We start from the raw sequence: 52,119 nt of genomic DNA on the forward strand, positions 1-52,119 counted from the left end.
GTAGGGATCCGAAGGGGTACGTGCACCCCAATGTTTATAGCAGCAATGTCCACCATAGCCAAACTGCGGAAAGAGCCAAGATGCCCATCGACAGATGAATGGATAAAGAAGAGGTGGTATATATACACAATGGAATATTATGCAGCCATCAAAAGGAATGAGATCTTGCCATTTGCAACGACGTGGATGGAACTGGAGGGTGTTATGCTTAGTGAAATAAGTCAATCAGAGAAAGACAATTATATGATCTCACTGATATGAGAAATTTGAGAAACAAGGCAGAGGACCATAGGGAAAGGGAGGAAAAAATGAAACAAATGAAACCAGAGAGAGAGACAAGCCATAAAAGCCTCTTAATCTCAGGAAACAAAGGGTTGCTGGAGTGGTGGGGGGTGGCAGGGACGGGGTGGTTGGGTGACGGACATTGGGGAGGGTATGTGCGGTGCACGCTGTGAATTGTGCAAGACTGTTGAATCACAGATCTGTACCCCTGAAACAAATAATACATTATAGGTTAATAATTAAAAAATTTAAAAATAAGAAAATAAAACATAAAATTTCATATAGGACTAAAAAAAAAGAGCAAGAAGACACGCTGGCGGCTGCACGAAGGACAGAGGGACGGCTGGGGCAGGCGCCCCTGAAGGAGAGCTGCGTCCGCCCGCGCCTCCGACCACTCCCGTCTGGGGAGTCCACCACCCCCGCAGCAGGGAGTCAGGGAGGACCTGTCCCCACAGCCACCTGCCAGTTGCCCACTGGTGCTAGTTTACGCCTCTGCTCTGCGTCCTGCTGGAACGAGCGTCCCCCACGCAGGAGGGCCAAGTGCTTCCTCTGCCTGTGTCCCCCCAGCCATGCGGCCTGCCCGCCCGGCGGGGCAGAGTCCCCGTCACTGCTAGGTCAGCGAGTCAGTGCTGGGAGCAGGAACTGGGGCTGAGCGGGTCACGCAGCAGGCCCGCGGCCGTGGGGAAAGCCTGTCACCCCCTGAGTGGCCGCTGGGTGGCAGCCACGTGGCGCCCATGGCCAGGAGGGCCCAGGAGCGGGAGCCGGCCAGGGCCCGGGAGGCGACCCAGAGGGGTGCGGCGGGCGGATTGGGGCGAGGTGCTGCCCGGCGGGGCCCAGGCCGGGGCTCCTCGTGCCAGGCCGGCTGCTGAGGACGCGGCCTCCCGGGGTGGAAGACGAGCAGACAGAGGAACAGTCGGCAGAAATGATCCCCGGGTTTGCCTGGGAACAGTAGTGCTCTGGAAAACACAAACCAGCAAACCCCGGGGCTCAGTGGCGGCTCCAGCGGCCAGGCCTTCGGAGGGGGTGGCGGGGCCCAGGTGGGACGTGCTTCCTGTGCCCGCGGCCTCAGGGAGAGCGTGGGAGAGGGTCGGAGCGGCCCCCCGCCCCCAGCCCACCCACATGGCCAGCAGCCCGTGCTGGGCAGGGGCTCCAACCCTGGGGCCCCTCTGTGCTTCCCACACAGACGCCAGCCCCAGACCACAGAGGGGCCGCCTGACAGGGGGAACAGGGGGGGCAAGCGACATTTGGGTGGCCTGGGTCCCCTAGGGGGAAGAAGGAAGGGGACATGCTGGACCACACAGCCAGTCTGTCCAGCCAGGAGTGTGTCTGTCCCTCCAGACTGCAACTGGAGACAGTGGGAAGCGTGCAGCAGGAGGGAGACCCCCGAGTTTGGAGTGGAGTGTGGAGGAAGGTTCGGCTGCTTTGGGTGGATGGTTTGGGGAATGTGTTCCTGGGTTCCAGTGGGATGCGGGGCCAGAGGGAGAGGGTGCAGGGGACCACGTAATCGCAGGCCTTGGGGGCAGGTGCGGTGGAGGGGTGCAGAGAGAGACCTGGCTGTTTCCAGTGTGGGCCCCTTGGGTCTCGGCACCACCCCCCTCCTGCCCTGTGTGAGACTCTCGGGGAGCCAGCTGAGTGCAGCTTCTTGTTCCAAGTGACGGCTGCGAACCCCACGAGGCTTACCGGAGAGACCAGGACCACCATAGGGCTCCCTCTCTCCCCAGCACCCTATACCAAGGGCCCCTGTGAAGGGAACTGAAGGACCAGCCACTATGGCCTGCTTTGCCCCCAAAGGCCACTGCAGGGGCCATACCTGGCGGCAGACACAAGGCAGATTCGTTCTTGGGGACACCGGAGCCCCAACATGGCCCCACCTCCCGTGACAGGTCCCGGCGCCCAGGCTTGGCCCCAGACCCCTGTGGGTCCTGGAGGCCTGGCCTCTGTGGGCTCTGTGGGCCATTCCCTCCTGGGGGAGCAGGGTCAGGCAGGACTGCAGGGCCCGCTGTCTGCCCCTGGAAGGCTCAGAGTTCCCTAGTGAGCTCCCCATGCCGTCAGGGCATGGCTCTGCTCTTCTGGGCGAAGAGTGGTTCCGGGGAGGTCTGGGCTCTGCCCAGGCAGCTTGCTCCTTCCCCAGGGTGAGTCAGAGCTGAAGTCGCGTGGGACCAGGCACCAGAAGAGCAGCTTGGTCCCCACCGAGGCGCCCACATTTTCTGGGTGTGTGCGTGGCGTGTGGGTCAGATGGCAAGACTGGTGCAGCAGCTCAAGGATGAAGCCCAACACATGGAGCGGGCAGAACGGGCAGTCCCAGAGACACGGAACCCCAGCCCTGATCAAGCCTCTCCTGAAGCTGGACCCTCAGTCATTCAGTGTGATCCATTTATTCTTCCAGCCAGCTTGAGTTTTCAATGACCTCAAACCAGAAATACCTTCACTGATGTGGCACATTCTCAAATGCTAGGATTGCTTGCGACAGCAGGAGCAGTGAATGTGAAGGCGGTCCTGCTACTGGTGAGCGGGACCTGCCTCACTAGCGGTGAGGACAGAAGAGCACACCCCAGGTCCCTCCCTGAAGCTGGAGGTCGTGCCGGACATCCAGGAGCATCTGCTCCGCTGGACTGTGTGGCGGTCCACGATCCAGCTGGTTCCGTGCATGGGCAGGACACGTACCACCCCGCATTGTGAGTCTTTAAAAAATCATAGCATGGTAAAAGACACGTACCAGGAAACGTGCCGTGTGGCCCTGGGCACATTCACATTCTTATGCCGCCACCACCACCGCCCACCTCCTGAACTTTCTCAACTTCCCGAACTGGAACTCTGTCCCCATACACATTGACTCCCTAGCCCTGGGACCCCCCATCCTTTCTGTCTCTATGCGTGTGAGCCCTCTGGGGACCTCATATAGTGGAATCACGCAGTATTCTCCTGTGATGGGCTGAGGTTCCTGAGCAAGTCCTCAAGGTCCATCTACGTTGTAGCAGGTGCCAGATGTCCTTTTTTTTACGACTGAGTAATATTCCATTGCGTGGGTGGAGCCCCCTTTATCCATCCGTCCACCAGCGGACACTTGGGCTGCTCCCGCTCTTGGCGACCGTGAGTCGTCCCGCTGTGAATGTTTGCGTCCCTGCTCTCCTATCTTCTGGGAACACCCACGAGGCGTTCCAGGTTTGCCTTTTTGAGGAGCCTGCCCACGTCTTGCGTCTTTGAGGGGGACACCGGTCTCCGTGTCGGCAGAGTCCCCCTCCCAGCAGGGAAGCCCCGGGGTCCTTTGGGTGTCCCGCTCCCGGGCTGGCGCAGACCCTCATCAGCAGTCCTCGAAAGGCCTGTGTGGCCACCACTTCCCAGCGTGCCGCTACCCGAGGCCAGGCTCGGGTCTTAAATATTGGTGGGGGTCACCCACTCTTGGCTTTTGGGGATGCAGAGGCCAAGCGGTACCCATCTCTCTCCCTGGAGTGCAGCCTCTAAGCTGCTCCATGCCTCCACCCGGGCGTCCATGCCCTGTGAAGCGTCCTCCCCTGGAGTGTGCACTGGACTTGCCTCTGAGCACAGGAGGTGGCAGAAGTGACAGGATGTCCCTTCCCTGATTAGTTATAAAAGGACTGGCTGTGGTCCTGCCCCTCCCTCTCCCCACATGCTCCTCAGGGAGCCGGCTGCCGTCTTGCTTGCTGCCTACTGGGGAGGCCACCGAGGAAGGAACCGTCGTCCCTGGCCAGCAGCCTGCAAGGACTTGAACTAATTCCTAATTCCTCCCACTTCTCCAGCATCCTCGAAATTCACTTTCATGCGTTCTCCTGGGGGCTGCTGGGCCATACTGCCTGGCGTGCGGCTCCTCGTAAAGTAATCCATCCCCGCCTGTGGCAGGCACAGGGCTCTCTGCTCAGGCCAAGCAAGACTCGCCCCTCGTTACTGGCCGCAGCTCCGAGGGGAGGCGGGGAGGTCTTGAGAAGGACACTGGCTCAGGTGAGGGGTGCGCAGGGCCGGGGACGTGGGACGCTGGTCTCCTCGGCAAGGGCACGTGGGCAGCTCTGCCTGCCCGCAGGCTTTGCGGAATCAGAGCTCCCGGGTCTCAAGTGCTCTGGCAGCTGTACCACTGGGCCGTGGGGGTCTCCCCTGCGCTCGGGGCCCTGACGTCAGCATGGGAGGTGGATGAAGGTGTAAGCACCAGCTCCTTTGTGGCCCCCCCACCCTCAATCAAATCTTTGGTGTGATTGCCAGTACGACCTGCTCCCTGGCTTGAGGAGTGCACACCGGGCACCTGCCATGGTGTCTGCCTGGGTGTCCCCGGGCCGCCAAGGCACCACCGGCTGGGGCTCCCACAGCAGACACGTGTCTCTCCGTCTAGAGCCCGGGTCTGCCGTCCAGGCTGGCTCCTCCCGAGGCCTCTCCCCTCGGCTCCAGGGGGCTCATCCCCCAGGGCCTCACGTGGTCGTCCCTCTGCGTGAGTCTGTGTTCTGATCCCTTTTTAGAAGGACGTGGTCCTATTGGGTCAGGGCCCACCCTATGACCTCATTTTACCTTAATTACCTTAATTGCAGTCACGCCCTGAGGTACTGGCGGTTAAGACTTCCACACACAAATCTGGGGGGACTCAGCTTGGCACTAACAGGGCACCTCCGGGTCTTGCTGCCCTGAATTCCCACTCGCTGACTTCAGGGCTTCCCGCTGGCTCATGCCCAACCCTTGAAATTACCTTCGCCCCCGAACCTCTCAAATGTTGGAGAGGCGTGGCCGGTGTGTTCCCGCCCACCTGTGACCCAGGCCATGTCCATGCCAGGTGAGCAGCTGTCCCCACCTCAAGGCCCACAACCCACCAGGGACGGGAGTGGCAGGTAACCCCCAGCTTCCTTCCCCAGCCCCAGGGTTGCACCGATTCACCTTTCTGAGACAAGAGAGGGAGGCAGGGGCCAGTCTGTGTCCCGCTGGGGGGAGCTGGGCCCAGGGCCCAGGGAGCCATGGTAAGTTGTAAGCCCCATGGTGCACTGGGGGCAGTGGGGCCGACCCACAGGTTAGGCCTGTGTGTGTGTTGTGTGTGTGTGTGTGTGTGTGTGTGTGTGTGTGTGTGTGGCTCTGGCGAGCCCAGGCCAGGGCACGGCCAGCCTTGATCACTCTGATGGCTTCCCTGGTCCTCACCCCTCCCTGCCTCCCCGCTCACCCACGCCGCTTGGCCTGGCTCACTCTGCAGGAGCCCAGGGGCCGTCCCTCCTCCCGTCCTAATTGCCTGGGCTCTGATGACCCAGATGGGGGGCCTGTGGCTGGCCTGTCCCCACCACACCCTGAGCTCCGGGGTTAGGGGCCACCTGCCCTACTGCCTCCTCCAAACCCATGCACCCCTGTCCCCCGGGCTCCCTTGCCAGTGGCACCGACCCCCCAGCCCCCCTTCTTTGTCGCTGACCTCAACCTGGCCCCATCCAGGGCTGGCAGCCCCAGGGCCCCTTCCCGCCGCCACCAGCCCTCTAAGTGGCCTGATTCGATCCAGCCGCAGTGGATGACACCTAATGTGACTCTGCAGAGCCTAATGACCTGGATGGTGGCTTGCAGCGAGAGGCAGCTGGCGAGACAGAGGCCAGGACCCAGGTGCCCTCCCAGAGGACGGGGGTCACTCGGGGAGAAAACAATGGCCGTGGAGGGAGGTTGCCACTCTCCTTGGCCCAGGCCCCTTCCTGCCAACCGGGGCCTGGGCCCTTCCCCCTGGGAAAGGCCCTGGGGGCAGTGGGCGAGTCTGTACCAGCCACTTCACCTCTGAAGCCTCAGGCTCTCCACCTGCCCGATGGGGGCGGAGACCACAGCCCTCCACAGAGGCTGGTCTCGGGGCCCAGAGTCCCCACATGTCAAGTACATGGGCTCTGGGCTCCTGCCACCCCCACCTCCTGGGGGTCCTTGGGCACCCTTGCATTATTCAATTTCTCTGTGCCTCAGTTTCCCTTCTCTGAAACGGTGCTCAGGCCAGTGTCCAGCCTGGAGGAACTGTGGCAGCCGGGCAGGAAGAACTTCAGCACATGGGGCCACCTGCTTGTGTCTCTTTTATAACCAAAAAACACAATCAGAGGAGGGTGTGGAGAAGGCCGGTCAGGAGGGTGAAAACTGGAAGGAGGCCGGAGGCAGGGGGATGGAGGGTCGAGGCCCAAACCGTCCCATCCTGCCCATGCCGCAGCTGCGGCGGCAGCCAGGCGGGCCCCAGGGCCTCGGAGGCCACTTCACCCCAGCCATAGGCACAAAGCCCGCACTTCTGCTCCCAACCTCGAGTGGCCGGACTCCCACCTGCCACCTACCTCTCTGGTGGCACAGTCTTCTGTTTGTTAGCAGACAGACCTGAGGCTTAGGCCCTTCCTACACAGTGCAGGTCTGTGTGAATGGACAGGGACAGATAACTGCCCCCCACGCCTGACCCAGGGCCGAAGGTCAGCCAGGGCCTTCCTGGGGTGCATTGGTGGTGCCTCACCATGGCTCCTCGGCAGCCTCACAGCTCCCCGACCGTCTCCCTGGAGACTCAGGGTGGTGAGCACCCCAGGACCTTCCACCTGTGCATGTGCACACGCCCGCACATGGACCCACCCACTCACACATGGACACACACACGGACACACACACGGACACACACACCTGGACACGGACACACACCCAGACACACCCACCCGCACCCAGAGACACCCACCCGCACATGGACTCACACGCGGACACACCCACCCGCACAAGGACACCCCCCCCACACACACACCCGGACACACCCACCCACACCTGGACACACACACACACACACACACACACACACACGGACACACCCACCCGCACCCGGACACACACCCCCGGAACACGGACACACACACCTGCACATGGACCCACACACCTGCACACGGACACACACACACACACACACACACACACAGATGGACGGACACACACGGACATACACCTGCACACGGACACACACCCACACACGGGGACACACACGCATGCACCCACTCACACGTGTAGACACAGTCTCTGCCCAAACAAGCAAGTCTGCAGACACGAAGAAGCCCCGGTGTCTGGATCTGGGGGAAGGCCAGGAGCTCTCGAGGGCAGGAGCAGGGTTGGCCACACTGAAGGGGCTCAGGCCAGGGCGCCCCAGGCACTGTTCCTGGAGCCTTGGCTAACATTTGCACAGCTGAAGAGCCCCACTAGGAGTGAGGTCCCCGGAAGGTGTTTTAAATCTCTGGCTCTGGCAGAATCAGAACTGGCAGAGGCTCCTGAAGGAGGGAACCTTGGGTTGGGACCTACCCTCAGCCCACCTGCAGTGCCTTGGACGCACCGCCCCCGCCCCCGGGGCAATGACCTGGCATCTCGGTGCTTTACTTTAAGAAAATACTACATGTACACACTTAAAAACAAAACAGAGTCTTGTGTCGGTGAAGGTGTGTAGCAACGGAAGCTCTTAAATTCTACAAGTGGTGCTGAAAACCAGCACAATAATGTTAAATAGCAATGTGGTAATATCTAGGAAAACAGCACTCTATCTATTACAGAAATTGAATTTGTTAAAAACCTTCCCACGGGGCGCCTGGGTGGCTCAGTCGTTAAGCGTCTGCCTTCGGCTCAGGTCATGATCCCAGGGTCCTGGGATCGAGCCCCGCATCGGGCTCCCTGCTCAGTGGGAAGCCTGCTTCTCCCTCTGCCTCTCCACCTGCTTGTGCTCTCTCTCTCTCCAACAAATAAATAAAATAAAATCTTAAAAATAAATAAATAAATAAATAAATGCCTTCCCACAGAAAGCTCCAGGCCCAGATGGCTTCACTAGTGAATTCTACCAATTTCTAAGGAAGTAATAACACCTCTTCCATAGAAACTTCCAGAAAATAGGAGAGAAGGGGATACATTCCAGCTCACTTTATGAGGTCAGCATTCTCCTGATACCAAAACCAGACAATTTTCTTTTTTTTTTTTAAGATTTTATTTATTTATTTGACAGAGAGACACAGTGAGAGAGGGAGCACAAGCAGGGGGAGCGGGAGAGGGAGAGGCAGACTTCCCGCGGAGCAGGGAGCCCAATGCAGGGCTCGATCCCAGGACCCTGGGACCACGACCTGAGCCGAAGGCAGACGCTCAATGACTGAGCCAGACTGAGCCAGCCACCCAGGCGCCCCCAATTTTCTTTTTTTTTTTTTAAAGATTTTATTAATTTATTTGTCAGAGAGAGAGAAAGAGAAAGCACAAGCAGGGGGAGTGGCAGAGGAAGACGCAGGCCCCCTGCCGAGCCAGGAGCCCGATGCGGGGCTCGATCCCAGGACCCTGAGATCATGACCTGAGCCGAAGGCAGAAAGTTGACGACTGAGCCACCCAGGTGCCCCCAGACAATTTTCTTATTACAAAAAAATAAAACGACATACTAATACCCGTATTTAGTATTGATGCAAAAATCTTTATCAAAATATTAGCAAATGAAATACAGAAATATACAAAAAGATACTTCCTGACCAAATGAAATTTATCCCAGAATGCAAAGTTGGTACAGCGTCTGAAAATCAGTGTAATTCACCATAGCAATGACTGAGAAAAATCAGAAAATCATCTCATAAAAAATAAAAGACATCTGATAAAATTCAACATCCATTCATGATAAAAAAGAAAGAAAGAAAAGAAAGAAGCCTCCCAGCAAACTAGGAGTGGATGGAACATTCTCAGATTGATAAGGAGCATCTCCTTTCTTCAGACTGCACATTCATCTCCACAGAAAAACCCAAAGAATCTACAAACACAAGTAAAACTAATAAGTGAGTTTAGTAAGGTCATAGGATACAAGATCAATATACGAACAACAATTACATTTTGTATGCACTAGCAATGAACAACCAGAAACGGAAATTTTATTTATTTTTATTTATTTATGAGAGACAGAGAGTGCACCTATGAGCAGGGGAAGGGGCAGAGGGAGAGGAAATCTTAAGCAGACTCTATGCCCAGCACAGAGCCTGACATGGGGCTCGATCCCACAACCCTGAGATTGTGACCTGAGCTGAAACCAGGAGTTGGACGCTCCACCACTTGAGCCACCCAGGTGCCCCCAGAAACAGAAATTTTAAAAAATTATCATTGAAGGGCACCTGGCTGGCTTAGTCAGTGGAGTGTGTGACTCTTGGTCTCAGGGTCATGAGTTCGAGCCCCATGTTGGGCATGGAGCCTACTTTAAGAAAAATAAAAAATAGATTTTTAAAAAAGATTTTATTTATTTATTTGACAGTGAGAGCATAAGCTGGAGGAGCTGCAGAGGGAGAGGGAGAAGCAGGCTCCCCACCGAGCAGGGAGAGTCTGATGTGGACTCGAACCCAGGACCCTGGCATCATGACCTGAGCTGAAGGCAGACACTCAACCGACTGAGCCACCCAGGCGCCCGGGCAGTTTCTCTTAAAGTGAAGCACACACCGCCCTGTGAGCCCACACCCTGCTCCTAGGTGCTTCCTCGACGACACGTCCATGCAGGGACCGGCACTGCCCCCGCCAGGCAGCGGGCATCCCAGTGCCCAAGCTGGAAGCAATCAGGTGTCGGCACGGCTGCTGAGGGGAGGAGCAGAGCCCGGGCGCACGCGGGCCGTGGCGGGGAGGCTGGTGCAGGGCCAGGAAGGAGAGAGGAGAGGAGTGGCAGAAAACCAGAGGGGCTCTGGCGCACATACGCACAGGAGCAGGGTTTTGCCTCCCACCGCCAGGCAGCCGCGCGGACCAACACGACGGCCTCGGACACGTGGCGTGGGACAGAGGGGCCAGTCGCCTTGGCCACCCCGTGCCCTGCAGTCCACGCCCCCCGGTATCATGGACACTCACCTGGACACGCGCACCCACGTAATCGGACACAGAGCGTGGTGGAGGGGGCTCTCTGCAGGCGGCGGGCAGAGGAGGGGGACAGTGGGCACTTCAAAGGCACCTTTGACATTTTCTTTCCTTCTTTCTCAGTTTTTGTGAGTCATCTCTATGCCCTACGTGGGGCTCGAACTCACAAGGCTGAGATCCAGAGCCCCACGTGTAGCGCCCCTAACGTTTTATTTCCTCGGGCAACTGATGTTTTCAGTACCTTTTTTATTTGAAACGTCTCACATATTTTTAAAAGGAAATATGTAAACTGGGCACGGCGTCCACGGGGCGCCCTCACCCCGCACCCATCCGAAGCTGCCGCGGCCGAGCGCGGCCTGTCACTCAGGTGCGGGGCCTCCTCGTGGCCAGGTCTCACCGTCTGTCTTGTGGGGTTTGGTTCTGTCTTCTGTGACTGGCCCTTTCAATCCTTCTATTAGATTTTGAGAATTTCCGATATGATATTTTTAATCCACCTGGGCCTTTCTTCTGTTCTCCGACCTGGCCTGTTGCCGTCACTGCCAAGGAATCCGCGGGCCCGCAGTTTCGGCGTCGCATTCTGCTTCCTCCAGCGCCCCCCTTGCCCTGGGTTCTCGGTCCAGCCAGGGGGGCTGTTGGCCCTTGGCTTCCCGCCCCCCTCTAAGAGTGAGGCGCCAGGACGCGGCCCGGGGCCCACTTGCGCCTGCTTTGGGTCATCCACTCTGATTCCTGCGGCCTGCGAATGGTTTCGGAGCGCCCAAGCTCGGCAGTGCTCCCAGGGCCTCTGGCTGACACGGGGGACGCTTCTGTGACAGGCTGTGGTATAAAACTGTATCCAAAGTCAGGCATCGGTGGCCCATGGAGATGCCCGGGAGTAACCGCCCAGGCCACCGACAGCGGCTCTGTCTGGCCGGGGACGGCCACCACCCACCACCCCCTTCCCTCCACCTTCTCAGAGCCCTGATGCATCCTCCCAGACCCGGGGTCCCTCTGCACTGGGTTTCTGTCCACCACTGCCCAGTCTGGACACCCCTTTCTCTGCTGCATCCCCCCAGAACATGAGAGCGGGTGTCTGTCTGGTTCTCCCAGACAAGCAAGCAGGTGCTGGGCCCCATGGGTCCCTAAGGCTCCCTAACGCTGGGTCAAGCACCTGAATTAAGCACTGCTGGTGTTCTCTCCAGAACCCACAGTGCAGACAGAGGGAGCATGCATTCCAGGGGCGAGGGAGGAGAAGCAGGGGGAGGGCAGTCCCCATCCCAGCCTTTCCCAGAACACAGGGGCCCACATGCCTCCTGGACACGCCAGCCCCATCAGGACCCTAGGGGACCCAGCAGCAGGCAGGCGCCCTCCTCCTCGCTCGGGCCCCCAGGCGGCTACAGCTATGTGGGAAGGCCCAGCCCCCTCCATTCTCAGCTCCTGCTGTTCAGGTCTTAGGAATCAGTTCTGTAAACAGAGGTGGCCCAGCCCCGGGGGTGGGGGGTGGGGGTGGGGGTGGAACCCCCATCTGTCCATCCCCCTTGTGCTCCCCACTGTGTCACCTGTTCAGGTGTTGCCCCCCATCCCCACCCCACTCTGTGCACGCTGCATTTATTCTAACTCATCTCTTTAGGCTGGGACCCAAGGCTGCAGGGCATGGTTTCCCCTGGGGATGGAAGGGGGTGCCCCCCAGATCCATGCCAGCCCACACAGGTGCCACAACCCCAGAAAGGGGTGCAGAGCTGGAGGAAGGGTGTGGGGGAGGGCGGAGGCAGAGGGAAGGGGAGTCTTTGGGCACAAAGCTAGGAAGCCTCCCCTCCCCCAGCACCTGCACCCTCTGCCAGGGCAGCCCCTATGCAGGCACAGCCAGAATTTCTGACCTTTGCCTCTGACCTTTGCCTTCTGCCCATTCCCAGAACCAAAACAGAAAGCTCACTCTGGGGGCAGGGTCTCAGGTGGGCTGGTAACAACAGGGGTCCGGAGGGGAAGTGTGGGGACACACGCACACACGCACACACACGCGCGCGCGCACACACACACACACACACACACACACACACACACACACCCCTGGGAGCCCTTCCCCATGAGTCTTCAGACGGAGGCTGGGCAGAGATGCGCTAAAGACCAACTGTCTATGGATCTCTCCCAGGGCAGCGGGACCAGCGTGAGCTCTGCTCCAGGGGCTGCAGGAATGGGGGGGCCAGGGGAAAGGGAGGCCCATGGGTACTGACGTCCCCCTAAAACAGAAGTAGAGTCGGGTTAAGGGCTCCAAAGACAAAGGACAGCATCTTACAAAGGAGCTGACCTGCTGGGCCAGGGAGGGCCTCCTGGGTGACAGTGGGTGGCCGGACAGGGGTTGAGAGCCCAGAGGAGGCCCAGGCGGGTTCCAGAGAAACACAGGAAGGAGAATCAAGGTTTGCTGATGGACGGAGACCTTCCTGGGTTTTCCCTCCTCCTGATGGGCAGGAAACCAAGGGCCAGGTGTCGGGAGGCAAGTGGGTGGAGGAGGTGCATCCGGGAGCAGAGAGCAGCCCAGGGGACAGGGCTCCAGGTGGGGCCCTAGGAGCTGCGTGAGAGAGCGGAGAGCGGAGGGGAGTGCCGAAGAGGAGGAAGGGGGAGTGCCACCCAGGGAGCCACAGCCACAGGATAGCTTTCGAGGAGGACATGACCGTCAGGGTCCCAGGATGCTGAACGGCCAGGAAAGATGAGGCCCCAAAGTGTCCACGGGGCTTGGTGACCCTGAAGTCATTGGGCCCCGAGCAAGGGCTGGGATTCAGGCTTCAGATCTGCGGGGAGGGAAATAGGGGAGGAGAGGACATCCTCGGGAGGGGGAGTGGGGCAGAGGTCTGGGAAGGAGGAGTAGAAGGAGCTGCGCGAGCCCCTGGCAACAGGGCAGCCTTGGAGGAGCAGCAGCAGCCGGCCGGGGACAGGCGTCCCACCCCTGGGGCTGTTGAGTGAGTGGTGCTGGAGGGGGCCCCGGACACCCAGGGTTAAAGGGACACCCCAGGGGGCCCCCTTCCCCACCTGCTCTGCCCTCCCACACCCAGTCCGGCCTGCTCTGCGGCGGAAAGGAAATGTCACCTAGGAGCCGCGGTGGGTCTAAGTGGGGAGCCAGTCCTTGTAGGAAATCAGCTCGCACCCGGGAAAGAAGCCGCGAGGATCCCCACAGGCGGTGGGGGGGGAGCTAGAGGAGGGGGCGTCCATTCACAGCCCTCACCTCCCGCCCCTGGCCACGCACCCCCCACATTCCCCCCACCCTGCGTCTCCTGTCCCCGCGGGGAGCGGCGGACCTGTTGTGATCCTGTCTGCAGCCTGTTCTGAGGGGTGGGGGTCGACCCGAGGGGGGGTCTGCATAGCGAGCTCGAGGGGTGGGGGTCTGCGGGGCTGAGGGCCGCGGGGTCAGAATCTGCAGGCAGGAATGTGGGGACCGGGGCTCCGGGGCGCATCCGGGAGTGCTGCGCAGAGGGGCGGGCGGGGACCCTCGGCTGCGGCTCCCCTACCCACCCCCCGCCACTCCAGCCTCCGCCCCTCCGCCCCTCCGCCCCTCCGCCTCCGCCGCCCCTGCCACCGCCACCGCCACCCAGCGTCACCGCCGGAAAGTTTGCGCGCGGCTGGCGCGGGCGCGGGCGCGGAGCCGGCGCCGACCTGAGCGCGCGGAGGGCAGCGAGGAGCCGGGGCCGGAGCCGGGGCCCGAGCGGCACACGGTGAGCACCTGGGCCCGGCCCCGAGGGGACGTCCCCAGAGCCGACCCGGCCGCCGGTCGGGACAGACGGGCGGGCGCGGCCAGGGCCCGGGGAATAGGCAGCACCGAAATGGCCGGCGGGGACCCCCTGTCGTGGGCCGGGCGGTCTCAGGGCCTGGGGTGTCGCCCTCCTCCGCCCCGTCGGACTCCTCCGTTCCCAATCCCCAGATGAGCCTTTCCAGCTCGGAGGATCAACCAGGTCCGGCACGGTGGGGCAGGCCAGGGTCTCGCTTCCCCGGCCTTCCCCCGCTGGGGAAGGCGGCTGGCGGCAGGCACTCTGTCTTGCTGCCCCGGTCAGCTGTGCGATCCTCGCTGCGCACCCACTCCGATGGCCCCTCCCCAAGGGGCGCTCGTGCAGCCTTGCGGAGACACCCCAGAGACGTGGGGGCCTCGGCAGCCCTGCTTGTCCCCTTGGAGGGTCCCAGCTCCCCAGGACTCCCCCAGCGGCATCCCTTCCACCTGCGTGTCCCGGGGAGGGGGCGAGTGGCTCTGGTCTGCTCCTCTGCGGGGCCCACACTTGTCACTTGGATCCGCAGGGAGGGTGGGTCACTGCCCTGCCCGCTCTCACCTCTCCAGCGGCCTCACTCCTACTTCTGGGCCGCGGGCTTATCTGTCCCCACCCTGAACCGACTGACCCCCTGACGTCTGGGCACCCGCATCTTCTGAGGACTGGCCCTGGCTGTCTCTCAGTCCTTCTGTGCTGGGGCATGAGGGTTGGTGGGGAGTCGCACCCAGGCAGCCTTCCAGGTCAGCCCCGCCCCACGGGGGGAGGAAGCAGGAACCAGGCTCTGTCAACAGCCTTTGGCCCCTGCCCCTGCCCCGGGGCCATGACCTTCCTGCTACTTGCTCTGGTTTCACAAAAACAGCCCCCCACCCCCACCCCAGCTCAGACCCTTCTGAGGCTGGGAACCCTCAACCCCACCCTGGGGCAAGCAGGGGGTAACCATTGCAGCCTGGCCTGTTTGATGGGCTATCCACCCATTCCGGGGGCCGCTCCTCCAGCTCCAGGTCTGGGAGTCCCTCAGCTCTCCCGTTCCCAATTCAGGAAATTGGTGGGCCGCTGGTGGGACCCTGAGCGCCTGGGAGTGGCGTGTTCTGCCAGGCTTGGGGCCCGGCAACTGCCTGCCCAGCAGGTGGGGGGTGGGCCGGGTGAAGCTGGGGATAGCGTTGGGGTGGGGGGGGGGGGGGGTCCTGGGAAAGAGGTGACAGGAGATGAGCTGGGGGCTGGGGAACACCACTCGGGTTCCTAGCCCGGAAACCTCCAGGAGACCCCTGACTCTGACTCTCCACTTGAACCCCTGCCCACATACCCGACCCGGAGCTGATACTTGTGTCGGGATAGTCCAGGACCCAGGGGGCAGCGGGCAGCCTGGTCCCCGCAGGGCCACGCCCCACCGCACTGGCTCCGGCAAGGGTAACAAGGTGGAAAGCAGCGAGCTCAGGGGCGCAGACAGAGCTGTCTGATCAGAATCGGGAGGTAAAGCCCCTTGGGTGACCCCAGAGCTGGAGATAGCTGAGCCACCCCTCATTCTCCACCTGCCTACACCTTCTCTGCCGGAAGAGCCCTCCGTCCTGGGGCTCCTCTCCTGAGCCCGCAGCCTGGGTGATTGCTCACCTGGCCCAGGGACTCGGGGCCGGTGACTCTTGGGTGAGGCCTCCACCAGGCCTGGCCTGCACCCATGACCAAGGGCCGGGTCAGGAACCCCACCACAGGCTGTGATCGGGGTGCCCACCCCGGATCACTGAGCTCTCGCCCTGCGTGGTAGTGTCTCAGGGTCCCCTTAGGGGTGAGTTGTGAATCTCAGGGGAGCCCTAGGTTGAGCTGGCCCCACAAAGGCCCAGCTGGACTCTGGTGGGAGGAGGCTGAAACCCTCCACTTGCCTTCACCGCGTACTGCCCCGCCCCTTACCCCTGGCCCCTCACTGTCTTCCAGCCTACTGGTTGTCCGTCCGTCCACCCGTCCATCCCTTGCTCACCGCTTGCCAGGGTGGCCCAGGGAAGGGCCCATCCACAGGCCTGGAGGGCTCACACAAGTCCCTCCTAGAGGGCTCACACCCAGGCCCTAAGGGGCCCCTCCCTGCAGCCCCATGGAATTCAGTCGGAGTCAGAGAAAGCAAGAAAGGAGAATTCATAGGGCTCTACTGCCCCAAATCTCCACTCAGACCTGGGCCAGGCCCAAGGCAGCCCTCCCACCAGCACCACCAGGGCAGGGGGCCCGCACCTGGGCCCCTGGCAGCCTGCACTCGTCTCAAAGCAGTGTGCTGCCAGCCACCCTGCGCGACGTGCCCTGGGGGACCCAGGAAGCTAGGCCTGGGCCTTGCATGGGGCCCAGAGGGTGCCCCTAGATACTCCGGTCCTCAGAAGGGGGCCTGTGTGTGACAGGGACCATCCTGAGCATGTGCCCGCACTCCTGGTCCCCTGGGCAAGGCTGGGAGCTGGCCTGGGGCCACCTTGATAACCACGCTGCGGTGATGGATGGCCCTGGCATCCCGCCCCAGCCTGGCAGGCTGCCTTTCCCAGGGGCTAAGAACAGGTGGGGGGGACAGCAAGGGCCGAAGGGAGGAGGTGGGTCGCTAGGGAGGCTGCTTCCTCCAGCAGGCAGGATGGTAAGAGCTGCACGCAGGGGCGGGGCTCCGGGGCTGTCAGAGCAGAGAGAGAGTGTGCGCAAGCGAGCCGTGGGCCGTGGGAAACCCAGCTCCACCCAGGGAGACGCGAGGCCTCCAGGACCCTGGGCGGCACCTCCCAGCACAGGGCCAGACCCCAGCCCCATCACTGGCGAAGAGAGACCACTTCTGGCGTCTTCTCTCCCAGCTCCCACTTCCTCAATAGGACCCGAGGCTCAGAGGGGCGGTCACAGCTGAGCCCGGCGGGGCCTCCTCACTTGGGGGGGGGTCCCTCCACAGACCCTGCTGCTCTGACCGGAAGTCCCCAGAGGAGCGTGCGTGCCCACAAGGACCCCTCTGCCCCAGCTGTGTAGCCCCAGCCAGATGTGGGGGGTGGCCGCTCAGAGGCATGCCCCCCACCCGGCCACACTGTCCCCAGCTCCTGCTGCTGCTGCTAGCCTGCCAGGTGAGCGCTATGCCCGCTCCCCATCCGGCCCGCTGCTGACGCGGCTCTGCCCCACCTGCCCCTTCATCTGTCCCCCCAGCCTTGGGCCCCTTCTGCCCAGGTGATGGACTTCCTGTTCGAGAAGTGGAAGCTGTACGGGGACCAGTGTCTCTACAACCTGAGCCTGCTGCCCCCCCCCACTGGTGAGCCCCCAGGGGAGGGAGACGGACCGTCCCCAGGAGGGCTCAAGCAGGGACAGGGGCACCCCCTTCTGTACAAGTTCTGAGGGTCACTTAGGGTGCAGCAAGAGATGAGGATAGAAGTAGCTGCCAGGAGGCCGAGAGCCATGTCCGATCGAGGGAGGGGGCCTGTGCTGGGCAGAGGGAAGGAGGGGCTTTGGGCCACAGAGTTTGTGCTGGACCCTGGAAGGAAGCCAACAGATAGGGGTTTCCGCCCCCAGAAAAGGAGGCACTGCAAGGGGGGGGCCCTGGGAAGAGGGGCAAGCCCAGGTGGGGCTGGGGCCCGTTGGAGATGTGAGGTGTGCAAGGGTAAGCGGCTGGTGGGGATCCAGGGAGATCTGGGGGGCGACGGCATGCTGGGGAGCAGAGGATGAAGCCCAGGGGCTTGTCGGAGCAGCCCAGCCCTGCTGAGGGGCGCCTCCCGCCTGCCCCGCCTCACAGAGCTAGTCTGTAATAGAACCTTCGACAAGTACTCCTGTTGGCCGGACACCCCTCCCAACACCACGGCCAACATGTCCTGCCCCTGGTACTTGCCCTGGCACCACAAAGGTAAGCACAGAAGATGCAAGTGGGGGGTGGCTGAGGGGGCCCAGGCCAGGGGTCGGGTGCTGACCGGAGCCCGGCCCTCCAGTGCAGCAGCGCCTTGTCTTCAAGAAGTGTGGGCCTGATGGGCAGTGGGTGCGCGGGCCCCGGGGGCAGGCGTGGCGCGACGCTTCTCAGTGCCAGATGGACGAGAAGGAGATCGAGGTCCAGGTCAGCCCGCGGCAGGTGCAGCCGGAGCCGGGGGTTGGGGGACGGGGCCAGTGGCACCCCGGCCCTGACCAGCTATACCGCACTTCGTAGAAGGAGGTGGCCAAGATGTACAGCAGCTTCCAGGTGATGTACACAGTGGGGTACTCTCTGTCCCTGGGGGCCCTGCTCCTGGCCCTCGCTATCCTGCTCGGCCTCAGGTATGGCCACCCACCCAATGCACGCCCCCCACCCCACCCCACCCCCGCGGCGGGCAGGCCCTGACTCCCCGTCCCTGCAGCAAACTGCACTGCACGCGGAACTACATCCACGTGAACCTGTTTGCGTCCTTCGTGCTCAAGGCCAGCTCCGTGCTGGTCATCGACACGCTGCTCAGGACGCGCTACAGCCAGAAGATCGGTGACGACCTCAGCGTGAGCGTCTGGATGAGTGACGGGGTGAGCACCCACACCTGGCCTCCGGGCCCCCCGGCCCCAGGGCGGCAGGGGGCCGTGTGGCCTGAGCTCATGCTGCCCTTGCGGCCAGGCCGTGGCCGGCTGCCGGGTGGCCGCCGTGTTCATGCAGTACGGCGTCGTGGCCAACTACTGCTGGCTGCTGGTGGAGGGCGTGTACCTGCACGGCCTGCTGGGCCTCGCCGCCTTCCCAGAGAGGAGCTTCCTCGCCCTCTACTTGGGCATCGGCTGGGGTGAGTAGGCTGGCGCGGTGGGGGGCAGGCTGGCTGGGGCCGCCGGACCACAGCTGCCCCCTCCCTGCAGGCGCCCCCATGCTCTTTGTCATCCCCTGGGCCGTGGTCAAGTGTCTGTTTGAGAACATCCAGTGAGTATGAGCGGACCAGAGGGTGGACTTGAGGCAGCCAGGGGCTCACCCGTCCTGGGCACAAGGTGCTGGGCTGGGTGTATGGGGAGCAGCCGGACAGCACGGGGCGGGTGCGGGGGGCACCCTCCAGCCAGAGGTAGTGGTGGGTGGGGAAGCAAGGCTGCCCCAGGGTGGGGGTCGTCGATGACCATCTGCCTTCCTTTCCCAAGGCACTGATTAGATCTCCAGGATGTCAGGGGGTGGGAGGGGCTGGGGGCTGGCAGGACGTGAGCAGGCCCCGCCCCGCAGGTGCTGGACCAGCAATGACAACATGGGTTTCTGGTGGATCCTGCGCTTCCCTGTCTTCCTGGCGATCCTGGTGAGGAAACAAGGCACCCGCTGGCCCCGCAGACAGGGGTATAGAGGCTGGCGGGGTCTGCCCGCCAGTCCCCTCCTTCCTTGTTGGCCCGTGGGGCCTGAGGAGACAGATGACATCCTGCCTGGGCAGACGAGGAGGGAGGCCCTGGCCCTCAGCCGCTACACTAGACGGTGCCCTGGGCCTCGGGCTCGGCTGCCCATCCCTGGCTGGGTGCCCAGCAGCCACGGGGCCGTGGGAGCCAGGAGGGTCAAGCGGGGACCTGGGGGTTGCCCTGAGCCGTGCTCTCCACACACAGATCAACTTCTTCATCTTCATCCGCATCCTTCTCATCCTCATGGCCAAGCTGCAAGCCCGCCAGATGCGCTACACCGACTACAAGTTCCGGTGGGTGCAGGCAGGGCACAGACCCAGAGACCCTGCAGGGGCCAGGACGGGTGGGCGGAGGGCAGGACACCGGGGCCCCAGGGGGCAGGGCTAGGCCCTGGCAGCTCAGGCTTCCACCCACAGGCTGGCGAAGTCCACACTGACCCTCATCCCCCTGCTGGGAGTCCATGAAGTGGTGTTTGCCTTCGTGACGGACGAGCATGCCCAGGGGACCCTGCGCTCTGCCAAGCTCTTCTTTGACCTCTTCCTCAGCTCCTTCCAGGTGCCGCCCTGCCCCCTATAGCCACTTGCCCCCCCACCCCCGGCCTGGGTGCTGCCCTGACTGCCCCCACTCTCCAGGGCCTGCTGGTCGCTGTTCTCTACTGTTTCCTCAATAAGGAGGTAGGTGGGGAGGTCCGGTCCAGGCGTGCAGCTGGGGTCGGAGGGGAGCACAGGCTCCCTGGCCTCACCCGGGCAGGGGGGTGAGCCCTTCGTGTCCATCTGCATTAACTGGCCGCGGTCACCATGACGCTGGGTGCTGCCCCCACCCCCCGCGATGATCAGCCTGAGCCTGGTCCTCAGGGAGCACACGGTGAAGGGGGAACCCCGGGCACCGAAGCCCCCCCACCGTGTTCCATGCTAGAGCCTGCCTTGCTCTACACCCAGGGCGCCTGGTAGTCCTTGGAGCCTGGGAGGCTGGGGACCCTGGGACTGGCCCAACCCACCCCGCCCCCGCCCCAGGTGCAGTCGGAGCTGCGGCGGTGCTGGCATCGCTGGCGCGCGGGTACCTCGCTGCGGGAGCAGCGCCACGTCAGCAGGCCCGCGGCCTCAGCCCGGCCCCCCGGCGGCCCCCCCAGCGAGCAGCCGCTGCTGTCCGGGGGCGGCGGCGGCAGCAACGGGGCCGGCCGGGGCCCCTCTGCAGACCCCAGCCTGCTCGGCAGCCTCCCCGCGTTGGCCGAGAGCCCCTTCTAAAGCCCGGGGAGCCCCTGGGAGCCCCGGCTGGGGCTGGACAAAGGTACTGAGAGAGGGTGCTGCTGGACAACCCAGAACCTGATGCCCGACGGAGGCTGGAGGGGCACCACGGGGGCTTCCCCGTCCACCTGTCCACACGGTGCGGAGGTCTGGGGGACGGCGGCTCTGTGCTACTCCGGACGGGGTGCGGCGAGCAGCTGTTCGGCGAACGCATGTGGCGGGCCCCCGGTTAAGGACAGGTGTATTCTCCGACAATAAAGAGTTTGAGCAGTGCCTGCCTTGCACACCCTGGAGAGCTGAGCTGAAGGAGAGGCACAGGCTGGGCCCAGCGCTGCTCCCGCTGGGAGCCCCCACTTTACAGATGAATCGGGGCCAGAGCCCCGCAGAGGGTCGGACAGCATGCGCCGTGCCTGGCAGTGCACCTCCCGCCCCCGCTGGAGCAGTTTCTGGCCACCCACGCTGGTTTAGGGGGCGTTCAACATACCCTGGGCCAGAGTGGATGGCCCCCCATTGGTTCTGGCCCCCACCCGCAGCACAGGCACACGAATGGGGTGGGTGGCGGCTGAGGGAAGCCACCAGCCCCTCGAGAGTACCGCGACCTCTCTGCCTCGGGCCCGGCGAGGGCATCGCCAGATGACCCCGAACTGGATGTCTTCTCCCGGCCTCTACCCGATCTGGCTCTAGCCACGGCTTGCCGACCGCGGAGCAGATAAAATGGGGAGAAACCAACCCCCAAACTGAAATGACCTGAGCGACGGCAGCAGTTTTCCCAAGACTCTGCGTGGTCCTGACGTGATCACTTAGCAGAGCGGCCCGACCCACGACACCCCACTGCAGCGTGTGGCAGGACACTGGTGTGCAGCGGTGGGCACCCTGCGTGGCGGGCAGCGAGGGCCGGTGCTCAGCAGGAAAGAGAGGGTCCCCTAGAGGAAGAACCGGGCAGTGCCCTGGGGTGGGGAACCCAACTGTCTGGGGATGCACCCTGAAGCCCGAGCTGCCATCTCGGGGAGAGCACGTCTGACGCAGAGGCTGGAGCTAAGCGCAGGAGCAGGACCGGCGTGGGGACTGGCGCTGTCGGGCCTGTCGGGGTGTGCATGGGCGGGGGGAGGACGCCGTCAGAGGACGAAGGAGCCGGAACAGAGAGCACAAGCTACAGTGGCCTGCCAGGTATCCCTGCTTCAGGGAGCCGGCAGGAGGTGACCACGGAGCTCTGGGGTGTGGGGTGCCCACAGCCGCCACAGGCCACGTGGGCTGGAGTTGCTCAGGCAGAGCCAGGCTAATTGGAGAAAATGAGAGGACAGAAGGCCTCTCAGGAAAGGTAAATAAAATTACTCACCCGTCAGGCACCAGGGCCCTCCTGAGGCGGTCTTCACCCTGCGCGGCCCACACCCGCCGCAGGCCCAGACGTGGCAAGGAGGGACGGGAGAAGGGGGCGGCTAGTTACGGGGGACGGAGCTCTCTTGCGGCCCAGGCGGGTGGCCAGCGTGACTGGGATGGACAGAGTCTGCAGAGCAGGGAGGCAGTACCGGCCACGCAGGGGGAAGGCTGAGGCCCCGACCTTGAGGCTTCAGGCTCCCTCTTCTCCAGGCCCTCCAAGCCCCAGCCCACAGGGCAGCCCCGCCAGCCCCTGAGGCCTGGAAGCCTATGTGGGGCACAAGTGAGTGCAGGGAGAGTTCTCCTTCACGCCAGCTGAGCTCAGGGTTGGTGACTGCCTTGGGGGGAGTGCCGCTCACCTAGTGGCCTCCTGACAGCCCTCCCTATCCTGACTCCCTCTGCCCTTCCCCTTCACCCCTGTCCCCGGCCCCAAGGGAACTGGAGCACACCGGCAGAGCTGAGGGTGGAAGCAGAGGCCTGGCAAGGGCTGGACTTGCCCAGCCAAAAAACACTGACGGAGCAGGCAGCCCTGCAGGTGGGGAGGAGAGGAGCTAGGGGGGGGAACCCACTTTCTCACAGCCCAGCACCCACACATCCTCTGTCCAGGAGACCGAACACTCCAGCCCTCTGCCTCTTCCCCATCTCCACTGCGTCCTTGACCTCAGGCCCTCCCCCCCAAATACGAGTACTGCCCTGCATGTGTGCACATGCGGGCGTGTGAACATACGTGCTACTAAAATGAGTGTGAAGAAAAAGAAAGAGGAAAACCTGGACTACAGTAAACAAGGACCGAGCCGAGGAGAGAGGCGAGGTCATCCCCCAGATGGCCGCTGCGTGCCAGGCAGAGTGCATCACTGGGGGGAGGGGAGCTCGGGCAGAAAGTTACAGGAGAGACACCCTCAAGGGGACCAAAGTGACTAAACACACCGAGGCGAAATTGAGATGACCTGGTGGAGCGTTCAAGACTTAATTAGTATTAATACATAGAAAACTAAGCAAATGAAAAAAGGCCATTAGTAACTTCGAGGAAAACAAAAAACTGGGCAGAAAAAAACAATCACAATTTACCACATGGTTCAACTCTAAATACAAATATAGACATCACAGTGTAAATACTCAACAATGACATAACCAAAGTCAGAGGAAAGACCTGTCCAGGGAGGGTGGTGGATGAGGGGTGGCAGTGGGGAAGAGCAGAATGAAATAGAAAAATCAAGAAGGAACAGTGTGTGTACGCTAAGAAATAGAAATACAGTTGAAAACAGTTGTCTGTAGGTGGGGCTAGGAGACGACCACCGAGGTGGTCCACTCTGACCTCCACCTCTTCCTGGACACCTTGGCAGCCCTCAGCCCCAGGTCCCCCTCCCCCCAGCCCCCTGCTTGCTTTTTCTCTGACCTCACTTTCCACTGCTCAGCCCCTTTTTTCCTGCTACCTCCTCCCCTCCTTGACTGCAGCGCCCAGGGATCAGGCCCCCCTCCTCCCTTATCGGTAGGTGAAAACTATCAATATCTTAGGTGACTTCCCAGTCTTATCTCCGGCCCCTGTGGCCCTCCCAAATCCACGCTTTAGACTCATCTTCCCGTGCAACCCCTCCAATTCCACACGTCCACATAGAGCTCCTTACATGCCCCCCACTGAGCTTCCTAGAGTTCACTGAGGTAGCCCCATAGGTCTGCTTTCTACGCTGCATCTGCCTACAGCCTGTTCCCAAACTAGTAACCAGAGCAATCATTTTACATCCCATCCAGCCTCCGTATCTCACTTCAGCTAACGAAATGCAGGGGACAGAGGAGCCTGCTAACAGAAGGAAGTGACCAGCCAAATCCAGAATGCAGGAAACTCCATCTTGAAGCACCCAAGGGGTCTTCAATACATAAATGGGGGGAGGGGAAGTAAGACTTAAGGGACAGGTCAGACAGGTGCAGCAGATACACTCTGCCTTCCCATCCTGAGTCCATAACCCACATAGCGTATAATCAGATGTTAAGGGGAACACGGGCCGGGTATTAAATGTTTGGAGATTACTGTTCATGCTCAATACACATAAACATGCTCAGAGTGCGTGGTATTTACTAAATCAAAATTTTGATAAAACTAAAAGCCTAAAATTTGAATAAGGCCAGCCTCCGAAAAGAGGTAAAGGTAGGGTAATAAAACTTGCCCCACGGAGTTACCGACACTGAATGAACTAGGGATGTGCACATGTGCAGACTACAATGTGATGGAGTAATGGAAGCATCCCTGTTCCATCAAGATGCTCACTGCCCTCACTGTAGCAGAGGTAAGGGGTCTCCAGCCACTTGTAGGAAGATCCCCAGGGCCTCGGATGGGGAGGGGCAGGCAGCACAGCTGGGGCTCAGACCAGAGGGCCCACGCCCATCTGAGAGCTGGGCCAGAGCAACGGGAAGGACCCCCCTACTAGCTAGCATCCCCCAGTCCCATTTCTGCCCCCTCCCCCTGGCCCCTGAGACCCCCTTTATGACCGCTCAGAGTCCTCACCCACTAGGCAAAATCTCCAAATGGGACACATGGACCCCAAATTAGGGAAGGGACGGCTCCCTGCCCAGCCAGCATGGCTCCATCCACCCCCAGCCCCGCTCATTTCCTGCTCCCAGAGCCTCCACCTCCAGTGCCATCTGAGCTCCACCCTCCCTCCTAGCAGGTGGCCTCTTCACCACATTCCCACCCCCCCAGGTGGTCTCGGCAGAAAGACCAGAAAGACCACAAGCCAAGGGCCTCCATTTCACACAAAAGCTAAGCTGGCGGGACACTGAGTGAAAAGCCTTTGAGGGATCTCCTGTGGTCCACCCACAGCGGTGGCTGGGTGGACAGGTCCACGGGTGTCACCGCTAGTGCAGGGGGAGAGGGAGGGTAGCTGGGGGCATTCAAACGCCTCGGCAAAACACGCCGCAGGTCCCCGGGGAGCAAATAAGGCCACGTGATTAGAGACTTGGCTCAGGGCCTTGCCATCACCGGCACCCACTGGCAGCGAGCCAAGGCGGCTGCTTATTACCTGACCTGTCCTTCCCGTGCCCTGTTCCTGGGGAGCACCCCCCAGAGGAAGATGCCTCCTGAAGTCACCTGTAAGCCCCAGAATACTCTTCCAGGAAAGGATGTTCCCAAAATAAATTCCAGTTTGGCGTCTCTGGGCCTGGCCTACCAGGGCTTTCCAGGTTTGAAGGTCAAGTGCACTCGGGTCTCCCCCAGGGCCCAGCGGCCACCCCTTCATCTGAACGGCGGAGAAGCCACGACCCCCCCCCCCCCCGGTTCAGTGTGTAGGTCCAGGGCTGCAGAGGGAGGCTACTGCCTCCAGGGCCCCCACCCCTAAGGCAATGGTCCCCTAAAGGAGAGCCACCTCAGCCTCTCTCCTCCAGAAACCCCCAACTCCACCTCCCACTGCACCCCCCACCCCAAGGCCTGAGCCCCGCTCCAGGAACCCAGGGATCTGACGGAATTTCTGGGTTCAAGGGTCTGACCTTGGATCTTCAGCCCCGTGTAGGCTGCCGGGACAGAGGCCTGAAAGACCAAGGGGCCAATCCAACACCACCTGCCTTTATTCACTGGTCCTTGGGCTCCAGTCACAGACACTTGCGTTTTAGAGGGCACGGGAAGGAAAGAGGACCCTGGTGACCATCCCAGCACATGGTACAGGGCCAGGGTCGGCCTCATGCCCCCGCCCGAGGGGACTGCTGTGGCCACAGGGCCGCAGAGAGCAAGGGGCTAGGCCTGGTTGCCCAAGACCCTTTGTGAGGGGGTGCTCAGTGGCATCCCAGGCCTGGAGAGCTGGTGCCATCCCGAAGCTGATGCAGGGAAGGAAGGGGCCAGGCTGGACAACGGGGTGAAGGATTAGATGCTCCCCAAGGTGTCCAGCCCAGAAAAGCAGCAAGGCTTGGTGGGGGATACACAACAGGTATGAGAAGGGCCACCCTCGTCCTGCCTCCTGGCCACCTCACGGACAAGCCCAGTGCCACCAGCCTGGGAGACAGCAGAGGCTCCCTTGTCTCCCTCCTGACCTTGAAAGTGGCTGGGGGGGGGTCAGGGGCTGGGGGGGAGGCAATGGAAGGTGGTGGGAAGTGGAAAGGAGTCAGTCAAGGCCCTGGGGTGGGGGCAGGCAGAGCAGGTGCTCCAGAGATGCAACTCCGGGGGAGGAGCAGGGGCTGGTAGGGCCCAGGCCCCCCTACCCCCAGTGACAGGGCAGCTTGAGACCCCCTGAGAAGAAAGGAGGGGGCTCGGGGAGGAAGGGCAGGCCCTGGCCATCAATCATGCCCCTCCTGGTCCTGGGGTTTACAGCCCCTCCCCCTCCCAGGAGCCAAACCCGCAGGAGACCAACATCAGGCGGCGCCTGGGTCTCCCAGAGGCCAGGGGAGGGACACCACACGCTTCAGGACTTCTTGGCGTCCGGCGTGTTCCGGCGCTTCAGATCACTCAGGTCGATGGGCTTGAAGGCTGTCAGGGGACAGAGCGGTCAGTGGTGGCACGGATGGAGAGGCAAGGTCTGGGCCCCCCGTCCCGCACCTGCCCCAGGAAGCCCTGGGACCTGATCCAATCTGCCACACTGCCTTCCAGCCCTCCCCCGCCCCCCAGCCCCGGCCAGCCCCTCCCTCCTAAGTCATCTCCTCTACTCACACTTCAGACTGGGGTTAGGGACCTTCTCCACATACTCCTCCACCAGGCCCCGCTCGCTGCCTGACATCTGGCTCCGCAGATCTCGCTCCACGCCCTGCCAGGCTGCGAAAAACAAGGGGGTGGCCTCAGAGCCCCCAGCACGGCTGGGTAGCCGGGCAGAGTCCGAGGGGTCAGTGCCCTCACCCCGCCCCAGCCCTCAGAGCGTCCCGGTAGCCCCTCCCCCTGGCCCCAGCCCCCTCCTTCACGGCTTTCAGCCCCCACCCGGCCTGCTCCTGACCTGAGGCTGTCCTCAGAGCACCCCATGTCTGCTCTCTGCCCCCCCAACTTGGCTCCCAGCAGGCCTGCCCTCGTCTGTACGACGACCAGGGCTGCACTCACAGAAACACACGGGACCCATCAGCTCTCGATCCTCTGCTCAGGCGCCCCACCCTTCCCACCTCCGGGCACACGTGTCACTCGCGGACAAGGGTGCACGCGTGCTCACGCAGCCCACCGGCCACGCCACCTCTCGACACGCCCGGGCCCTCCCGGAGCGCATCACCGTCCCGTCTTCCACAGCGGTTCCCCGCCCTGGAGTCAACCTGACCCGCTCCGATGCCTCCTCCCCTCGGAGCTGCCTGCCCCCCATGACCAGAACCGGGCCTCCTCACCAGACACAGCCCCTAAAGGTGGGGGGAGAGCCTATACCCTGGAACGGCAGGAAGGGGGCTCCGGGGAGTTTCTCGGAGCCCCAGTCTTGCCTGGGGGTGCCCCACGTACCTTCGTAAATGAAGCGCACATTCTCCTCATGGGCCGGGGTGAAGATCTCACTGCTGCTGGGGGGGGAGCGAGGGCTACTGTTCCTCTTGCCGTTGTAGACGACTCTGGAGACGGGGGAACTGGGAGGGGGCCCAGCAGGTAAGGGAGGGCTGGGGACAGAGTGGGGCCCACCCCCTGCCCCCCGGGGGAGGCCACTCCACCGCCCAAGACCCACCTGGTCATTGCGGGAGTGTCTGGTCCTTGCGCTCCACTGGCGGGTCCCCTCGGCCTCTAAAAGGGAAGCCCAGACCCTGGGAGTGTGACAGAGTCACCCTCTCCGTGGGGGCTTCAGAGCGGGAAGGGGTGTGGGGCCCACCTGCTCCCACAGGCTGATGCCAAACTGCTGTGGGCTCACTGCCTACCCGGGATCCCCTCGGGGGTGAGGCCCAGCCACAATCCGGGCAGTCAACCAGATGGAGGCTGGGGGCCAGCAACCTGCCCCTGAACTCAGAGCACCTTCGTTCCAGGCAGCCCCCAGCCCCTGGACCACCGCCACCCAGGGAGCCCCTTCCCCCCAAGTCAGGTGGCTTGGGATGGCGCCAGCAGCAATGCCCAGATTCCCTTTCCAGAGTCATGAACACCTCTCAGGGAAGTCTGGGTCTGCAGGGGAGAGCTGCAGCGACCCCAGTGAACGCTGACTCTGCCCTTTCTGCCTGCAGGGCCTGGCGTGCTGTCTCCACTGAGCCTGGTTCCCATCTGTAAAACAGGGATGGGCTTCATGGTCAGGAGCCCAAAAGAGCATGAGGCTCAGGGGGTGCAGGGAACCTGCCCAGCTTCCTGGTCCCAGAGGCCAGGGCACAAGCGAGTCAGGGCCCTGGCTAGGACCCAACAGGGCAGGAGGCTAGCGAAAAGTGTGAGCCTGGAAGAAGCTCCTGGGCCTGACCCAGGCACCAAGACCTCAGGGTGCTGCCTGTTTACAGCCTCTCTGTCAGCTCAGATTTTGTAGCCCTTGTGGGGGGGGGGGGGGTCAGAATTTTTTTTTTCATTTTAAGATTTTATTTATTTACTTACTTGTCAGAAAAAGAGCAGAAGCAGGAAGAGTGGCAGGCAAAGGGAGAGGGAGAAGCAGGCTCCCCATTAAGCAGAGAGCTTGATGTGGGGCTTGATCCCAGGACTCTGGGATCATGACCTGAGTTGAAGGCAGACGCATAAAAACGGAGCCACCCAGGTGTCCTGGGGGTCGGTATTTTTAGGCTCAGTCTCAAACTAGCTAGGGAACGGTGTCCCCTCTCTCTGGCTAACGAGAGAGCACAGAGTAAGGAAGCCGCCTACATGGGGCCAATCCCACGCCTGGCCTGGCCCCAGAACAGATGACCCCAGGTACTGGGGGGAGTGGGAGGGACGTCTTGAGCACAAGAGTCTCTTTCCCCCTCCCTCCTGGAACCCAGAGCATGAAGGTGCAGCCCTTCCCAGAGGGCCAGAAGGGTGGGCTGCTGTGGGTCCTTGCTCTCTGGTTTATTCAGTCATGTCATCAGGGATCCAGCCTTTGAACACCTGCACAGGTAAACACAAGCCCAGGCAGCAAGACGAGAAGCACAGAAGAGCATAAAACCAGCTTCCTGGAAGACACACAGCAGCCCATGTCTCACCCCACCCCACCCTGCAGAAGCCCAGCCCCTCACAAAGGGACTTCTCTTTCCTTGGACTCAGGGGTCTCACTGCCCATGGTCCTCTTTCCCAGACGTCAGCCCCCCGAACACTCAGGCAGGGGAAAGGCCTAAGGACACCCTGGGAAACTCAAAGGGCTGTCAGCAGTGGGGCAAGGTAGAAAGCTCCAGTTACGTGACACGTGACAGGCTGGAGGAACCAGGAGGACCGGCCAGCCCTCGCCTGCCCTCAGCCAGGCCTGCCTCTCCTCCTGCCCAGGTGCTCTTAGTCCTCCTGCAGTTTGTCTTCCTCAATCCAGAGGCCCCTGCTGCAGGGCACCTGCCCTCCCCACCTCACCCGCCCTGCTGCGGGCCTCTCCCCTCAGGGCAGCCTCCGGGCATCACCCGGCCTTTGTGGGCACGTGGCCTCGTCTTAGGGTCCCCCGCTCAACCTCTCTGGCTGACTCAGGTGTTCACCCCTTCTCGGCTCCCGTCACCCTGCCTGCACACACATGGACGCCTCACCTTCTCCTCTCTGTCTCTGCAGACCCAAGGCCTAACCTGGGCTGGCCCCAGAGTAGCCAGCCTGCAGGAGCCGTGCCTGTGACCTAAGCCCCGGACCCAGAGAGCACTCGGTCCCCACACGGAGGACCCAGACCCGCTGCCCACGGGGCTTCCTGCCTAAACCAGCAGCATGATGAAGTCCCTGTCCCAGGCCTGTGCATGTGTCAACAAAGGCCCTCCCGTATGGACATCCTACTTCAGTTAAGGTTTCTGGTACCCTGGACAAACTGGACAGGGAAGCGACTTCACATCACACATTCAGCAGCTTTTCACAGCCTGGGGGCCTGAAGAACAAATAAAATGACATTTTGAAAAGGAGCCACCTTCTGCCTCCTTTCCCAGCAGAAGATCATACCGCACCAGGCCGACTGCTATGGCCTGTGTCCTACCAACCTGTCTTCCCAGACTGGAGAAAACGGTCCGCTCAGCCTCGCTCCCCTGGGCCTTTATCTCCAACATCTTGTGCCGGCCCCACCCCCACGAGACCCCACCACCTGGCAGGACTCGGCGGCACCAGGAACTTCTCCTGAAGAAGCCTCCTGAGAGGCCAGAGGCCTGTTGCTTGACAGAAGGGACAGTGACCTGCCACTCACTCACCCTCCTCACCTCCTATGGTGATTGGGACTCCAAAATCCTGAGGCCAAAAAAAGTTTCCATTAAAAAAAGCAATCCAGGGGCACCTGGGTGGCTCAGATGGTTAAGCGTCTGCCTTCGGCCCAGGTCATGATCCCGGGGTCCTGGGATCGAGCCCCACATCAGGCTCCTGGCTCAGTTGGGAGCCTGCTTCTCCCTCTCCCTCTGCCTCTCTCCCTGCTCGTGCTCTCTCTCTCTCTCTCTCTGTATCTCTTTGTCTCAAATGAATAAATAAAATCTTTAAAAAAAAAAAAAAAAAGCAATCCATACGCACCCCCCGACAGTGACAGCCATCCCAGTCCCGGGTACGTGCCCGAGACAAGGGCCATGCAGCCGCTGGGAGGGGAGCGGGAGTGGCCAGAGGAGCCCCCAAAGGAAGAGCCGCTAAAGAAGGGGGTGTATGTCGAGCCCGCTCCTGCCACCGAAGACAACGCAGCTGGCAGCACGAGCCACGGCAAGAACAGGCGAATCACAGCACCGAGGCTGAGCAAAAGGAGCGGACCCGAAAGGACAGAGGATGGAAGTTGGGGGCACAGGTGCACTGGGAGCAAGCCCCAGCAGAAAACCAACCACAGAGGCTCCAACGGGAGAAATCTAAGGGGACCTGAGCGGCCACTGGACCAACGTGACAAAACTTCCACTGACCTCGGCAGGAAGGGTCTCGGTGGAGTAAGGGGAGGAAGGGGGCAGTCAGCCAAGCTCTGCCTGTCTGGGAGGAGCAGCTGTGGAGGGAGGCATGAGGCCGGGCTGACCACGGGGCACGTCTGCCGAAGCAGAGGCACATCTGAGCATGTTTACTGCCGGGGGAAAGTGCTGAGCAGGGCCACGACAGAGGCAGGTGCGGAGGGGCCAGGGGACCAGAGTGCTGGGGAGAGTGGCATGGGCCTGGAGGAGTGCCAAGGACACCTAGCAAGACAGGCCGAGCCATGGAGGACCACGGAGCCTCCAGTTCCAGCAGGACGGCGACCTGGTGCACAGACGAGGGGCAGGGGCAGCAGCCTAGGGGAGGGCAGGCAGGAGGCCCCAGTCAAAGAGTACTTGGCCTTCCCCACTTCCTAAACCACCTCCCTCCTTTCTCTCATTTGCTTTCCCTCTTCTGTTCACAAGGACTAGAGGCACAATTATTTCCTCAGCTCTGGGGCGCCTGGGTGGCTCAGTCGTTGGGCGTCCGCCTTCGGCTCAGGTCATGATCCCGGGATCCTGGGATCGAGCCCCGCATCGGGCTCCCTGCCCGACGGGAAGCCTGCTTCTCCCTCTGCTGCTCCCCCTACCTGTGTTCCCTCTCTCGCTGGGTCTCTCTCTGTCAAATAAATAAATAAAATCTTAAAAAGAAAAAAAAAGTAATAGGTTCGCATCTGGCAATTACCAGCATGCTGATGTTTGCAACATCCTTCCAGTCTTGGTGACCATGATGTGAAGGGCAGCTCAGTCACTGGTGCCTCAGGTCTAATGACGCAATGACGGTCTCCCCTCAGCCCACGATCCCACCGTCGGCAAGCCCAGGGCCATCCTTCCCAGAGCCTCCAATGTGCTCTCCAGCTACCTCTTCCCATTTCCAGCCACCCCCTGTCCGACCACCATCCCCCTACCCCAGTCCTGACACCCCTCCCCAAGTAATTCCCCCGCTCTGCACACCCTGGACCCTCTAATGCAACCAAGCCCTCAGTCTGGCCCAATCTATCCCTTCAGGTGTGTCTGACTGCTGGGCCGCAGCCCACCCCCAAACACTCTGAATCAGAACCACCTCTGCCAGCTGCTGTCACCACAGAGAACCACTTGCTGCCCTCGTGCTGTGCACTCTGCAGGGCTTGACCCTTGTCCACGGCTATCGAGCTCACAGCAGCTGGTGGCTACGTGCTAGGCACACGGCAGGGTCCAGAACCATTCTGTGGCTGGAGGTCATCCATCCTTGCTCTGCTGCCCCCAGGGAAATTCCTTCCCTCTCTGGGCCTCAGAGTACTCACCTAAGCCAAAGGTGCCCCCCAAGGACGCTCACTGGGCACTTCTGGGAGAAGCACAGTCTAGGACAGTGCTGGGCACCCCAAATGCACAGGCAGCCCATTCACATGGAGGTGGAGGCCCAGGAATGTCCAGGACGTGTGAAAAGGCAGCAGTGCCACCAGCAAGCAGTTGCCATCCAGCAAAGGAGGGTCTGAAGCCCCAGTGACTCCCAGGATCTGGGCCTCCAGGGCCACAGCAGGCAGGGCCAGGCCCAGACAGCTCAGCTGACCTGAGCACCCCAGAGCCTACCGATGCCCTTGCTGGCACCCTTTGGCAGGTCCCTGGACAGCCCTGACATCAATGTGGTTCTGCTAAGACAAGGAGGGAGTCTCTCGGGATGGATAAGGTTTGAACCTTGCTCTTGCACGGGAACCGAGGACTTTCCGAGACCTCCCGGGGGGAGGCAGGGCATGGGAGGACCTGAAGCCCAGCCGTCAATCCCCCAGTCTCAGACTCTTTCCCAACACACAGCCATATGCCTAAGAACAGGAGAGGAAAGGACACTCTTGTTCAGAAAAGTGACAATGAGTATTCTGGAGTTAGAATCAATGATGCAAATGGTGGTCATTCTGCATTCCTTTGGAATCTCTGATACTCATGTTTTCTTAGATTCCACTTTCCCATGATACTCTGTGTCTTTGTGGTACTCAACAGTTTCAGCCATTAAGACTTCTAGAAAATAATCTACTATCCAAGCAGGTGCCAGAATACTGCAGTACTGGATACCCAACAGGGGCATTCCCCTGAAGACCCCCGGGGCAAAACCTCTAAGCCCTGCACCCTCTCCCTCCTTCCTGGCTGACGGCAGCAGCTCCCATTCCAAGCAACAGCCCTGAGCGCGCGCAACCGCCACCACCGGGCCCAGAAAGCTCACCATCCCCTCAGCTCACCCCGATTCAAGCTTATGTCCTGCCAGACAGGGCTCCTGTACTTTTCCTCCCCACCCCCACCCCTCTCTAAAAGCTCCCTACCCAGAACTCATTCGCCGCTCCCCACTGCCCACTCAGGGGCCCTTGCTCAAGGTGTCCGCTCCGCCCAGTAGGGTCTTGCTCATCCTTGGGATTCAGCTAAAAGACCACCTGTTCTTGAAAGCCGACCTGGGGCTGGCCCGAGGACAGGACGTGCACCCCTCCATACCCCCTGAACTTTGTCACAACCCAGGTTGCTTTTGTAATTAGAAACAGAACACACACACACACACACACACACGCGCGCGCGCGGCTTCCACCCCGTCGGCCCTGCACGCCTTGGTGGCACTCTGTCCACCACCAACGGTGGCAGCGCCCGTGGGCGGAATCAGGTCCTGCAGCCCAGTGAGCTAGCTCCCTGAGGGCCGGGCCCATCTTACCCCCTTTCCACCCTGCACCTAGCCCCGCACCACCTGGCCTGCGGGGCCGGGGACTGTGGGAAAGGCTGGATAACGGAAAGAAGGAAAAACTGCGGGGGGGGGGGGCCTGGCCAGCTGCATTCCAAGAGCCAAGAAGCAGCCCCAGGAACGTTCCCTTTGGAAAACGGGGAACGCAGGACATTTGTCCACCTCCGCGGCGGCTGCTTCAGAGACTGCAAAGGGCGGGCCCCTGGTTGCTCCTTCCCAGCCCAACGCCCCGGGGGACATGGGGCGCCCGGTCCCCAGGCCCGGCGCGGACCGGCCCCGCCACGTCCCCACGCCCCCTCCTCGCCGCACCCTCCGCGGCGGGATGCGCGCCCCGCAGCAGGCCCAGGGGCTCGGGCGCGGCGGACCGAGCGGGTCGCACGCCCCCGGCCCTCCGCGACCCCGCCCGGGCCCTCCCCTCGCCAGCCGCCGCGCCAGGGCGGATCCCGGCCGCGCCCGCCCCGCCCCCGCCCTCGCCCCCGCCCCCGCCCCCGCCCCCGCGCTCGCCTCACCTCGCCCGCTCTGCCACCGCCGCCGCCGCCAGCAGGGGCCCGGCCGGAAGTGACGTCACCGCAGCGGGCGCAGGCGCGGGGAGCGTGAGGACCACGTGACGGCCGGCGCGCGCATGCCGGCGGGGGCGGGGTCTCGGGGGGCGGGGCCCGAGGCCGGTGGGGTGGGTTGCGGTGCCCGCGCCCCGGGTTGCGCTGGGCTGGCGTGACGCGGAGTAGGGAGGGGGCCGGGCCGGCGGGGTCTGAGCAGCCCGGGGGCAGGGGGCGCGGGGGCAGCGGGGTGGGGTCCGGAAGCGGCGGTGCCTGGGGTTGCGGAGCCCCGGGGAGCGCAGCTGAGGGCCTGGGGACGGCGGGGTCCTGGGGGTCCGGGGCTGGCGCGGTCGGAGGCCTCAGAGCCGGGAGCCCCGAGATTCTGGCTCGCTGCGCTGGCGCTGTCCCCTGGACCCCCAAGCCTGGCATGGATAGCAGGGCCTGCTGACCACCGGAAGCGGGGGAACTGGCACCGTCCCGTCCCCAGTAATCAGGCTACCACCAGGGGCTAGGGAATGACGTTTATTGAAAAAGTAAAAAGTGTCACAATAAAAAATTCACCTGAAGAAAAAGCCAGGCCAGAAGTGTGCGGGGTGGGGGTTGTGCCCAGGTACGGGGGTCCGGGCCGGACCGATAGGGCAGGTGCAAGCGCCTGGGGGAGGTGGGCACCCAACTTCTCTAGGGAGGGCCAGAGCCCTGGGAGGGCAGGGCTGGGCTCAGTCCATCTTGGTCCCTTGGAAGAGCTCCACCAGGTCCTTGAAGTCTGGGTCGATGAGGTCTGAGGGCAGGTCTCCATTGTCGTTGGCTGCGTCTCTGTCGGCCCCCAGGGAAATGAGGTACCTGGGGTGCAAAGGTTGGCAGTGGGGAGGTGGCCCGGAGGGTGCTCTCACCCCAACCCCAGGGTTGCAGGCTGGAGTCCTGAGGTACACCTTTTTTAAAAATTTTCCAGGAGGGGTGAAGAGGAGGAAATCTGACCCTCCAGAAACAATGGCTGACTTTTCCACTTTGCTCTAGGGAAGAGGACAGAAAGGAGATTCTAGAAGCTCTTAGGGTTCTTTCTTAGCTGTACTCCCAGGGCCATCTTTTGGGAGACCACATCCTGGAGGCCACTTGAGGCCAGAGCATTTCGGACAAAGCCCCTGGCCTAAGCCTCTCACCTGGCTATGTCTGGGTATCCGTCGCTGCAGGCGATGTGCAGGGGTGTCCAGCCAGTCTCGTCCCGCTGGTGGATGTCAGCCCCGTATTTGACCAGCAGCTTCACACACTCCAGGTTTCCAGAGAGCACAGCCTCGTGCAGGGCGGCCAGGCCTGTGCAGGGCAAGGCAGAGCAGGGCAGGAGGGGTCAAGGCTGAGACCTTCCCCTGACACCCCGTAGACACTGCGCTGGCCCCACAGGCACTCACCTGAGGGGTGGATGGTGTCCAGGGCGACTTTCCGAGCCCGGATAAAGCGGCCTACCTGCTCCAGGTCCCCTTGGCGGATGTGGTCTAAGAACAGGACGTCGTTCGGGAAGCGCACGCTGCGATCGGCTAGCAGCCGCCTGCGCCGCTGCCGTGGGCTGTATCGGGCGTAGCGGCTGGTCCTGCTGGGCATCCTGGGTGCTGTGGCGGGTCCGCCTCGTGGGGACCCTGCTGCTCGGGGAAGGGACGTGTCCGGCTTGGATCGGACAGCACATGCAGTCTCCTCCAGCGCCGCCGCCGCCCCTGTGCTCCCCGTGACCGGGCACTTCCCCCTTATATAGGACCCACAGCGCTATATAAAGCTAAAGCTGCGCAGTCATGCTCACGCTGGGAGGGGCTGAAACGGAGCAGCTCCGGCCCTGCGCTCAGGATCATGTTTAGTGGCTCATCTTTCAGCCCACCTGTCGCTGTGCCCCGGCCAAAGGGGTCAGATCCTTCCTGGCCACTGCTGTCTGCCCCACAGCTGGGCCTAGAAGGTGCCTTACAGAGGGCAGGAGAAAGCACTAAGACAGGACCCATGGGGAAGGCGAGTGGGTACCAAGGTCGTGGGGAGGGCCCAGGCATCTCCCCAAGGCCTGGAAACTCAGGGAAAAGGCCACGATGTCTGGTGAGGGTGGCTGCTTCCACCTCCTGGAAAGCAAGGGGGCTGACCATGCCAGAGAAGGCCCTGCCCTACCTGTATCCCTCCTGGTCACTTGTCACCTTCCGTCGGGCCTGCGCCACTCTGCCCTCCTCCTCAGAAATTTCCCGGGTTAGAATCTAAATAAATGCCTCCGGTCCCACCTGCCCAGCCCATGCTGCCCACCAGGAAGCCCTCCCCACAATGCCCCTGTTTCCCTCCAGCCCCATGTCCCTGCCGCCCACCCTTCCCCTGCTTCCAGGCTCCTGCCACTTTCTGCCAAGGGCACATGTGCTCCCACTTAAGAGAGCATCCAGTCTGCTCCCCAGATGGGCCATCATATCCCGTGGGGGCTTGCTCTGCTGACCCAGACGCCTGCAAGAGTGTAACCGGTGGGGTGCTACGGAGATGCCCAGCAGACTGAGCCAGCAGTCGCTGTCTCCCTGCTGTAGCCACCGTCTGGAAGCGGCTTCGGCTTCAGTGGAGGGAAGCGGCAGGAGACATGGGCGCACACACCCAGGAGCACGCCCGTGGGGTTGGGGACAGCCCTTGCAGCACGTGTTAGGGCTGGTGTTACAAAGTACCAGACTGGGGACTTAAACAAATTTTATTTTCTTGTGGTTCCAGAGGCCACAAGTCCAAGATCACGGTGTCAGCAGCTTGGTTCCTTCGGAGGGAGAATCTGTTCCAGGCCCGTGTCCTGGCTTCTGGTGGTGGTCCTTGGTGTTCTCTGGCTCGTAGACACATCGCACCATCTCGGCCTTCACGTCCACATCATCTTCTCCCCGTGTGCATGTATGTGTCCAAATTTCACCTATTACAAGGACACCAGTCATCGGATTAGGGTCCCCTTATGCCAGCATGACCTCATCCTGACTGATCACATCTGTGACCACTGTATTTCCAAATAGGATCACCGTCTGAGGTTCTGGGGGTTAACACCTCAACACAGGAATATTGGAGGGATGCAGCTCAACCCGTGACATTGGTGAGATCCCCCTGGGTGGTCACCCAAGTCCTGAACGAGGACACAGCCCAGATTGACGGGCACTGGGAGGGGCAGGCAGCCTGCTTACCAGCAGCCTTGCGTCACTAGGCTGGTTTTGATCCAACAAAACTGAATCAACAAATGTATTTAACACCCTCTAGGTGCAAAGCCTTGGGCCAAATGCTGTGGAGAAACAGGGCACTGCCTAAGACAGACTCCCTGCCCTGACAAGGGTTCCCCAGCCTGCCTCAGAGCCCCCACCCGCTGCTGGCCGGTCCAGCCCCACGGGAACCACCCCCCCTCAGCCCAGGCCCTGCCAGGGCCCCCATACAGGCCTGGTGCCCAGTGTCCCTGTACTCCAGGGCTCAGAGGATGGTGCCAGGTGATCCTAACTCCTGGTCACTTGGGCGGAGTCAGTGTAGCTTTGGCTGGTTTCCAGGAGACAGAACTTTCCTTTGATGTGAAGATTGCCTATTCTGGTGTCATGGGAATTTCTGTCTGCCCTCGCAGAACCCTGGATGAGGCTGCCAAAGGTGCAGCCCTTCCTGAGAGTGACCCGGCTTTGGGCTAGAGACAGGCCAAGCGCCAGCCTGTTGGCAACCCCGATGATGCACCCCTTGGTCCACCCAACTAAGGTGAGCTGAGAGCTTGGGGGTTTGTGGTTTTGGCATTTCCATTTGGATCAGAGAAGGGACGGGTGCCCAGAGCCCCCCAGTCACAACAGATCCCCTGAAAGGTACTTAATGTGGTTTTTTTTTTTAAGATTTTATTTATTTGAGAGAGCGAGAAAGAGAGAGAGCACATGAGAGGGGGGAGGGTCAGAGGGAGAAGCAGACTCCCCGCCGAGCAGGGCACCCGATGCGGGACTCGATTCCGGGACTCCAGGATCATGACCCGAGCCGAAGGCAGTTGCTCAACCAACTGAGCCACCCAGGCGTCCCTTAATGTGTTTTTTTATTCTAGCGAGGACATGGACTGTCCTCTAAACCACGGGCATGACCTGAGGCATCTCATTTGGAAACATTCCGTCAGAAGCAGCGGTGAGCATCTGACCTGAGATTGTTCGCAAAGTCTATCTCTCATGCGACCACAGTAGAACCAAAACCTGTTTTGATCCAGTTTGGTCCCTGACGCACGCATGGACTCGTGGAGTGATCTGGCTTGTACAATGTTGGGCTTCTGCCTTGTAGAGGGACTAAAGCAAAGTAAGACAATGAATCCAAAAAGCTCACTCTGAAGAGTCCGAGGAACACAACTGGTCAGGCTTTGCGTCCGGCAGAAGCCAGGAGCTGGAGGGCCTGTTGGAGAATGGGCGCAGGCCCCCAAGCAGGCCCCTTCCCTGCCAGCAGGCTTTGAGGCCGGAGGACCTCCAGGGGCTGGTGCACTTCCGGGACTGAAGCTTCTAAGCACCTGGAGAGAGCAGGAGAGAAGGGGGGCGGGGGGAGGAAGACAGGGAGGTTTGGGATGTCCCGGGCTGTTAAGCCTTAACTGACCACCCTAAGCGTGCAAAGTTGCCTGCTAATCCACCAGCCCTGCTAGGTTTTGGACCTCCACCCCACAGCCTCCAGCAGATCCAGGCCCTGGAATGTGCTAATCAGCTGCCTCTAGAAAGAGGGAAGGTATGGGTGACTCACTGCCTCCCCCCCCCCCCCCCCGCCCCGCCCGGAACACATGACAGCAGTGCTGGGCAGCTGCGCCTGGCCCCCCCTCTCTGGGTCCTCAGGGTCACTCACACCAATCGCTGGGGCAGGGGGCACAGGATTGGGCTCAGCCTCCCACCCAGCTGTGACTTCTGATGGCCTTGTTCTGTGCTGGTTTCCTCCGCGGGAGTCCATGTGTCCCCCTGGGGGAACAGCTCACGTTTTGGAGGGCAGGGCTGCCACCCTCCTCCTACAGAAGCTAAAGTGCCCAAGCTCGCCTTTCCTTGGAGACGTGTCTCATTGTGTCGGCACCACACGCATGAACCCTGGAGTGGACGAGCTGGAAGCCAGCGCCGGCACAGGCCACCCAAGGACCAGGGCCGCTGAGCTGGAGGAGGGGCAGAAGGCCTGGCTGGCGCCGCCCAGGGTGCTCACGCTGGGCCCTCCGGGCACACTGGCTGTGGACCGCTCACCTGGGCTGCTGGCAGCAGGGAGGGCAAGGGCAGGCACATGGGCCTCTGGCCGGGGAGAGTAGGCGGAGAACATTGGGAGAACCACGTTCACAGCACATCTTCCGGGCACGTGTCTCCTGCTGCGCACCGGCCCGGGAAGCCCCCGACCCGTTCACGGGCAATCAGAGCTGGGGGGCCGGGGATCGAGCAATGCATGTGTCCTTCCTATTCTGGGGGCAAGTCGGGGCTGGAGGGTTTGGTGGGACTCGTGCAGTGGCAGGCAGGGCTCCTTGGAAACCTAGCTTTGTGTGCTCTGTCCCTGACCTAAGGTGGACTGTGTATGTCTACGTCCATTCCCTGCCAGGGTGTCAGCAGGTGGCCCTCCGGTCCCACCTGCCACTGTAGACATGCTCAGAGACCAACAGATGCAAAGCCCCAGGTGGCGATGGCCGGGCAACCATGGGAGTCCTGCAGCCCCCGTGCGGTCCTGCTCTCGAGAGGGGCGACAGGTGCCATCAAGCCTCCCCAGGACCCCCAGGAGTCACCAAGTCAGGCTCACAAGTGCCGTCTGCCCAGCCCGACAGCTAGGCTTCCTGTCTGTAGGAAAACCAATTCCAATTGTTCTTTTCTCAGCGTGAACTACAAGCAAGCTGAGGTTCTAGAAATCAATTACGTTTTAAAACCTGTGTGATTTAACACGGACCCTGATTTGTGCAGGCTCGGTGGTAAGCGCAGCAATGCTATCAGTTCACCCATCTCTGAGCTCACGCAGCCAACTTCTCGTCAGGCCCTGTGGTGGCAGGAAGACAAGGCGCTGGCTGGGTGGGCTCCACGTGGAGCAGCACTCATGTAGTGGCCGCTAGATGCCCCAGGACAGCACCGGGGACACCCATCCCTATAAAGCCGAAGCAGCCTGGCCGTGTGCGCTTGGTGACCTGTGACACGCTTGTAGCTCCCGTGGAAGCACCATGCTCCAAGAAAGGTGCCCCGACGAGGAGAGGCCTGACCCCAGCCCATTCCCTGTGGCCTGGAGAGCTCATACAGCAGAGACAACAAGAGGTAGTAAAATTTCAACTTTATTTGGCCAATGTGTTCAATTCCAATATCGTGGTAGAAATGGCTGAAGAACGGCCCACACGTGGTTCGGCTCAAGCACCCTTGGCCGTTTCCTAGCCTGGAAATGGAGGGTTCTGGTTCTGCCTGCCGCAGGCCTCAGGTGGCACTGGAAGTCAGAGCACCGGGGAGCCTGGCTTGGGGAGGCAGGGGAGCTGCCCAGGTCTGTCCTGGGCTCAGCCGGCACCCACCACCCCCTGCAGTCGTAAAAGGCCCCCGTGACAGAGACCCAGCGTCTCCATTTAAGCCAATAACATGAGAGCCACGCTCCGTCACGGCGACACCGGCACGAGGTGAGAGGGAGCCGTCCAGCCTGGCCCGGCCCCTCCCCACGCAGGGGACAGGAGTCTCCAGGGAGGCCCGGCCACAGTGGGACAGACACCCTGACGTCCAAAAATGTCTCAAAATCCCACAAGTGGAATTTTTTAAAGTGATAGTATAAACCTAATAGGAAGGAGACTTCACCTGCATGAGATTCCAGGACATTTTAGCGAGCGCTTTGGACAAAATCATGTACGAAAAAGTACATCACAATTTAAAAAAAAAAAAAAAAACGGCCCACCAAGGTGAGCTGGCCTGGAGAGAAATCCCTTTCCAAAAATTGAAAAGCAGAAGAGATGGGTCTAAATTTACACGTGTTAGGATGAAGTGTTGCTTCAGAAAAATTCCCTGCATTTCCGGTCGGTGTTCCCTCCTGCCTGTGAAGGTCCCCGGGCTTTCGGAGGCCGCGCTGCCAGGGCACGCCGCCCGCGGGGGTGTCGTGTCTGGGGTGCCCAGGTCACAGCTCATCTCTTACAGCTTTCTGATCTTCCTCCTCCTCCAGGTCAGGCTCTTCTGCTTCTTCCAGATCTTCCAGATCCTGGGGTGGGGGAGGGAGGACACGGAACCCGTCAGGAAGGGCCGTGCAGGGGCACGGTCGGGCCAGTGGCACAGCCCAGCCCCGTCACCCACACCCTGCACAGCAGGACCCAGCCGGCCATTCGGATGGAAGCAGCTAACCCTGGTCTCGAAGAGCAGACGTGCAGGGGAGCTTCTGCAGACAACACAGGGTAGGGAGGGGAGCCCAGGACCCCAGCCTCCAGGGTCTGTGGGGCCAGTGACAGCCCCAGGACCCAGCAGCACGTGCTGGTCCACCCCGCCAGCTTCAGCGCACACTCCGTCGGCAGGCCTGCTGCCGCTTCCGGGCAGCCCCTGCCCCACCCCCAGCAGACGCTCTGGCCTGGACAACCCACTGCGTCGCCCCGGCTGCCCAAGGCTGACTGGACAGGCCTAAGCTGCTGCATGGCGGGACACCTCAGCCAAGCGGCTGGGGAGGAGCTTCTGAGTCCCGGCTAGCAGGGAGCCTTATGGGACGAGTCTACAGTGCCCCAAGCAAACGTCAACATTTCAAGACCCTTCTAAAGGCCTCCATCCGGAGCGTTCCTCAGGAAGAGCGGCTTTACCCGGCCCAGGTACACATGCCCCTCCAGGGCGCCCACCGACCCCCACTCACATCATCATCCCCGGCCCCGTCCTGACCACCGCTCTCCAAAAACTTCTTAAAACCGTCGAGCGTCCGCTCCCCGTTGTAATCAATGACCTGTGGAGAGGGAGAGGGAGGGTCAGGCAGGAAGCTGCGCGGCGGCACCCCCCCCCCCCCCCCCCAGAGCCGGCAGCGCACCGTCTTGTCCGTGCTCGCGGGGAAGAACTTCAGCGTGGGGAAGCTGTGCACTTTGACGGCCTCCACCTCGTTAGCCGTCGAGTCCATCTTGGCGATGACGATGTTTTCATGGTCCTTGTACGTCTCTCCCAACTTATCCCAAATGGGAGCCAGCTGTTTGCAGTGCCCACACCATGGGGCATCTGAAAGAGAGCCGTGTTGAGGCGCAGAGCCCAGCGCCGCTTTCCGCCCGCCCCCAGTGCACACGCCCTCATAGGCCAGACCCGGGAAGTTGGAGGGGCTTCACTCACAGAATTCCACAAAGACATTCTTTTTCTCGTCAAAGGCAACTTCTTCGAAGTTTTTCCCGACCAACACCTTGACGGGCTGTTTGTCCCAGTCTTCAGGCAGCTCCTGGCTCATGAGGTGGGGCTGGAGGGCAGGCAGGGCAGGGTCACGGATGCCCGGGGCCCCCGCTGGCCCTTGGGGCCCCCAGCTGTCCTCAGAGGACAAGACCTGCTCACGGAGCCTCGGGAGAGGGCCGTGCCCACGAGGTCGGGGCTGCTCCGTGCTCCCCAAGCAGGGGGACCAAGAGGGGGCCCCATCCTCAGGGGTCTCCACTCAGGCGCAGACACCCTCCACCTGTGGCCGCAGGAAGCCTGGGACCGAGGGCCCAGCCCCACGCCAGGATGCAGCTCCCGCACCTTGATCTTGCCCTCCAGGAAGCGGAGGCAGAACTCCTCGATCCGCTCTGCTGTCAGCTCGTCCGACTCCGGCTTGTACTTGGTCATCTCCTCCTCCAGGGTGATGAGGCGCACAGCGGGGCACTCCTCCTTCTTGAGGCCGAAGAACTCTAGGATGCGCTGGTTGTCAGTGTGATCGCTGTCGATAAAGATGAACAGGATCTGGGGGGAGAAGAGGCAGGGTAAGCAGGGTAGGCTGAGGGCTGAAGGCAGTTTCTGGTCCCCACTTCACCAGGTCCCCTCCGGGACAGTCCTGAGAGCCAGAGGGACCCTTGGGCCGCCCTGCAGCCTGCGGCAGGCATGCGAGCTGCTCACCTTCCCTTTGAAGCGCTCAGCGGCCTTCTTGAAGTTGCTCAGTTTACTGTCATAGTCAGATACGCTCTTGGGCAGGAACAGCAGGATGTGGGTCTTGATTTCACCTCCGAAGATCTTTGGGGCTGTCTATGTCATAAGCATAGATTACTGGGTGTGAGCCATGAGCTGAGCCGTGAACACAGGATATTCTCTCAACAGCTACAAGGCCACCGATGCAACGTTCTGTATGTGGGGGGTCCCGGAGCGGAGACCTCGGGGCTCTCCCGTGCCACCCCCCCCTCAGGGTGCAGGACCCACAGGAGAGCCACACCTGCTCCGTGAACTCGATGACCAGCGGCAGCTGGTTGTGTTTGATGAAGTCCAGCAGCTTCTCTTTGGTGACGTCCCCCTCAAAGTTGTTGCGGCCTTCATCAAACTGTGGACGCAGAGAGGGCCATGAGCACCTTGGTGCTCCCAAAGCCTCCCTCAGCTCCCCCCCTCCCCCGGCAGCCCCGGCTTGGCAGTCTGACGGCCACCTTCCTGTCCGGGCTTCTGAGAGCAATGGGGAGAGGAAGCCACATGCCTCTGTCCACAAAACAAAGCCAGAGGAGGGCTGCAGAGAGCATCTGTCCGGCCCCACAGGCAACAGTGACACCAAGAGGAGAGTGTGGGGCCTTTCAGAGCGGCTGCAATTTCCTGCTCACACTCAGAACACGCTCTCTCCCAAGCGTGCTGTGCCCTTGGATGGAAGCAGAGTGATGAGGGATGTCCTGACAGAGGGAGGTCAGCCAGGGATCCCTCCACCAGGCAGACGTTAGTGACTGGCAGAAACCAAACACTCACCACTCAGCTGCAATCATCTGGAAAAACCAACTTTCACAAGACTGTTAACTTGTGATAACTGTTATTTTTTTAAAGATTTTATTTATTTGATAGAGACACAGCGAGAGTAGGAACACAAGCAGGGGGAGTGGGAGAGGGAGAAGCAGGCTTCCCGCTGGGCAGGGAGCCCGATGCGGGGCTCGATCCCAGGACCGAGAGATCATGACCTGAGCTGAAGGCAGACGCTTAACAACGGACCCACCCAGGCGCCCTGTTATTTTGAATGAACGAGGTTTAAGTTGCCTCCACGCCCAGCCTGGGACTGGAACTCGCGACCCTGAGGTCAAGAGTCACTCCCTCCACCGACTGAGCCAGCCAGGCACCTCTGGATGAACAAGGTGTTTAAAACATTAATCTTAGGGGCGCCTGGGTGGCTCAGTCAGTTAAGCGTCTGCCTTTGGCTCAGGTCACGATCCTGGGGTCTTGGGATTGAGCCCCACGTTGGGGTCCCTGCTCAGCGGGGAGCCTGCTTCTCCTTCTCCCTCTGCCGCTCTCAAATAAAATTTTAAAAGGATTTTTATTTATTGTGAGAGAGAGAGAATGACAGACAGCACGAGAAGGGGAGGGTCAGAGGGAGAAGCAGACTCCCCGCCGAGCAGGGAGCCCGATGCGGGACTCGATCCCGGGACTCCAGGATCATGACCTGAACCGAAGGCAGTCGCTTAACCGACTGAGCCAACCAGGCGCCCCATAAATAAAATGTTTGGAAGAAAAAAATTTCTCAGTTGTGATTTCTGACCCAATAAAAATCAATAGGAATAATCTGCGGCCACAGAAGCTCTTTGGGATTCCCAATAACATGAAGAGTTTGAGGAGTCCTGGGGCCCGAAGCTGGAAGGCTGCGGTTGTTGCCCAGAGAGGCCCAAGGGGGGCCCTGCAGCCAAGCCACAGCCCTGGCTCTAGATGGGGTGCGCAGACACCACTCCAGACGCAGACAGGCTGATGCTCTGCTCGAGCCTGCCCAGGGGAGAGTACAGGTGAACCTTCTGTCATTCCCTCTGAACTGTCATATCAGACCCAGGGAGAGAAACTACTCTCCTTTTCTTCCCAGTCATTTCCCTCTATGCTTCCCCAAAGGAACTTCTAGAAGAGCAGGTGGTCACTCCCTGCTCCTGCCATCGTTCCGTTAGAGCCTGAGCTTCAGCCTGACCACGACAGTGGCTAAGTCAGACCACATGGAAGGCTGGGCACTGGGAGCCCCCCCACAGATGAAGCTGAAGCCTGCTTCCTCCTCCCCAAACCTGGGGCAGAGGAGAGGGAATGGAGGCAGAGAGGCCAAGGCCAGGAGGCCCGGCTCCACCAGGCGTGCTTGCCCAGGCATGCTGTGAGCCCCTACGAGAGGCACAGGCCACAGTACCCCCCGCTCCCCCAGAACTGTGTCTCCACCCACACGCTGTGAGTGGTCTGCCCAATTTCACGCCGAGGCCCGAAGAACAGCCCTGCCGCATGCCATCTGTCTCGAGACACAATCTTCTCAGTGATGGTGCCACATCCCACCATGTTCACGTCTACTTTGGGGAAAAGCAGCCAGCCCGCCCTCACTCAGCTAGGGACAGCAGCAGAGGCTGGCTCCCTCAGGCTCCACCGACAAACGTCCCCAAAAGGTTCGACGCTGCAGGCAGTGGAGGAGAGGGCTAGCCCCACAGCCACTCCTAACTCTCCAGCTTCAGAGAATAAAAAAGAAAACGCAAACACCATGACAAAGACAGAAAGTAGCTCTCAAACCAAAGGTCCACCGGCAGTGACCCACAACCCAAGACTCCATCCTTCCAGTAAGTGGCAACTGGCCACTCCTGGGAGCCCACCTGCCCTGTCCTGCTGGGGAGGCGCCCAGCTCAGCGAGGCCGCCCCTAACGGCCCTGGGCAGACAGGAAGACCCAGCGCACTCTGAGGAACTAGGCTGAACAGCCTGGACGAAGGGGGACAAGCAAAGATTGGGGAAAACAAACCGGATGGTGGTGGGAAGACGGGAGGCAGCACGGCACGAACTCGGGAGCTGGACCTGAGCCTCTCCCCTCTCGGCCGCGGTGCGGCCCGCGGGACCGCAGCTGTAGCCACAACTCACCTGCACAGCACCAAGTCCCCAGGCTCTGCCGGGCTTCTGCTCAAGACTGCCCCCCAACCGGCATCAGACCCAAGGGGGTCAGCTGTGCCCGGCAAGCACGGACCACAGGAAGGAAGTACACGGCGGTCAGCCCGCCCGCCGCGCTCCTGCCTGTGGAGCCTCCGCAGACCTTCAGGGACATGTGAGCACCAAGGGTCCTCCATGAAAACTGGTGCTCTGGGTCTTCGGGGTGATAGGGTAGCACTGTGCGGACGCAGGAAGCCGTATGGGTCTCAGTGGCCTCAGAGAAACCCCTTTCTCTGTCAGCCTCAACCTCAGGACCCAGGACTCCCACCACCCCCAGGGCCTCCCACGGGCCCCCCCAAGCACACATGTAACTGGGATTTCCTGAGCCCCCGAGCGACGACTACTGGCTAATCTAACCACGCTGCTCCCTTGGAGAAAGCAGACCCCGTCTGGAGTTCTTCTGAGAAAGGACGGACCGCAGACACAGTGGGATGGCGAGGGCACTGGAAGAAAGCCACCCGAGCCTGGGTGTCCGCGGTCCTTCGGCATGCGGCTGAGACACCCTCGCCCCTCCCGCCGGTGCCTGGCAAGGTGTCAGAGGCGAGAGTTAGCAGAGTTGACCGCGGCCCGGCTGCCCCCACACGGGGCGCACACATGCGGTGGCCCCAGCCCAGGACCCGGCCCTTCTGACCACACGCTGTATTGCTTTGCTAGAGCTTTAAATCTGCCCTCCTACCACGGGAACTAACCAGGACTCAGAGGGCCCATCTCCACCCCCGAGGACGTGCCTCTGTCCTCGCTCTCTCAGCTCGTTCTCCCTTTCCACCGCCTGTGCCATCAGAACAGCGTGGACACGCTACCGGCCAATGCAGGACAGCTGTACTCCGAAATCACGGGGGTTCAGCCAGCCCACCTGGCTGTCTAGTGGCTAACAAAAACCAAGAGACTCCTGCGACCCCATGGTAATGCTGCACACGTGAGCCAGGCCACGTGTGCAGGCACGCAGGCAACCGAAAGGCACGTGGCCCAGGACCCCCCCAGTGTGGAGGTCGGGCTGGGCCAGCGCTGGGAACGCTCTCCCAAGAGCCAACACTCCCGAGTCCATTTCTGGTGAGCAAAAAGCTCGTGGAAACAGGAGTGCACTTCACACAGCGGTGTCCACGTAACTAACACCATGGACTTACAATCCTATGCTCAAAACCAGTTAAGATAGCACAGTTTGCTATATATGTTTTACCAGTTTCTTTGAAAAGAGCTAACCCTGCAAAGCGGCTGTGCTTAAAACACGGCCCTGGAGCTGCCACACGACCCAGAACAAAGAGCCCACAGCGCAAAGTCTGAAGGCCGTTGTCTAAGTGCCTCCTATGGTCTGATGTTGCAAAACGGGCCCTTGATAAGTCTAGCTGGCGGCCCAGCGCTGCCTGGGCAAGGTCCTCAAGCTCTGGGAGCAATAAGGAAAGAATCCCCCCGCCACCAGCAGCTCACCACCCGGGGTGGGGCCGCGGGAGGGCCACTCACCTTCTTGAAGAGTACAACCCCATCCTTGTCGAGCTGGTATTTGGAGAACACATCACTGTTGGATGTGATCCCAAAAGGTATGTCATCGATGGCCTCTGCTGCCAGCAAGAACTGCTTGGCAAAGTCCGACTCCACGTCCTACAGAGGAGAAGCAGCAGAGGTGGCCATGCACCCTGACACCGAGGATCCCTGCCGGGGTCAGCAGCAGGACAGACCGCAGTGCCCAGGCCACAGGGAATACTCCTCCCACAACGGGGGGATGGGGAGGGAGAGGGGGGAGGCCCCGAGATGAAACTCCAAAGCCTCTACCTTGAAGAAGCCAATGACGGTCACCTCACTGGACTCCAGCAAGGCCTCTGCAGCGGCCCCGTCGGGCAGCGTGGTGGCAGCAGGGCCTGTGCGCTTCTTCAGCCAGTTCACGATGTCCTCGGCCTCTCTGCCGGCTGTGCCCAAACACATGCGGTTCCACTGAAAACCAGGGCCCACCCTCCCCGCCATTCTCCTCTGAGCTCTCTGCCAAAACCAGAGCAGGCGCTTCTCTTTCCACACACCTGTGCAAATCCTAGGGCTAAAAAGCCTGTTCTGTGCACCCGAGAAGCTTTGATGGGGTTTGGAGCAAGGGAAAGGCAGTGGCTACCTCTGGGCAATAGTGTGACAATTCATTTTCTTTCTCCGGTCCCTCTGCATTTTATGAATTTCTCTGAACTTAAACTCATTAAACACACACACACACACACACACACACACACACACACACAGACACACACACACACACAGACACACACACACACACACACACACACACACACACACACACACACACACACACACACACACACACACACACACACACACACACACTTTCCCCCAGTGGCCTCACTCGTCTTAATCAAAGATATAATGGAATTTTTAAAAAAAGGAAAAAAAAAAAAGGCTGGTTAGTAAGCCAGCTAAACACCAGCTTTCCCTGTGAAAACAGGCTGAGCTCCAGCTGGCCTTGGGCATCCAGGCCACTCAGGTGTCCCTGTCTGTGGGGTGGCCTACCGCACAAGCCTCCCAGACTAGCAGACGAGAGCGATCATGCGCCTGTGTACCACCCAGGGCAGACAAATGAAAAGCTAGAAGTCTGCTCCTCCTGCAACTGAGGCCAATCACTTTTCCCCCTCAGTTTGGCTACCTGGTCCAACACGAGAAAGTTGCGGAAGCTCACACTTAAAAGGATTCTCCTAGGGGCGCCTGGGTGGCTCAGTCGTTAAGCGGCTGCCTTTGGCTCAGGTCACGGTCCCAGGGTCCTGGGATCGAGCCCCGCATCGGGCTCCCTGCTCTGCGGGAAGCCTGCTTCTCCCTCTCCCACTCCCCCTGCTTGTGTTCCCGCTCTCGCTGCATCTCTCTCTGTCAAATAAATAAATAAAATCTTAAAAAAAAAAAGAAAATTTGGGGCGCCTGGGTGGCTCAGTCGTTTAGCATCTGCCTTCGGCTCGGGTCATGATCCCAGGGTCCTGGGATCGAGCCCCCCATCGGGCTCCCTGCTCGGTGGGAAGCCTGCTTCTCCCTCTCCCACTCCCCCTGCTTGTGTTCCCTCTCTCGCTGTGTCTCTGTCAAGCAAATAAAAAATCTTAAAAAAAAAAAAAAAAAAGGATTCTCCTAAGTGGCAGCTCAGAGCTGAGTCAACAGTTACAGGTGGAATTAAGAGAGTAGCTGTCTCATTCGCCAAAGCTACGTGTCAGCGATGGGATCATGGGAACTGTGAGCTTCCTGTTCCAAAAGTGAACACAAGTGAACGTGGGAACAATAAAACAGCAGCCTGGGAAGGAGACCAGAGTCACTGGCGTCAGGATTAACTAGGCTGCTCCAGAGCATTCTGACAGGAGAGCCACAGAACCGGTTCTATAGACAAAAGTCTCTCCTCTCGTCAGGACCTACCAGGCCACAGAGGGGCCCAGCCCGCAGGAGGCAGCCCCAGATGTGGCCGGCCACAAGAGCTCCTGCCGCACAGAGCTCCGCCATACAGGTGAGTGATGCCAGCCTGTCACTTGGCAGCACTCGGCTTGGCGGCTGGCACACCTGAGTTAGCTGTCACGACACTTGTTGCTCCGTGTGGTCCCAAGGGCCCCAGCCTTCCTCTCCTCACTGGTCAACCTTAGGACAAGCCTCAGCTTGCTATCCACCCCTGACGGCTGTCCCTCTCCACCCACGAGATTCTGCAGGGATGGGAGAACACTCCTCAGGAGAGCCTGAGAGGCTGAACTGGACTGAGAACGGGTGCCCGTCCCCGCCCCTCAGTATGTTCCACGGCCTGCAGGCAGTTACGGGCGGCGTGGCAGGCACACCTGTGTACTCCCTGGGAGCAGCTGTGTCTCCGTTCTTGAAGAACTTGATCGTAGGGTAGCCACGGACACCATACTGCTGGGCCAGATCAGACTCTTCCGTGGCATCGACCTTTGCCAGCCTGATCTCCGAACCTTCTGCCTTCAGTTTCCCAGCAGCTTTGGCATACTCGGGGGCCAGAGCCTTGCAGTGGCCACACCAAGGGGCATCTGAAAAAGAAAACGGGGCGCTAAAAGGCGGCACTGACCAAGTTCCACTGCTTCCCTCGCCTCCTCCTCCATACTTCCCTCCATAAAAATCTTATCTACTCACAAAGATAACCCCCTGTGAAAACACACAGCTGAGCTGATAGCTCCATGCTCTTAGGCAATATCGGGACAGAGGGCACAAACGACAAACCCACGCCAACACCCCTGTTGCTCTCACAGCCAGCACAGGGCACGCTCCAAGGAGGGGTCCCCTCCTATCACCGGCAGGCAGCAAGGGCAGTCGTGTCCCTGGGGCTGCCCTCTGGGAACACAGGGCGGCTAAGAGGCTAGCGCCGCAGCGCCGGTACACACGGCAAAAGCTCGTCGAGCGTGTGCGAGCCTCGTCTGCGCACACCTGCCCTGAGCCTCGCGCTTAGCGGGAGCAGGGCTGCCCCTCACCTAAGGTCAGCAGCCGCCCTGGGCTCCAGCTCTCCGCCCCGGACGGGGCGTCCGCTCTTACAAACACAAACAAAGCTTCTGCACGCTGGGTGACCCGCCGCTGGAAGGCAGCGCGGGCAGGAGCGCGGCGCTCCGGGGTGGGGCCCGGGGGGCAGTCCAGGGCCTGCCGCCGGGGCTCGCCCGGGTCCGCCCCGTTCTGCCGGGCGGACAGAGGGATCCTGCCATGCGGACGTCGGGCACGAAGGCACGGGCTGGCCGTGGGCCTGCGGCCACCCCCAGGGTCCGCTCGGGCAGGAGGGGCGTCCGCGGGACGCTGACAGCAGCTCCGCGGGCTGCCTCGGCCCCGCGGAGGAGCCTCCCGAGCCCTGGCGCCCCCAGCCCCGCAGCCCCCCGTCCCCGCCCCGCGGCGGCCCGGCCCGGGCGGCGGCACTCACAGAACTCCACCAGCAGGTACTTGTGGGCCGCGAGCGCCTCCTCGAAGTTGCCCTTGTGGAGCACCAGGACGTGGTCCTCCTCCTCCGGGGCGGCGGCGCCCGCGCGCGGCAGCGCGGCCAGGGCCAGGCAGAGCAGAGCGCGGCGCAGCATGTCGGCAGCGGGCGCGGCGCTTCGGTTGGCGCCGCCGGGACAGCGAGGCCACGAGAGCGCGCGCCGGCCGCCCCGCCCCTATAAGCCCGACCGCCGCCGCGCGCGCGCCCGCCCGCACCCGCGCACGATTGGCTGGCGGGCTTCGGGGCCCGCCTTCAAAGCGCTCGGATTGGCTACCCGCACTGGGCCCCCGACCCCGGATTCGGAATCGCTGTGGGGGCTGCCCTCGCCCTCGCCTGGGATTGGCCGAGGAGCTCGCGCTCGCACTCTTCCCGGGTTTCTCATTGGCTTCCGGTGGAGAACTTTCTCTTCCTCGACTTGTGACTGGTGGCTTTCTCCTACACCTTCCGCGGGTCTGGAATGGCTGCTGCCTTTGGAGGCCCGGGCTCTGCGGCTCCTGATTGGCCAGGAGATGCGCGCATCCCCGCGCCATCCTTCGTCGAACGTGGCAGTGGGTCGGAGTTCCCAGATGCGGGGCGGAGCTGCGCCTGCGCCTCTGAAACCCCTCGTGTTGCATTCCGATTGGACGGCTTGTCCGTAACTGACACCGCCCCCCGGCTCCGCGAGCCGGAAGTTGGTGTAACGCAATTTCCGGTGCGCGTGAGGCTCGGGCGGTCGCTGCCGAGGATCCTGGCTAGGGGCGTGGACGGCGGCGCTCCGGGCTCGGCGGGCCGGGGCGGGCCTGGCGGCGGCGGCGACCACGACGCCGGGTCGGGGCGCCGAGGAGGCGCGCGGGTGGCGTGGGGATGACCGGGGCCGAACGTGCTGGGGCTGGAAGGCGGGCGAGGAACGCTCCCGGAGCGGGCGCAGGAAGAGGGGGAGGTTTGGCCGTTCCACCTGTTTATTCCGGAAACGGGGACGCGGCCCCGGAGCGCTGCTCGGCGTCCGGCCGGTGGAAGGCTCCGGAGCGCGACGCGGGGCCTTGCAGGTGCCGCCGCCCCTCGCAGGTGTCGCCGCCCCTCGCAGCTGTCTGATGGCCCCCGCGCGCTGCCCCCGAGATTGCTGAGCACGGGCCGGGGTTGGTTCACTGAGCACGGGAATTCCCGTAATTTTTTTATATGGATACGTTGCATTGATGTTCGAATGCGTTGGGTTAAATGAAAGTACTCAACTTTAGCCATGTCTTTTTTTTTTTTTTTAAACATAGCTTCTAGAAAATTTAAAATAACGAGTGTGGCTCAGATTTTATTTTTGTTGGCACTGCTCTAGACCGATCAGCTTGTCCCTTTCCCTCACTGCTCAAAGCCTCTGCACCACCTCCGCCTTCCCCTGGCTGCCCTCCCCACCCCCCTTCTTGAACAGTCC

General features: G+C 61.3%; 4 protein-coding genes and 1 long non-coding RNA gene across 11 annotated transcripts; 2 read left to right on the forward strand and 3 right to left on the reverse strand.

Moving 5' to 3' along the window:
• The first annotated feature begins 13,652 nt into the window (after window positions 1–13,652).
• On the forward strand, window positions 13,653–20,749 carry GCGR (glucagon receptor). 5 transcript variants are annotated; one of them, XM_027624590.2, is made up of 14 exons: window positions 13,653–13,757; window positions 16,699–16,864; window positions 16,944–17,046; window positions 17,540–17,631; window positions 17,719–17,835; window positions 17,926–18,032; window positions 18,113–18,269; window positions 18,358–18,517; window positions 18,588–18,648; window positions 18,937–19,006; window positions 19,302–19,390; window positions 19,514–19,652; window positions 19,730–19,771; window positions 20,111–20,746. In XM_027624590.2, exons 2-14 carry the CDS (start codon window positions 16,808–16,810, stop codon window positions 20,339–20,341), a joined length of 1,425 nt encoding a protein of 474 aa, XP_027480391.2. In that variant the 5' UTR covers window positions 13,653–13,757; window positions 16,699–16,807; the 3' UTR covers window positions 20,342–20,746. The 5 variants fall into 5 exon arrangements, with proteins under 5 accessions (XP_027480391.2, XP_027480390.2, XP_027480393.2 ...); XM_027624589.2 differs by having other exon boundaries at window positions 17,524–17,631; window positions 17,714–17,835; window positions 20,111–20,745; XM_027624592.2 differs by lacking the exon at window positions 17,719–17,835.
• Window positions 20,750–23,141: 2,392 nt separating this feature from the next.
• Window positions 23,142–33,875, reverse strand: MCRIP1 (MAPK regulated corepressor interacting protein 1). Of its 3 annotated transcripts, none has more exons than XM_027567937.2 (5): window positions 33,809–33,875; window positions 27,316–27,371; window positions 27,102–27,220; window positions 26,343–26,444; window positions 23,142–26,162 (listed from the first exon to the last, which is right to left on the reverse strand). In XM_027567937.2, exons 2-5 carry the CDS (start codon window positions 27,321–27,323, stop codon window positions 26,098–26,100), a joined length of 294 nt encoding a protein of 97 aa, XP_027423738.1. In that variant the 5' UTR covers window positions 27,324–27,371; window positions 33,809–33,875; the 3' UTR covers window positions 23,142–26,097. The 3 variants fall into 3 exon arrangements, with proteins under 3 accessions (XP_027423738.1, XP_027423737.1, XP_027423740.1); XM_027567936.2 differs by lacking the exon at window positions 33,809–33,875 and adding an exon at window positions 31,290–31,477; XM_027567939.2 differs by lacking the exon at window positions 33,809–33,875 and adding an exon at window positions 27,722–27,806.
• Window positions 33,876–34,113: 238 nt separating this feature from the next.
• Window positions 34,114–35,746, reverse strand: PPP1R27 (protein phosphatase 1 regulatory subunit 27). Its single transcript, XM_027626253.2, has 3 exons — window positions 35,239–35,746; window positions 34,993–35,143; window positions 34,114–34,675 (listed from the first exon to the last, which is right to left on the reverse strand). Exons 1-3 carry the CDS (start codon window positions 35,426–35,428, stop codon window positions 34,552–34,554), a joined length of 465 nt encoding a protein of 154 aa, XP_027482054.2. The 5' UTR covers window positions 35,429–35,746; the 3' UTR covers window positions 34,114–34,551.
• On the forward strand, window positions 34,566–39,683 carry LOC113939734. The gene is made up of 5 exons (XR_003525330.2): window positions 34,566–34,671; window positions 36,542–36,709; window positions 36,826–36,902; window positions 37,413–37,537; window positions 37,866–39,683. It is a non-coding gene; the product is annotated as an uncharacterized LOC113939734 (long non-coding RNA).
• Window positions 39,684–40,052: 369 nt separating this feature from the next.
• Window positions 40,053–50,875, reverse strand: P4HB (prolyl 4-hydroxylase subunit beta). Its single transcript, XM_027626442.2, has 11 exons — window positions 50,664–50,875; window positions 49,585–49,791; window positions 47,564–47,697; window positions 47,255–47,392; window positions 43,115–43,219; window positions 42,805–42,930; window positions 42,451–42,651; window positions 42,058–42,178; window positions 41,768–41,949; window positions 41,600–41,686; window positions 40,053–40,966 (listed from the first exon to the last, which is right to left on the reverse strand). The coding sequence occupies exons 1-11, from the start codon at window positions 50,812–50,814 to the stop codon at window positions 40,886–40,888; spliced, it is 1,533 nt and encodes a 510-aa protein (XP_027482243.1). The 5' UTR covers window positions 50,815–50,875; the 3' UTR covers window positions 40,053–40,885.
• Between the last annotated feature and the right edge of the window lie 1,244 nt (window positions 50,876–52,119).

This window comes from Zalophus californianus, chromosome 16 (genome assembly GCF_009762305.2).
Source record: "Zalophus californianus isolate mZalCal1 chromosome 16, mZalCal1.pri.v2, whole genome shotgun sequence".
In the NCBI taxonomy this organism is placed as follows: Eukaryota; Metazoa; Chordata; class Mammalia; order Carnivora; family Otariidae; genus Zalophus; species Zalophus californianus.

Bases quoted from the DNA above. Each gene is read 5' to 3' on its own strand.
- GCGR (XM_027624589.2), top strand. From the start codon at position 16,808: ATGCCCCCCACCCGGCCACACTGTCCCCAGCTCCTGCTGCTGCTGCTA. The intron at 16,865-16,943 runs GTGAGCGCTATG...CTGTCCCCCCAG, and splicing joins TGCTGCTGCTAGCCTGCCAG to CCTTGGGCCCCTTCTGCCCA. The intron at 19,653-19,729 runs GTGCCGCCCTGC...CCCACTCTCCAG, and splicing joins TCTTCCTCAGCTCCTTCCAG to GGCCTGCTGGTCGCTGTTCT.
- MCRIP1 (XM_027567936.2), bottom strand. The intron at 27,221-27,315 runs GTGGGTCTTGGG...GCCCCCTCCCAG, and splicing joins GACACTCCCGCAATGACCAG to TTCCCCCGTCTCCAGAGTCG. The intron at 26,445-27,101 runs GTACGTGGGGCA...TGTTTTTCGCAG, and splicing joins TGTGCGCTTCATTTACGAAG to CCTGGCAGGGCGTGGAGCGA.
- PPP1R27 (XM_027626253.2), bottom strand. From the start codon at position 35,428: ATGCCCAGCAGGACCAGCCGCTACGCCCGATACAGCCCACGGCAGCGG. The intron at 35,144-35,238 runs GTGAGTGCCTGT...TGCCCTGCACAG, and splicing joins GGACACCATCCACCCCTCAG to GCCTGGCCGCCCTGCACGAG. The intron at 34,676-34,992 runs GTGAGAGGCTTA...TTTGCACCCCAG, and splicing joins GGATACCCAGACATAGCCAG to GTACCTCATTTCCCTGGGGG.
- P4HB (XM_027626442.2), bottom strand. From the start codon at position 50,814: ATGCTGCGCCGCGCTCTGCTCTGCCTGGCCCTGGCCGCGCTGCCGCGC. The intron at 49,792-50,663 runs GTGAGTGCCGCC...TTTCTTTTTCAG, and splicing joins GTACCTGCTGGTGGAGTTCT to ATGCCCCTTGGTGTGGCCAC. The intron at 47,393-47,563 runs GTAGAGGCTTTG...TCTCCTCTGTAG, and splicing joins CCGTCATTGGCTTCTTCAAG to GACGTGGAGTCGGACTTTGC.